This window comes from Acomys minous (genome assembly GCF_964271855.1).
Source record: "Acomys minous genome assembly, chromosome: 1".
NCBI lineage: Eukaryota > Metazoa > Chordata > Mammalia > Rodentia > Muridae > Acomys > Acomys minous.
The window spans coordinates 55,906,960-55,976,830 of NC_140483.1; the positions used below are offsets into that span (position 1 = coordinate 55,906,960).

A 69,871-nucleotide genomic window follows, 5' to 3' on the forward strand; every position below is an offset into this window, starting at 1 on the left:
GCAATCACATGGTGGCTCACAACCATCTATAACGGGATCTGATGCCCTCTTCTGGTGTGCACGAGAACAGAGCATTCATATGCATAAAATATATGAATAAATAAATTTTTTTATTAAAAGGGAGGTGGTCAAGCCGGGCATGGTGGTGCATGCCTTTAATCCCAGCGCTTGGGAGGCAGAGGCAGATGGATCGCTGTAAGTTCAAGACCAGCTTGGTCTATAAAGAGAGTCCAGGACAGCCAAGGCTACACAGGAAAACCCTGTCTCAAAAAGATAAAAAAAATAAATAAATAAACAAACAAACAAAAAATGAGGTGGAAAAGAAAGGGAGGAGCTGGAGAAGGAGGAAGGGGAGGGAGGAGGGGAGGGGAAGAGACGCAACTGAAATAGAAGGAGGAGGGAGGGGAGGAGGAGGAGGAGGAGGAGGAGGAGAATGACTGGGAAGGGATAGGGTCTAGAGACGAGCAGCTCTGGGGCAGCAGCTGGGCCAGGGACCAGGCTTGTGATGTAAGGAAAGAACACAGGTTCAAGGCCAGTCTAGGCGACTCAGCGAGACCCTATAGTGGAAAAAAAAAAAGATATTTTAAGCTCAGTAGGAGCCTGCTTGCTTAGCACAGGCCAGGCCCTAGATTGGATCCTCAGAATCAGAGAGGTGGGGTGGTGAGGAGACAGGCCGTGGACCTGCAGGGCTGCTATACCTTTCAGATTCCCAATCGGAATAATGATGACACATTCAGAAAATAACATTTTTGTGCAAAAGTTAGGGACAGAGCTTGTCCTTGTTTAACCCTCCTAAACGTAACAAAACAGACCCTCTATTGAGCACCCAGCTCTGCCAAGCCCTCGGTGGGTGCTGTGGGTTACCAACAATGGACAGGCTGCTGTCCCTTCCCAGCAGGAGCCCAGGCCCCCCAGATGGACAGAGGGATGGGTGCCCCAGGATTCCCACAGCCTCTCCCCTGTTGTGCACCCTTGCCTGGGAGCCTCTGTGAGAAGTGAGGGGTGGCCAGCTTCTGTGGGGTCTGGTGACCACCCTGAGGTCTTAGCCAAAACCCCTAAAGCCTACCTCACCCTTCCTGGCAGTGAGTGGTGGGAGGTTGGACCCACTCCTCTCTGCACTAGGAGGCATAGGGCATCATGTTGTACAATCTGCCCTTTCTTCTCTGACTGTAGCGCTCTCTGCAGGAGATGAAAGAACAAGTGAGTCCCAGACTGATGGCGGGCAGGGCGGGCAGGCAAAGCCTCTGGAAAAGCAGCTGAAACCCACCGCAGTGGGGAGGCTACCTCTCTCCTAGGTCTGGCCCCCTGCGTGACACCTGAGCCATGTTGCCAGGCCTTCCTTGGTGGCTGCAGCCTGGGTACTACACTTCCCACCCTTCTTCGGCATCCCCAGGAAATGCCCATGAGTGCCACACGAGGAGGAGATGAAACTGTCTCGCACTGTGTGTTTCCAACACTCTGAGAACTGGGGTGCTCACTCTGGAGACAAGCCTTGGCTGTGTGGATGATGCCCCTGGACCCTTGCTTCAGGTAGGCCTCTCTGGATCCCAGTGAGAAGCGAGGAAGAGGACGGAGTTACTCTAATACGTACATCCAAGGAAACTGAGGCTCAGATCTATCTTCCAGATATCAAAGAAAGGAGCAGAGCTGGCGTTTTAACCCACAGGTCCTAATACCACGTCTGAGGCTCTTTTTACAATGCTGGAAGAGAGTTCAAAGGTTAATTAGTATAACCTAGAGTTTTATAAATCGCAAAGTCAGAAAGGGAGAGTGACAGCATGAAAGAGTCAAAGGTAGAGCTGAGTACGGTGGTGCCTGCCTGTAATCCCAGCATTCAGGGAGGCAGATGCAGGAGGATCGCTGTGAGTCAAGGCCAGCCTGGTCTCCAAAGTGAGTCCAGGACAGTCAAGGCTACTCGGAGAATACCTTTCTCGAAAAACAAACAAAAGAGTCATACCTAGGTCTTGACAGCTCAGGCCTCTGTGCCCAATCTGGAGACTGTTCTGTCCTCTGCTAAGGGGAACAGAAAGGCAGGCTGGCTAACATTACCTGATTTGTCCCACCTCCCTTCTACTCTCTACAGATGCCAATAAACCAGCGGCTGTGAACTCAAGTGTCTCCAACGACGGGAAGATATGCACCATATAAAAAAAATGCCGGCCCTGACTCTAGGCCAAGGCAGCAGATGGGGTTAGCCACTGTGTTGAGTGGGGGAAGTTCCTGCCCTGGCTAAAAGCATACAAATAAAATGAAAATATGAATTCCAAAACACAATAATAGGATTTGTGGGAGTGGGCACAGGAGAAAAAAAATAGCATGAGTGGATAATCATTATTTACTTAGTAGTTACTTCTTTTGTTTTGTTTGGAGACTGTCTCAGTCTTCCATGCTGACCTCAAACTTGTAGGAATTCTCCTGCCTCAGGCCCCAAGTGCTGAGATTACTGGCATGAGCTGGTACCTGTTGATCTGGGTGTTAGGTAGTGAGGCGGTGGTCTCCTGTGTAAATGTGTGAGTGAAGGCTATGGGCTTGGTTGAGAGGTCAAGCCCGCCCTGGAACTGATCCTCCCCCAGTACCAAGGGAGGCAGGAAAAAAATGAAAGGAAATATGGTCCAGAGTGCAAATGTGTATGTTTTTAAATTTCTATAAGGGCCACTTTGGATTAGTATCTCATGTCATATCATGGTCACAAGCCACCAATTTGTAAACTGCACCCTAGACTTTCCTGAATGGCCTGCCGGTCCCTTGCCTTCATTCTACCTGCATCTGTGTGGCCTGGAGCCAAGGAAAAACAAGGGGAGCAAGGGGATGCTAACTTAGGGAGGGCTTGTAAGTTGGCTGCCATCACTCCCAAGAGTACAGGCTTTGGGAGGTGTGACAGTGAGAAGACAGGGAAACAGGCAGTGAGTGGGGGTTAGCTCTCTCCTCCTCTCTGCTTATTACACTAGGTCTCCTGCTGAAGCCCTACTGTCTCACCAGCGTCTAAACTGCCTCACACATGGTCCTTTATCTTCCAGAATTCCCTGAGACACAGATGCAGAAACAGGCAAGATCATGTTTCACTTCCTGTCAGTGGAAGAGCTGAGAGCTGCGGGAAGTGTGTGTGTTGGGGTGGCGGGGGAGGGGAACGGGACACTGAGAAAGGACCCTTGTGGGCTTGGCAGGTCACTATTGATCTAATGATGACCGAGTGAGTGTGTTTCTCTGAGGGTCTGAACAGGAAGTTGAGCTGGGTGCTCCTTAAAGCCAAGGGCACCTGACTTTCCAGTTGGAAAAATCAGATAACGGAGACCCTTGAATGGATTCCCAGGATGTTGATATACATTAGGGAGGCTGGGATCTCCCTGTTACTGTGTGATGACCACACAGTCCCCAAATCTCACCTGAGTGTGACACAAAGCTGAAAGAAGACCCCCCCAACATTGTCCTCATAAACTAGGAACAGTGACTTGAGGACTTAACAATTGGAAATTTGCTTTAACTTTGCTGTGTGATCCTCAGGCCAGACTTTTCCCTCTCTGATCTTCAGATCTTCTGGTCACCTCTTATGTCAGCTCACTGCACAGTCAGGCCCCACTCCCTTAGCAAGCTCCTGGAGGAACTATTACCACTGCCTCTGCTCCTCCTCGGTGAGTTGAAGAACTGACACCAGGGAAGTCAGGCACTTGTTAGAAATTCAACAGGCCAGGGCTGGACCTAGCGACCCCACCCCGCCTGCGCAGAAGCAGAGGGCTTTCCAAGTGCTTTCCTCCCTTGATTTGGCGTATTTTCCAAACACGGGTCAAATGGTCCCTCTCCAGAGCTGCTGCAGCAGCAGGAAACATTATTAAAAGTGAGCCGTTAGCGGGCATCGGGTGTGGATGAGGTCTGTGGAGTTTTGGCTGCCAAATAAAGACTTTATTGTTGTCATTCCGCCTTTCCCAAGAGCCCTCTCTCTCTCTCTCTCCTCTGCTCCCTCCCTCCTCTCTGCCCTCCCCCCTCTGATCTGTCCCTCCCTCCCCTAACCTAACCTCCCCACCCCAATAGGATCTGGTGGAAGAAAATCAGGCAGACACAGATCCGCACCGCTGGGAGACCAGAGCTTCCAGCTCGCTCTCTGCTGCCACAACTCCAGCAAAGGGTAGGGAGGAAGAGAGGAGTGCCCCGTCAGAGGAGAGGCAGGTGTGTTCAGGTAAGTTTAGGCAGTGGGGAGAAGACTGAAGACTTGGGGCTCCTTCCTCCAGCTCTGTCCAATTTTTCTTTCCTCCCTCCTTCCCTTCTTCATTCTCGTTTTTTCCTCTCCAGAAGCCCAGACTTTGTTTCCCCCATTTCTCTCGGATACCCTCTTATCTCTTCAGCACCCCAGGTCCTTGTGTTTGCTTGCTGCTGAAGTGAAACTTTCTTAGTGCAGATGTTTGTTGAACACCCAGAGCTGTGTCGCACACAGAATTTCAACAGAGCAGGTGTTGCCATAGAAACTGGACACTAGAACCCAAAATTTCTCTGCACCTTTTCACGCACTGTCACACATTGCAGAAGACAGAGAGAAGACAGGCAGACACACACACACACACACACACACACACACACACACACACACACACAAATGGTCTTGCCTCTTACCCTCTCACATGCCTCCTCAGCTGCCTGACCAGAGCGTCCTCCCGCTGAGATGACAGCCAAAAGACAGTCACGTCTTGGCTGAGCAGGGAGGACATGAGCAACAGGAAGATTTTCTTCTTTCTTTTAAGCTTAATTGGGCAGGAGGGAGAGGAAAGTGGCTCTCCAGCCTGCACGGTCTCCTCCCAGCTGCCTGAATTCCCGTCTCCTTCATCTGAACCACTTGGCTTCTGCAAAGAGAAGTCAACCTAGTGTGCAAGCCTTGGAGGCCCTAAGGCCAACTTAATGGTTCTTCTTTTCCCTGCAGGTAGTCAGAAACACATTTCTCTTTGAAGCTATTCTGGGATTATCCTGACAACATTCAGCTGGTAAGGGAGCTCCGTGTAGAGGAAAGGGGAGCAAGCAACAGGGAGGGGAGCCTGAGAACCTTATTTACATAACTCCCTCCTCTCCAGTAACAGAGGAAGGCCCTGGGCAGTTAGACAGGGAGTAGAGAAGGTTTGCTTAAAACAGGGCAAACACTACAGAACCATTGAACAGAGCCCAAAATGTCCAGAGCTCTTTTAATACATCCTGAGACTCCCCTAGTGTTCACTGTATGGAAGGCTATTATGGCTTCCTGGAAAAGGAGCCCTAGGGTCTTCACAGTGGGGACTGACAGTGACTACTAGAGGGAATAAGGCACTCTCTTATGATTGTTCCTTACCCCACCCCACCCCACCCCACCATCATCCTTATAAGCCCAGGCAACCATATTCCTGGAGAACATTCTAGAAAGAAAGGGAGTTACCTCATGATAGCTCTTCTAACCTGTTAGGCTATCTGTCCCAGGTACCCAAGAGCTGGTCCCAGCCACTGGCTACATCTCTTCTCCCCATGTCCTACAGCTCTGTCCCTTTTGACTGAGAAGACAGAGCAGTTGATAATATATTCCTTACCCACCCTCACCTTCCTGGAGGGCATTGTGAATAGAGCATCTCAAGGCTAGGCATAACAACAACAACAACAACAACAACAACAACAACAACAACGTAGGCAGGGAGAAGCCTTAGATCTCAGAAGGAGCCACAACCAGCAGAAAAGAGAGACATCTGTTTGCTGGCCAAGGTCCCCATCTCTGCAGAAAGCAGCGAGCTGGGTTAGTCAGTCAGGATGGAGACACAGTGGGCTTTGCTCAGGTGTCTGGGGAGTTCCAACCAGCTGATTCTGAATGCCGGGCCTTCTGAGCTATAAAGGGAATGAAGTTCCTCTGAGTGGAAGATCCAGTATTCTATACTGGAAGAAAGGCCCCTGCCTTCCAGCAGCAGAGGAATGGAAGGCGTTAACCAACCAGGCTGATGGGGGAAATACCATTACTTCAAAGTGGTACCAGCAACCCCTTGACATAAGCAAACACACTTCACACGCCAACTGACTTTACCCTCACAGCATGCAGGCTGGGGCTTCAGGTCACAGGCAGAGTGCTTGCGTAATATACACAGAACCCTGGCTTTGGTCTTTAGCATCCCCAAAATAAAGTTGTTACGCACGCCGTAGTACAGATGTGGAAACCGAAGCTATGTAGTGCTTGTAACTACACCCAGTATAATACAGATTCTTCTTGGCTTTAGTCAAGAATTAAAGGTGCTAGGGAGAGAGGCAGGAAGGCAGATATAGGAGGCAGTGGGCTATTAGGGATTGCCTGACCGTCTGATTTCTAACCCCATCCCCCGGCCCCACCCCCACCCCCACCCCCCCATGGGAAGCTTGCTCTTTCAGACTAATTCTCTACAACCATAAAACCGCCGTTCTGTTTACAGTCTGCCTCTTCAAACCGGAACGCGATGGTTACTCTGCCATAGCGTTAAACTTAGTTTTAGCACTTTTTGAGCTGTGTTGCATTTTAACGTTGCTTGAGCCACTTACACCTCGCCCACCCCCAGGTCACGCTGTGCATTTAGAAGGAGCCCTCTCCCTGGGTTTTACTGGCCCACAGTACTTCGGCCTCATGCTGGAGGAGTCCATACATTGACAGCCCCTGGGTTCTTACCACAGAGAAAGAGACAGGTGGGAAAGAGGACTGACCACCTCACTTTCAACTCAGGGAGCCTCTCCCAGAGCCTGCTGTTCCGTAAACAAACTCTCCCTGACCGTTTGCACAGTCTCCTTTCTAGAACAGCCCTTCAGATGCATGAGCTCATCCCATCCACACACAGATGTCAAGCCTGGGGCCCAAGGGGAGAGTCACATGCAGGATTCAAGCCCAAATCCACGCTGTCAGGACTGAAATTGGACTTGTATTGTAAGCTGCCTTAGGAAAGGCTTCTAAATACAGAGTGTGAACTGAGGTTGGGCAAAGCAGCAGCCTTTCGAGAGCCAGCGCTGGAGAGCTGAACTGTGTGAGTGTGAGGGGCATGGTCAACAAATGCTCAATTGATTGAGGGTGAGCGGGGCCCAGTAAGGACTGGATGTGGGGAGGTATACTTTCAGAGGCCTAAGTGATTTTAAGCACAGACACCCCACTCTAAGGGATCTAATAGAGGCCTGGCTTTGTTGGGGAGACTATGAGCCCCTCTGGGGTAGAGTTGCCTCCACTCTGCCTCAGCACCTCTTTGTAGAGCTTTAGGGCAGCGGAGCTAGAGAGAACGGCTGTACAGCGAGAACTTTCCAGAAGCCTAGGACAGCCTGGTTTAGCAGGAAGGGGTGTGCCTGAGGAAGGCCTCGGGAACTTGGGAACGGACACAGTTGCCTTGTGCACTCTGCACACAGATCTCTGGTTCAGCCCAGGGAAATTCCTCCACTTGAGATCCAGGGAGCTGGTTTGGGGGAACCTCCTAGGGCTCTGGGAGGAGCATGGCTAGCCCTGAGATTCAGAGGAGTGTCCAAAGGACTAATGGGACGGTATGGGTTCTTAGAGTCTGGCCTGGAGAGGAGGATGAGGAAGGCCTGAGGAAGGCAGGTAGAACTGAGTGGCCTTCCCATGGGGATAGCCCTGGCAGCGGAGCCATGGCTGCCCAGCAGGAGGATGCTGAGACCCACCCCTACCCCCAGCAGCAGAAGCCAGCTGTCCAGGCCACTGTACAGGCTCTGCTGGCTCCCCTGGAAAGCTTTGCTTTGGCTAACTTAGTGTCCATTACTTCACCTTGGAAGTGCTTTTGGCACTAAGGGCAACCAAGGGAACTGGGGAAACTTCTGTCGGACCTAATTTTGGCCTTGGGGCAAGGTTTCTCACAACAAAAGGATAATATTTTGGGTAGTTCATAAAGAGATTCGAAAAGAACAATAGCAACAAAAAACAAAGGTCAGGGCTACAAAGGCTGGTGCTCTTAAATGGTTTTGGAATGGAACACTTGACCCTTCGTTTCTATGTAGTATGACTATTCTGTTTTCAAGAAAATCGGAAGCCTTACCAAAAAAAAAAAAAAGCTAATTCACAACACACCAATTACAGGGTGACGTAGAACTGAGCAACAAGGCTCAAATTCAAGTGCTGCAAGGAACATGTTATCTTTTTAGCTCTTTCAAAGAAGCCTCTGCAGATAAACCAAGAGCCTAACTGTAGGTCCCTTGTCACAGAAGGCCCAGGGGAAAATGCCCTCTAGATGTATCTGAGAGTTTGTCTGACAAGAAACCCATGTCAGATAGAGAGAGAAACTCCCCATTCTACCTTCCTTCCTGCTTAGACCAACACATAAAGCTCACACATGCATTCAGGGCCCTGAGAATGAAGTGTGTGTGTCTGTGTCTGTGTGTCTGTGTGTCTGTGTGTGTGTGTTTATGTGTGTGTGTGTATGCGTGTATGTGTGTGTATGCATGTGTGTATGTTTGTGTGTTTATGTGTGTGTATGCATGTGTGTGTATATGTTTGTGTGTTTATGTGTGTATGTATATATTTATGTGTGTGTTTGTGTGTTTGTGTGTGTGTGCAAATATGGTTAGGGACAGATACAGCTAAACTCTGTCTACCAGGGGCTGACCTGTTTGCCTATTATTTGTCACATTCAGTTCTCCACTTGAGCATCTGATCCACCATTTGGGGATCCCTCCACCCCCTGCTCCTTTGCTTTGACCAAAGCAAGCAGAAGATGGTCCCCAGGATAAGCAAAGGAAGATTTGACATTGGTACGGGCTCCGGGGTAGGTGAGAGGTGGAGGCCTAGTCTGGAGGCCATGATCACAGGATCCAAGTACAAGCTGGGGACGCACTTCAGCCCACCCTGCCTCTGGGAACCCCAAGAAGCCAGTGCTCTGAGAGCTAGGGTAGTGAGGAAGACACAAGGTGAGCCAGTGATGTGGTCTGGAAAGTATCAGCGGTGTTGCTACAGGGATACAAAGTACAGGGCCCCTCTCCCTGGGCCCTTCCCACCCCAGGCCGAGAGGGGAGTGAGCTATGGGAGCTGCCACTCTCTCCACCTAGAACGGGCTTTTTGCTATGTCACCCTCTTCGGCTTAGCTTCAACTGCACAAGTGAGCAGAGCCACCTAAGACATGGTTGCTCCTGGTCCCAGTGTCACCCAGGATACCAGGAAGCTCCTCCTGATACACCCCATTCCAACACTGCCGATTCCCAAGTGTATGGAGTGACAATACTGGGTCTAAAGAAAGGAAAGTGTTTTCTCCACGTCTTTCGATTCCTTTCCTGTTTATTTTCCCAAGGGCCTCAACATCTGGGGAAGAATTCTTGGCACAGCCGGTGCTGGCAAAGATCAGCAGCCTCTGAGCCAAGTGCAGAGAGGGAGACAGCACGGGTGAGTGGGTGACTGCTGCTCTCTGAGCGGTTTCCTTCCAGGAGACCTTTTGGATTTTTGTCCTGTGCTTGCTGTCACACAGCCTCCTGGCCTCCCCAAGCCACTTCTGTCCCGCCACAGCGGGGGGCCGGACATGGTGGGTGGATTGCCAACCATTTTTTTTAGCAATGAAATGTTTTCCTCTTTTCTTCAAATGCTTTGTCTGACCACCCTCTCGTGTGTGTGTGTGTGTGTGTGTGTGTGTGTGCGCGCGCGCTTGCTTATCTCTCTCAGTATTTCTATCTCTGTCTATAACAGATTTAAGGAACAAAGCTGTTCCAGCTAGCACTGGTATCACCCTGGGGGACCCTTCTCAGTGTCCCTCCTCACAGGGTGCACAGGAATGTAGGCACTGTTTGAAAACCACTGCCATATGGGATTTGGAAGGAATCTTCCAGATCCGCCGCTTAGGACACTGGGCCAAATCCCAGCATCTCCTGAAAAAGGCAGAGAGCGGGATATAAAGAGGGCTCAGCAGATTCTGAATGTCACTCCATGGCAGGGCACTAGCTTGAGCACTCTCCTTATAAGAGCAGGTGTGGTCCTCTCAGGTTACAGATGGAGAACACACACACACACACACACACACACACACACACACACACACACACAAGGGTTCCCAACATGTCCCAGGATTCCTGGTTCCCCGCACCTTGTGCTTTCTACCAAATGCACCTTTCCACAAGAAGCTGAACACTTGGCTCAGCAAGGTCTTTGTGAAGAAATCCATAGCCCCAGGCCCTCACCTGCTCTTCAGGCCCCTGGCTCAGCCTCTCTCCACAGGGATTTGGTTTTGGAGAGGCCCTGCTGCAGAGACACGCCTTCTGTTCCTGAAGCCCAGCAGGCTAAGTACTCCCAGTTTCCTTCCCGGCAGGTACATCACCCTGGATCATGAGGGCATCCTTCTTCTGGCTCCTCCCACTTCTCCTCATCTTGGCCTCAGGGGTTCAAGGCCAGCCAGCTCGCCCCAAACCTGGGACGAGGCGGAGACCCAAGCCGAGGCCCACACTCAGCTTTCCTCAGCCCCACGAGCCAGCAGAGCCTACAGACCTGCCTCCGCCCCTTCCTCCCGGCCCTCCATCTATCTTCCCTGACTGTCCTCGGGAATGCTACTGTCCCCCTGACTTCCCGTCGGCCCTCTACTGTGACAGCCGGAACCTCCGCAAGGTGCCTGTCATCCCACCCCGCATCCACTACCTTTACCTGCAAAACAACTTCATCACCGAGCTCCCTCTGGAGTCTTTCAAGAACGCCACAGGCCTGAGGTGGATTAACCTGGACAACAACCGGATCCGCAAGGTGGACCAGAGGGTGCTGGAGAAGCTCCCCGGCCTGGTGTTCCTCTACATGGAGAAGAACCAGCTGGAAGAGGTACCGTCCGCTCTGCCCCGGAACCTGGAACAGCTGAGGCTGAGCCAGAACCACATTTCCAGGATCCCGCCAGGAGTGTTCAGCAAGCTGGAAAACCTGCTGCTCCTGGATCTGCAGCACAATCGGCTGAGCGACGGCGTCTTCAAGGCCGACACCTTCCGGGGCCTCAAGAACCTGATGCAGCTCAATCTAGCCCACAACATTCTGAGAAAGATGCCACCCAAGGTGCCCTCGGCCATCCACCAGCTCTACCTGGACAGCAACAAGATCGAGACCATCCCCAATGGATACTTCAAGGACTTCCCCAACCTCGCCTTCATCCGCATGAACTACAACAAGCTGTCAGACCGAGGGCTCCCCAAGAACTCCTTCAACCTCTCCAACTTGCTGGTGCTCCACCTGTCACACAACAAGATCAGCAATGTGCCGGCCATCAGCAACAAGCTGGAACACCTGTACCTCAACAACAACAGCATCGAGAGTGAGTTGGGGGGATGGGGTGGGGTGGGGGGCCAGCCGTGGGGGAGAACAGAGACTCAGTGTGGCTACTTTCTGAGGAGCACCACAGTGGGGTTACAAGAAGCAACTACTGGGAAAGAGGTGTAGCCTTCTAGTTTTTTTTTGGGGGGGGGGAGGCAGGGAGGTTAGTTGTTTTTTGTTTGTTTTGTTGTTTGGGGTTTTTTTGTTTTTGTTGTTTTGAGGCAGGGTTTCTCTGTGTAGCCCTGGCTGTCCTGGACTCACTCTGTAGACCAGGCTGGCCTCGAACTCACAGCAATCCACCTGCTTCTGCCTCCCTAGTGCTGAGATCAAAGGCACATGCCACCACTGCCTGGCTTAGTTGGCTTAGAAGTCGTTCTAATATGTACATGAGTTTATGTTCTGTCCTTAGTACTGAAGAAAAGGGGGCAGAGTCCCACTAGTTTTGACTGTGGCCTCACTCACTATTTGCTGCATCTGTGTGACCTTGGAAAGATATCCGACCCACATGGAATGTTTCCTTACCTGAAAATGAGGGTGGCAATAGTATTTTCTAAAACAAAGTCAGCAGGATGGCCTAATCAGGTGTGGATGAAGTGTGCTGAGCACCATCCTTTAAGGCATGAGGTCTTCTTTCTCAATTCCTTCTCATCAGCATCAGCTTCTCTGACCACGAGATCTGTAAATAGAACAGACACACAGAAATACTGCTGGATAGGTTCCTAAGAGCAGAACAGGATACAAAGTGGCAGAGTCCTGGGCCTGCCCACTGCAAAAGAAGCCAGCAGCAGCCATGGCAGGGGACTTCCTATTCCGAGCCTTGCTTGTAAGAAGTCTGTAAAGGGGCAGCTATGCAGTCAGGGTGTAGGCCTGCTAAAGACTGTTCATCTCCTTTCTGGTTCTATCTGGAAGGCCGCAGTGTCCAGCAGGACAGTGTCCCTAAGGCCCACTCACAGGGCCATGAGGCTGGAGCTCAGTTTTGCTTCAGTCAAAAATGTCAGGCCAGGCATGGTGGGACATGTGTGTCACCCCAGCACTTGGCGGGTGGAGGCTGGCAAATCGCAAGTGCAGGGCAATCCTGGACTCCATGACACCCTGTCTCAAAAACAAAACAAAACAACAACAACAACAAAACTCTGTCAACTGGGTAATGATGGCACACGCCTGTAACTCAGCCTAGGGAGTAAAATCCAGTCTGAGCAGAGCATCTGCACAAAGGCTCAGAAAAAGAAGCAGGTTGTTTAGTTGACTGGTCCTTGAGCAAGCCGTTCCTGTAAGAAATGCAGCAGCCCGTCATCCCCAACTGAAATCATTTTACAACTGAGGAGACTGAAATTAGGTGATGTACAGTCACACCTTCCCAGAGTCACCCTGTCCCGAGAGGAGACTGGTAGCTGTCAGAACCAGGGGCTCCCCAAGAACTCCGTCAACCTCTCCAACTTGCTGGTGCTCCCCCTGTCACACAACAAAATCAGCAATGGGCCAGCCATCAGCAACAAGCTGGAACACCTGTACCTCAACAAGAGCAGCATCTAGAGTCCACACTCCTGGTTGTCACACACGCCCCTCCATCCCCACCCCCAACCCCCCTCACCCCTAACCCGTTTTCCTCACCAGTGCTGCCAGCTCCCTGGCAGCTGACTTCTCCCCCTTCTCTCTCCACAGAAATCAATGGGACCCAGATTTGCCCCAACAACCTGGTGGCCTTCCATGACTTCTCCTCGGATCTGGAAAACGTGCCACACCTGCGCTACCTGCGGCTGGACGGAAATTACCTGAAACCGCCCATCCCACTGGACCTCATGATGTGCTTCCGCCTCCTGCAGTCTGTGGTCATCTAGGCTGTGGCCAGAGCTGGACCTCCTCTGACAGCACTTGAAGGCTGGTGGCCCCAGCTCTGGAGTCCACTGTTTTTATCTGTCCCCCAGCCCTTTATCTCGCTCCCAGCCCTGCCTTTCCTCGCACCTCTTTCTGAGGATGGGAGCTACCATAATACCCCGCCCAGCTCTAAAGCAAGATTCCCCACCCAGTCCAAAGACACCCTGCCAGCCAAAACCTCTGGTCTCCTTTGGTCTCCCTTTGCTTCAGGAACATAGATGTCTGTCAACAAACATACCCCCTCCTCTTCCCCTCCCCCTTTCCCTTCCCCTCCCCCTTTCCCTTCCCCTCCCCTTTTCCCTTCCCCTCCCCTCCCCCCCTCCACTCTTCTCTCCCGGGTGAGGCTGGGCCATGGACTGACATCTTATTTTAGTCTTAGTGGAGTCAGAAGTGGAAGTCATCCCAGAGGGGAACCCTGGAGGGTTCTGCTGAGAACTCACTCCTCCACTTTGAGCAACTCTGTTTCAAGAAGGCGGACAAACCAAGGTCTCCTGGGCCAAGATCCTTTCTAAAACTGTTGCTCTGCCTTCCTGTTTCCTGACACCAGACAGACATCGCCCTGCTCTCTGCTGTTTCACATTCTTCAGGAAGGAAATGGGAGGGGATGACTAAGGTGGGGTGAGGGTCAGGGTTCCCCACAAGTATCTCCAGCCCCTACCTCCTCTTCCCTTCTCTCTCCTCTTCCTCTGGGGCAAACACAGGACACACCCCCCTTGACTGGGCCTCAGAAAGAATCAGCCAGAGAGAAGTGTGGTTCAAGGGACTAGATTTCAGCTAAAGGTGATGGCCAGAGATGGTCAGAGCCCCTGGATGGGCCTGTGTGGATGTAGATGCGCCCTACAATCTCCCTTACCCAAGCTTGACGAGAAGCTCCAGGCCTCGGAGGAGGACAGTGTTCACAGGGGCGGGCCAAGAGGCAGCAGCTCAGACTCATCTGCTCTCTATTATGTGCAGGACCCAGCCATCCCTTCCCCAAAGGCAGTTCCTGAGAAACCCGGGAGAAAGGGGTGGAGCACCTGGAAATCTCCCAGAAGCCTCTTCCACACTAGGGATAAACCTCCACCTCTAAGGCGGACTCATCAGTGACATCTGGTGGCTGGTGAAGGTCACAGCCGACTCCACTGTCCGTGGGGTGATGTTGCAAACCCCTGATTCTCTGGGGTAAAGAGCAGTGGGTGACTGGCTGAGTGTCTTTCTCCTGATGGGTCTAAAGGGAAGGGCGGAAGTGGGGGCTCGTTCCCAGGATGAGTGAGTACGGGTGGGGAATCTTTGAGAGTCTCAGGGAAGCTGGCTTGACCTTGGCCTCGTCAGGTCTCTTGCTCTCAGCTTCCACATCAGGCAGTAAGTGTGATGCTCCTCCAAGGTCTTCTCAGAGCTCCTGTTTTTGTGTCTCTGCACCCTCCACACCCAACACAGGACAAGTGGGATCAACCTCCCCTTGCAGTAATTTATTCCCGGCATAGAGTGCCCCTCCCCCAAAGATGTCCCCACCCTCCTTTCTTAGCCCAGGTGAGCAACTTGGCAGGTTTCCAAGAACCTGGGCTTCTGGCCTTTTCCTTCCTTTCACCTCCCTCTAGGGAAGGCTGCCCTTGCCCCGCTGCAGTTCCCTGCGTGTAGAATGTTCTAGAAGTGAAAAGAAGCACAGGGCTCACCTTCATTAGGATGGGGAAGGCTCCAGAGGCTTTGTGCTTCTTCCCCAGAAAGAGTGTCACACAGCTGTTTTAAGACATTGGATTAGGCCGGCCCCCTCATCCAGAAATCCCGTTTATATTTGCCATCACATTTCTCCTCTGTTCGTTACTGAAAACAGCCCCCACTTAACACAACCCCCAGTCCCCCACCTCCCCCCCCCCCCCCCCCGTGCTGTGCAGCTTCCTCATTCTTCCTGGCTGCAGCTGGTTTCTCCAAGGCTCCTGCTTAAAGTCAATATATTACTACGGCTGAAAGCAACCTGGTGCTACAGCCTGGACAAGCCCCTTCTGCACCTAGGCACAGCCTGCAACCCCAGCTCCTTTGGTGACGCCTGTAGGGAGCACAGCTCCGGTGGCTGCTAGGATGGGGGTGGGCACTGATCCTGCAAACCTGAACTGACTTCACATCATTGGTATTCCGTTATCCAACCTGGACCACGCCAGCTTCCTCCACTGTTCTCTGCAGCTGTCAGCTAGAGGGGCTCACAGGAGACACACGCACGAAGGCACGCACAGAGTGCTGGTTGCCTTTGGGCTTAGAAAGCCACCTCCTCACACAAGTTCATTCGCTCAGTGACATTGCCGTCTATGGATGCAGCTGCGTGGGTGTGTGTTCTGTACATCTTACCTATCCTCTCAAAAACCATGCTTCCAACTTTTCACAAGCTTCATAGCAGAGGAAATAAAGTCATATGGAATACACCCAGCATGAACCTGTCCATGAGAATGGGTCAACAATAGTACCTTAGAGCTGTCTTGTCACCACACTCCCTACATATTGCTGAGAAGATGAACAGAGAAAATATTTCTTTAAAAGTGTTTTTAGATTTGTGTTTATGAGCATTTAGCCTGTATGTATGTATGTATGTATGTATGTATGTATGAATGAATGTGTGTCACATGCATGCTTGGTGCCCACAGAGGTTAAGGTGGTACTGGGTTCCCCTAGAGCTGGAATTATGAATGGTTGAGACTCTCCACGTGGGTGCTGAGAACCGAATCCCGGTCCCCTAAATGAGGAACAGATGCTCTTAACTCTGGAGTCAAGTCTTCAGGCCCCAAAATACCTTACTAGGAAATTCCTAGGAGCCAAGGGTGTTGATGCACACTTTTAATCCCAGCACTCAGGTGGGCAGAGGCAGGCAGATATCTAGGAGTTTGAGACCAGCCAAGGCTAAATAATAAAATCTTGTCTCAAGAGGAAAAAAAAATAAATCTCGCAGGAGAGATATCCCAAAACCTATTCTTGGAGAATAATTTCCCCCCCAAAACTCATAACCTCATGAAAAATTATTCCTAAAGTCAGATCAGAAATCTAATAGTTCCATCTGATATCTCCCTCCCTCTCTCTCTCTCTCTCTCTCTCTCTCTCTCTCTCTCTCTCTCTCTCTCTCATTTATTTATTATTTATACAGTGTTCTGCCTGCACGCCAGAGGAGGGCGCCAGATCTAATTATAGATGGTTGCGAGCCACCATGTGTTTGCTGGGAATTGAACTCAGGACTTTTCGAAGAGCACACAGTGCTCTTAACCTCTGAGCCATCTCTTCAGCCCCTGACCAGGGTTCTCTTTTGGAGGGAAATTTTGGCTACAGAAGGGGGTTCTCCACCCTCCCAACCTAGGCTATCTTGTGTAGGATGAAAACTGACAGATGCCTTCGCCCCTACCTGTTTCGTGTGGCTTCAAATCAACTGTGTGCCAGGCAGGTCCCAGTTAAGAATTCAGGGGTGGGCAAGGCATACTCCATGCCATTAGGGAATTAATAGCTTGAGAAGGAGGGTAGAGTGTATCCACGATTTTTTTTTTCTTAACTGTGATGACGTTAACTATATGCAACTCAGAGGGGACCTTTTCCCTCTGCCTGGGTGAAAAGCACGTGAGCCAGCTCTGAGGAATCTAGTTTTGCCAGATAAGAGGAGAAGAAAGCATAATGACTTGGAAGGAAACAGCGAGTACAAAAAAGGTTGGGGTTTGGACCACGTTGGGGTGGGCGGGGGTTCCAAGTTTTCAGCAGTGAATACGAAAAGGCAGGCGGGTCCCTGAACTTTCCGCCCTCCTCTCTCACTGCCCACAACATGGCGGCAGCAAGGTCGGTTGGCCAGACTTCTGCCCACATGGCCTGCTGCCTCCATTCCATCAGCACACCTCATGTCCCTGCTAAAGGGCTGCGCTTGCCAGGCTCCTGGATCAGGGGCTGCGCCCGCCGCTTCCCACACAGGTCCACGTTCCCATCCACTGACGCCCCCCTCCCCCGAAATCCATGGGAACGACCGCAAACTTGAGAAGGCGGGAATAGAAGCTGGGAGAAAGTGTAGGATGAGAGCCTGCAACGCAAGGACTTTGCTTCGGGCTGGGGTGGGGTGGGGAGTGCGTGGGAGCCGGCGCATGCGCGGTGCAGGACTGGCTGCGCCACCTAGGGGTGCGGGGGCGGATGCTCAGGGGAAGGAGGGGTGGCGATGTGAGGGAGAAAGACTGGAGTGTGGAGGGGGGTGTGTCGCCGAGAGTGGCGACAAGGGTGGGAGCAGGTGGCGGGGAGAGTCAATGAGCAGTCTCGTCTTCATTCTTTGCAGTGATAAATGACATGGAGGTAGGAGGGGAGCGCGCTCTCGTCTGTCTGTAGAGAGCGAGGGTCTCCGGAAGAAAAGAACGAAGGAGCAGGGCCAGCCAAGTGTGCCATCTGCTTCGAGGGCGTCCTAGCTTGGGACTCTTATCTTCCTCCACCCAGTCGAGCTTCTGAAGCTATCACTCCCCAGATGGGGGACATCTCCGAGACAAAACAGCCTTGTTCTGGCAGATGGCCGCTTGGGTTGCCCCTTCCTACACCAGCTGAGGCCTCCTGGGGTCTAGCTAGTAAGTCCGCCCACTCACCTGGCATTGCAAGCTGGATTGGGTTCTGCCGAGGCCATCTGTTCTGGGGGCACAGACTCACCGTGGCTTTAGGAGTCCTGGGATGAGAGCTTAGCCTTGTGAACCCAGAAGACACTCAGAACGTGCTGGCCTCGGCCTCGGGTGACCGTGGACCAATCATTTCCGCTCTTTGACCCCCTGTCTCCTCCTCTACAATAAGGAGTTTGAATAGATGGTCTTCAGGGGACCTCGCAACTGGCACTCAGGACATGGGCAGAGGAAAGGAGGAGGGAGTGGAGAGCATCAGAGAAGAGCCGCAGAGTGGCCTTCTTCAGCCCCTCCCCTCCTCTGGGGATATCTAGGGCATATCCCAAGGAAAGATGGGACCCCTGAGAAGTCAGAGTGGGAAGGAAAGGGCTAAACTCCGGACCAGAGGCCACACACAATGGCACGATGTCTTGGGTGTTTGTAAGCCAAAGCCCCACTCCTGTCCCTGTCCTTTTTTTCCTACAGGACTTAGAGAACTTCCTGTCTAGTCCTTGGTGACCGCCGCCGCCGGTGAACTTGAACTTGGTCTTCAAATCCTACCCATCTCTGTTTCCCTATGCATCACCCAAGCCCTAAAACCATCCTTGGTGATTTCGTTTGATATGATTCCCAGCGTGCTAGGGGTAGGGTGGGTTGGGGTGCCCAGGTGGGTTGGGGTGCCCCAGCCCATTCTCCCTTTTCTCTTTGGACTCCACCTATGAAATCAAGTGTCATCATTCCTGAGGGGGTGCGATGGAGGACGGGGACAGAAAGCTCCATCCCTCCAGGTAACCTAGCTCAGCCTTCTGGAAAACTCTCAACCTGACTGACCAACCCTCAAAGACCAGAAAAGAAGGCATGAGGGCCATGGTGTGTGTGCGTGTGTGCCTGCGTGCCTGTGTGCACATGCATGCATGAGTGCACACACACATGAGCAAAGAATTCCTGCTCATTAAGTGAAGAAATGAGATTAGGGACCCCTGAGGGAAAAGGAAGGAAAACAGCAGGCCATCTTTAAGAATAGGAAATCTAATTAGACACAGGGCTCCCTGGGCCAACTACTTGTCCTCCCACTGGCCAATAGATGAGGGAGTGTCTAGCTGTCCCCTAGACTAACAGGCAGGCATCCCTCCATCAGAGCCTTTATCTCCCTGGAAGCTGTCGGGCCAGACGGAACCAAGCGCATCTAAAAGGTAAGGTCCAAGGTTGGAAGAAGCCTCCAGGGCACTGGCATGGAAACGGAACAGTCAGGGCTGGGCAGCCTGGCATGGAGAGGGTGCAAGGCTCTAATCAAGGACGCTGGGAGAGGCTTCCAGTGGTACACTGCCTTGGGGATAGTTCAAAAGAGCATATATTTTGGTTTGGAGTGGAGATAGGCAACAAAGAGATACCACCTCCTACTACTGCTGGGCTTACCCTTCAGCCTAGCTGAAATCAAGAAGAAATCTGCACAGCAGCCTTTAGGAGGGCTGTGCAATCAGACACAGCCTGGCTACGGTGGTGCGGGCACTTCAGTACCCGTGGCACACATGGTCTTCCACCTGTCTGCACAGATGTGAGTGAACTGCACAGACGTTTGTGCTCGCATGCACATCTTGTACTTACAGTAACCCACGTACACACACATATGTATGCAGATAGCTACCGCGCTTTCCTGATGGGAAACACTCCGTAACCACATACAAACCCTCTGCTTTCTGCAGCGTCTTTCTAAAAAGTTATGTTTCTAAGTCTACTTTGTAAGCTTACATCCTTCTTTTACACTGTATGTACAAATTACAAGACTTGGTCTCCAAATTGGCTGGTTCTTCCCTAAAAGGGCTGGGCCTTGGTCATTTCTGCACCTCCAGAGACTACAGCTTAATACACACACCATGAATGTTTAAGTGACGACATGAATGAGCAACCTTAGAGTGAGCACAAGGCAGGCTAGGGAGAGACAGCTCAGTAGGTTAGCAAGCTTGCCCAACATGCATGAAGCTCTGTGCTAGAGACCTAGAACGTCATACATCAGGCATGATCGCGCACACCTGTAATCCCAGCACGTGGGAGATGGAGATGGAGGCAGGAGGATCAAAGTCCTGCTCCACTGCATTATAGGTTTGAAGCCAACCACGAAACCTATCACAAAAACAAAAGGAAACAAAAGTCTCTTTAATGTAGTTTCCCTAAGACTATTTTTTTGTTGTTGTTTCGATGAAGTTTTTTTTTTTCTGAATATTTGGTTGTTACTAGAGAACATCTGTACAAATGTGTGTGTCCAATGTGAGAGTGAGTGGACAAAGGTCTTTTGTAAACACGCCTGTGCTGAGATGAGTGAACCAGCCTACAGAAGCGGTCTGCGGGAGCCTGGGTGCGCTGTGAGCTGCCGTGGGAATGAAGGCTAAAGACACGCCCCCCTTCCCGACACAGCCACGTCTTTAGGGAGCCTTAGCATGAGATAAAGATACCAAGTAGGCTTGCGTGATGGATGACAAGAGTGAGCAAGTGTACAGGCTGGAGACTGGGGACCTTTGTGGGCTTCCCACAAGGCAAGCTCAAATAACGGCCCCTCTACCACCCACCCACAGGATGTGCAGCAAAGGGATCCAGCCATCCCCACTCCTGTTCCTCCCCCTGAACCTCAGGGAGCTCCTGGCTTTCCTGAGCCTGTTGGCCCTGGTGCTGCAGGAGGCAGAAGCAGCTTCTCTCCCAGGGGAGAGGGAAAGAGAAGAGCAGAGCCAGGAGGAAGGTGACACTTCTGCATCCCTGCATGTGGGGAGCTATTATGCCCTGAGTCTAGAGGACTACAGCGAAGTCATTGACCTGAGCAGCTACGAGGACCCTGCGGACTATGGGGACCAGATGCCTGAGGTGAGGTGACACAGTTGACTTGGAATCCCTGAAAGGAATGGGATTAGGAGCCAGCTCCATTTCCACCTGCTCTATAATACAAATCTCTCAGGCCCTCAACTCATTCTCTATAAGATGTAAATTCATGTGTGTATGTGTGTGTGTGTGTGTGTGTGTGTGTGTGTGTGTGTGTGTGTGTGTTCATTAATACGTGTGCAGGTACACATGCATGTGTCCACATGTGTGGGGAAGCCAGAGGACAGACAACCTTAGGTGTTGTTCCTCGGGAGCTAAAGTTTGTCTTGTTTTGTTTAAGACAGGCTTTTTTCAGTAAGGTAGCTTCCTGGGCCTGGAGCTTGTCAGGTAAGCTAGGCTGGCTGGCCAGCAAGCCTCCTCAGCACTGAGATGATGAGAATCAGTCAAGATCCTGGCAAAGCAAGCAAACTCATGCCCTCGTCTTGCAAGGGGAGCACTTTACAACAGTGCTGTCTTTCCTGGCATAAAGTACAAATTCTTATCCCTCCTTAGGAACTTGTCACTTACATGGCACACCTGGTAGGACCCAATCCCAGAAGGAGTCTTCACGGGCCAAATACAGTTATGAGCCATGTCATGATTAGGCTGTGAGGAGTGAGGGTCAGCTGTGTCTTCATGTTCCCCCTCAAAAGGGGAGATGCTAGCTTGAGTCATCGTCTGTCTTCCAGTCTGAAGTTCTTCCCAGCTCCCTGGCCTCTGCAGAGATTGACCTGTGCAGCACGGTACCTAAGCCCAGAAGCCTTTCTGCCCATTTGTGATGTGACCAGGGTGTGGGTAGAGAAAGGGGATAGTGCTGACCTGAACAATGCTGAGAAGGAAGGAATAAGTTCTAAGCCTGGATGGTCCAGAGGCCTACCCATACTTCAGCTCCGTGATGGGACCTTCTGGGTACCTGACCCTCTCACCTTCTCCTCTCTTGACCTCAGTTTCCTCATTTGCATATAGAAGATGCTAGATGCTGTGCTCTCTAGGGTCCCTTTCTTGCTTGCTCTTTTTACCCTCCCTCCCTCCTCTTATTCCGCTCCACATGTTAGAACTTGGTCACTGAGGTTTCCAGAGGCCGCAGTTAAGTCCTTCTCAGGCATAGACTGCCCTATGGTATGCTTTGTGCTGTGTCTCCAGGCTAAAGTAAACAGCTCGAGTCTTGCAACGAGAACTAGTCCCACCCGGAGCACTGTGGCTCCAAGGACATCCTCATCACTCCTCACAATGGCCAGGCCTACCACCACGGGCCTACTGAACTCCCAGAGCAGTCACGGTAAGCACATCCACTCAGAACGTCACGGTAGCCATAGATCCCAGGCCAAGCAACCTCAAGCTAGCACCAGGCAGTTCGAAAGTGGGGTGTGGTGAGGGCTGAGGCCACAGAATCCTGGGTCTGGATTGGCCTCGGCCAGGAGGCAAAAAAGGGGAGGTTGTCAAAGGGGGAGCAGCTGGCTGTCCCTGATACTTTTGCATAAATATTATGCACAGGCTGAGTGGGATACAAAGCAAGCAAGAACTCCTACACCCTCGCAAAGCCACCCTACCTTAATTAACAGCATTACTTGGGGAGCAGTTTGAGTGGTAATTAGATTAGGGATGATTAAAAGCCTGGAGAGGAGAATAAATAACTGTGCCTGTCACTTGGCATGGGAGCAAATGGCTTCTCCAATCACCTTTGTTAGCAGCCCTCCCCCTCCCCCAGGACCTTCCCAGATACTGGGGTGCAGCATCTCTGTCTCTCCTGGGGATCAAAAAAACTGGGATACAGGGGAGCTGCAGCTTATCCTGGACTCCTGGCCCTTGGTGTCCTGTCCTCTAGGATGTTTGCCAGCATGGACCTGGGGTACTGAGATCAGCTGACTGTCCCATAGGGGGCCTGCGAACTCTCACAGCTACAGTCTCAGACCTGAAGAGCCCATAAAGGGTCTCAGCAGCTGGCCCTGCCTTTCTTAGCCTTGGGAGAGCAAAGACACGGGGCCTCTGTCCCCTTCCCTTGCCGGTCCCTGCTGCTGCTTCATTTCTGGGCTGTGAACTTTCTCCCAGTGCCTTTTGCTTACAAGGCTCCCTCTCAGTAATCTCTGTGATCTTGCGATAGCAAGTGACATGAACGTTGCTCAGCTGTCTGGATTTCTTAGCCACTGAGTGCAGAGAGAGCACCAGGGGCAGAGAACAGGCAAGGGCTGTTTTGCAGCAGAAAATCAGGATGCTGATGACATGCCAAGAGGAAATGGATGCGAGGCAGGCATGGTCCATGCCACCTTGGCTCGGCTATGCTTCCTGGATCCACATAGGACATGGACAATTCCTCTTCCCAGGACAGAGGCAGCAGCCGTTGACCACCCCATATAATTCTGGCCTTTTCTATCTACATTGTACCTTTTGACACTTGAGAAGCGTCCTCTGGAAAAGAGACAGACAGAGATCCTAGAAAAAGCCACCCAAGTCAGAACTTACAGAGGATCAGGGTCTGATGAAAGCACCGACGGGACTTGCACCAAGTGGTGGTTAGGTGAATCCTCTTGTAGGCCAGCGCTGAGTGACAGACTGAGAGTAACCATGAGTATTGTCTGGGTGCAATGTGCTGGGTGGTTCTGTGGGGGAACCCATAGGCAATCTAAAAGCCACAGATGCCCAACTTAGACATCCACCAAGGCAAAGACTGCTGCACCACAGAGGCTGAAGGGAGTCTGACCAGAGATGTCCCTTTGCTGTGTCTTCTACTTGGCCAGGCCTGCCTACCTGCCTGGTGTGCGTGTGCCTTGGCTCTTCGGTGTATTGTGACGACGCAGACCTTGAGAGCATTCCTCCTCTTCCCCAGATGACGGCTTACCTGTACGCTCGCTTCAACCACATCAGCCACGTCCAAGCTGAAGACTTCAAAGGGCTGAGTGAGTTCTGCTTTGAGAAAGGGTGACAGGCAAGGCAGAGATGACTGCCAGGGTACGGACATGAGCTTGCTGGTGGTCAAAGGGAGGAGCCCCAGTCCTTCTCGGTTCTTTCTTTTAAGAGTTTAAGATGGCAAAGGTAGCCAGTTCTTCTCAGGGAGGATCCGAGGCACAGGAAAAGGAAAGAATGCTCAAGGCAATGTTTCCAGGATGTACCAGCAACCACACCTGTTGGCTTCTGGGCCACACCCCCACCCCCACCCCAAAAACCTGCTCTCTATGGCCCTGACACTGTTCAAAGAGCTTCTTGCTGTTTCGTCGTCGTCGTCGTCGTCGTCGTCGTTGTTGTTGTTTTATCTCATGCCATATTCTCTGCTTGAGATGGGGGGCCTGGCCTTGCTTCCAGCTTCTACCTCGAATTGCTGGTAGTTTTTTTGGGTCCTCAATATCCTCCATATAAAGCAAGTTGGGCAGGGGCCAGGGTGTGTGTGTGTGTGTGTGTGTGTGTGTGTGTGTGTGCAGCAATTCCTGAACTTGTTAGTTCGTGTCCTTGCAGGTGGGGGGGGGGGAGAGAGGAGAGGACACCTCTTTTAAGGTGAGTTAACTACCACAGAACCAAAGCTCCAGAGAAAGCTATCTGGGAACGCCATGGTTTTCAAAGGAGACCTGATTTAACCTTGTTTCTTGTGGCTCGGACCTGGTGCCAGTGGTGAGCTGGTTAGAACTCCCTTGAAAAGGATGGAGCAAGCTGTGGAGGCAAGCGTAGCCCATGTGGGGCCTGGAGAGAGGTGCGCTCCAGTTTCGCCCTCTGTTCTCTCTCACCGTCCTTCAGCAAAACTGAAAAGGATCGACCTCTCTGGCAACTCCATCTCCTCCATCCACAACGATGCCCTCCGCCTGCTGCCTGCCCTGCAGGAGCTGATCCTCTCGGAGAACCAGCTGGCTGCCTTGCCTGTGCTGCCCAGGGGCATTGAGGTCCTGGATGTCCGCCTGAATCGGCTGCAGAGCTCAGGGCTACAGCCTGAGGCCTTCCTGGTGAGTCAGGATGTCAGCCCCCCATGCAACACCCACCCCACCCATGTACCCTGACCTCACAGCTGATCATGCTCAACTCTGGTCTGAGGCCTAAAAACCAATTCCCATTTTCCCTTTTCTTTTTCCATTTATGGCTTATTGAGCATTCTTCTCAAGAAAAGGGTGGTTTATATGGCGCCATCTTGGTAGCCTCTGCTTTCTTGGCGAATGGGAACTCAGTGCTATCAGGTCTCAGGATCCTGTTAGCATAGACAGAACACCAGAAGCCAATACCAGCAATCTCCCTTCCCTCTGAGGACACAGCGCTAGCACTGGCCGTTTTCTACGCATCTGCTCCACTCACCCTCTCTGTCCCAGCACCCCAGACCTGCTCACCCACTCTGCCCTTGAAGACTCCAGTTTGTCTGTGGTGCTGACTCTGACTCCAATGCCTTAATCTTAATGGTTTTGACTGGTCACTGACTCTCCATGGTCTGATTCTCAAGAGATACAATTTGAAGGGCATCTTCGTTAGGGTTTCTCTTGCTGTGAAGAGACACCACGGCCACAGCAGCTCTTATGAAGGAATACATTGAACTGGGGGCTGGCTTATTGTTCAGAGGTTTAGTCCGTTCTGTCATGGTAGGAAGCATGGCAGCGTGCAGGCAGACAGGGTGCTGGAGAGGTAGCTGAGAGTGTTACATCCCACTCGGCAGGAAGCAGGAAGAGAGAGTGAGCCACTAGGTCTAGCTTGAGGTTCTGAAACCTCAAAGCCTACTACACAGTGACACATTTCCTCCCACAAGGCCACACCCCCTAATAGTGCCACTCCTTATGGGCCTATGTGGGCCATTTTTATTCACACCACCACAATGGGTTGCTGGCCAGATTCAAGGGAAAGAGTTAAGTCGTTTGATACAAATATGATCCTGTAGGGCTGCCCAAGGAACAGGGCTGGCAAGAGCCCAGGATACATGACACTGAAGCCAGTGAGTGAGTAGACAAGCCTGCCTCCCAACATGCTGGCTGCAGTACTTGGAAAGGCCTCCAAAGACCAGCTGCTCGTGTGTGTGCAGCCTCTCTGTCTCTTTCAAGTACATCAAACCATATGACAACATTTCTCTCAATGCTGGACTACACGCATGGTGGTGGCTCCCTATGGTTGAGTCATCTAATAACTTCATAGCCCTCCTGGTTTGTGTAAAGTAATTTCACAATGACACGCTTCTCAGAATGCAACGCTTGAATCTCAGAATGCAAAGTCCCTAAGCAATGCTTGATTGTAGCAGGTTTCGTTTTGCAAGCAAATTCATACTTAGAAGCATCAAATAGATAAATAGTAAGCACACATGCACACACAAATATATATAATGAGTTTGAGGGCATCCTGGACAACATAATTAAGACCCATGTCTATGACCCTTGTCAGCTTGCTGAGTGCTGAGGTGTGTCACCATGCTCACCAAGAGCCGTGTGCTCTCTCTGTCACTGCTCTTCCTGACAAATGGCTTCCTCCCTCCCAGTCTTCTGTGTGCTGTGGGCCTGCGGAGGGTGCAGAGAACAGTATCCGTGCCACCAGTGGGTGGGATGCAAAACCTGCAGGCATTCGTTTTCTGAGCTGTGCAGGAAGGTCCTGGGATCAGCTGTACAGGGAGGTCTCTGGCTTCTCCAGCCCTCAGAAACATCAACTGTTTCCATATTAGGAGGTGCTTCTCTGCCTTCAGTGGAGCCTATTTACTTGGCCCAGAAAAGGCAGGGGCTTTGGAGCCAAAGGACCTGAGCTCGCTGAGTGAGTCACCTCTGATCTTGTTTCCTACGAAACGAAGGTAGTAATGGCCACTTGACACAGCTGCTGCAGGACTGAGCTCCGCGTTTTCACAGATCACATTGTGACTAAATGCAGGTAGAGATGCTCTCTGTTAAGACAGACGTAGCTTGCTCCTCGCTGTTTTTGGAGCCTCCTGCAGGCTGAGCTTTCCCAGGTCCCTCTCTGATCACTCCCCGCCCCCATTCTAACAGCGCTGTTTTGCTCACATACTCTCCATGAGCCTGTGTGCCACTCTGGCACCCCCTGCGCATGCTCTCCATATCCAACCTGAATGCAGCATTTGGGAGACTTTGCACTGATGGCAGAGGAGGTGAGACTGAACTGAAATGTCCCCTGGTTCTTCCTCCTACCTGTCCCTGCCTCAGTCAGCTTCCCTCAGGCAGCATTAGCAACTCCCATTATGTTCTCTCACCCCCACCCCCCACCACTGCCAGCACTCAAAGACAGAGCTTCCTTTGCTTCCCAAGAGGGGTTAGCATCTGTAGGCTCCTTAAAGAGCCAGTGTCCTGGCTGGGTTTGGTGGTGCACATGGGATTCAGAAGGTATGAAGTAGGGGGACCACAAGATTGAGGCTAGCCTGGGCTATATAAAGAATTCCAGGCCAACCTGAGGTACAGAGTAAGATTCCGGAGAGGGAGGGAAGAGAGACAGAGAGACATGGAGACAGAGAGATAGACACAGAAACAGAGACATGGACACACAGAAGGAGAAAGAGACAGACAGAGAAACACAGAGACATAGACACAGCGAGAGACAGACAGGCAGGGACAACTGCACCCAAACGAGACCACCTGCTGCTGACCTGCTGGGGCAACTTCTTGTGACCAGAGCCTGACAGGACCCAGCAGTCTCCTATGTGTTGTGTCCCCACAGGCACTAGAGAAGCTTCAGTTCCTGTCCCTGGCAGACAACCAGCTGAACTCCATCCCTGGGCCTTTGCCCCTGAGCCTGCGCTCCCTGCACCTGCAGGTGAGGAGCCTTGATCAGACCAAGGGCAGAAATCACGGGCGAGCAGGATGGAAGGCACATGGCCAGGGAATTCAGGGCATCCGTGTTCTCCACTGTTTCAGGGCATTGCCTTCCTTACATGTCAGTATGTCACCTGCTTTAGTGGCCTCACTTTCCCTACCTCCTGTCTCTTCTCGTCCCATTAGGGCCTTTGCTCTTCTCCTCCCCACGTAGTCTCCTATCCTTTCTAATTTCTTCCCTCTCCACATGTGTCCTCTTCTGTGGCCTCAGCTCTGCCTACTTTGGCTCCTCCAGCTGCACAGGAGGCCGTAACCCTTCAGTGCATGCTGTTCCTTCCAGAACAACATGATCGTGACCATGGAAAGAGACACCTTCTGTGGCACCAGGGAGCACAGCCAGGAGCGCCGGCCGCTGGAAGACATCCGCCTGGATGGGAACCCCATCAATCTGAGCCTCTTCCCAGAGGCCTATTTTTGTCTGCCAAGACTCCCTGTGGGCCGCTTCACCTAGCTGCCACCGGGGCAGGTACGGTTCTCAGAGGCTTGCTCATGGAGCACTCTCTCCCTGCGCCTAACCAGTCATATGTAGCCACGTCACAAAATTTCAACACATACACAGAGAGAGGGAGAGAGAGAGAGAGAGAGAGAGAGAGAGAGAGAGAGAGGGAGAGAGGGAGGAAGGGAGGGAGGGAGAGAGAGAGAGAGAGGGAGGGAGGGAGGGAGGGAGGGAGGGACGGAGAGGGAGGGAGGGAGGGAGGGACGGAGAGGGAGGGAGGGAGGGAGGGAGGGAGGGAGAGAGAGAGAGAGAGCCTGAATTTGTATTTCTCCCTCCTCTTTCCTTACACCTTCTGGTCCCTGACTCAGAGACCAGCAGCATCCGAAGCAGAGATCTTTTCCACACTCTCCATCCCTGTCTTCCCACACAGAATTCCAGGAGAGACATGAAAGAAAGAGGAGGAAGAGGGGGCAGCAGAGGGACAGAAAGCAAGGATCAAGGGGGAGGGTGAGAGAGGAAAGACACTGGTGTGCTGGAGTCCGCTCAGGCTGACAAGACTGATAATTACATTTTCCAGAATTTTTGCAGCTCAGTTGTTAAACACAGCCATTATGAAAAATTAAATTATATAACCTTGCAGTATTATACTGAAAAAGAACTGGAACGAACCCCGCAAACTCACCACTTCCCAATGAGTTCGCCCTGTCATGGGAGGCGGTCCACATGGCCGTGTGCTACGGGACAATTCTCTCAGATCATCTGCTGGCACTGTGTTGGTTATTTTGAAACTGGCCTTGGTGGGAGATTTACAGCATGGAAATCTACGAATGCTGAAAACCAGCAGTGTGTGTGTGTGTGTGTGTGTGTGTGTGTGTGTGTGTGTGTGTGTGCGCGCGCGCGCACACGCACGCATGCAGACAGCTCTTAAACAGCTTGCCAGCACACCACCAAGAACTGTGTTTAAACCAGTCCTCCCTGAGCCTGCTCTAGCCATGGCTGGTGAGTACAGCCCCTACAGTAGGGCCCTCCATTTCTTGCTTTTCCTAGTATCTCCTATTCATCTGGAAGGACCTGGAAGGATGGAAAACTGACCTTACTTCTCACCAGCCAGCCCTCTGCCTAGGGCCCCCCTCTCCCCAGGCCGCGGATTTCTGTCCTTTTTAGTCGCGCCTGCATGTGCAACCAGCAGAGGGCAGCCTTGTGCAAAGAGAAATAAATAATAGAGCAACTATCTGCAGACTTTGGATCCTGGGGAGGGCCAGTGCTGAGAGAATGGAAAGAGGAGCAGGGGCTAGCTATTCAACTTCCTCACTGAACGGAGAGGGAAGAGGGAACCAACCTTCATTGTTGCCTTTTTTAAAAAAAGGATAGTCTTGTTATGTGTCCCAGCCTGGCCCTGACTTTGTCACCCTCCTGCCTCAGCCTTCCCACAGCTGAATTACAAGCATGTACCACCATGCCCTGCTACCACAACTTTCATAAGGGGGGTGTAGTGTTGGCACTGAGCCCCAGGTATTGCCTCCTAGGTGTTGGCAGAGGCGTGGAAAGGGCTTGAGGCGGGTACGGACTTGGCTCTCTCAGTAGGATTTCATGTCGTGCCTGAGACAATGTTCCTGGCGATAAGGTGGGTGGGCGTGCAACAGAAACTTCTCTTTCCTGGTGGGGTTTAAGATCTAGTACAGAAAGAAAGTCCACTCAGTCGGCTACCCTGTCCGCTCAGACACGCTGCAGGGGAGTTGCAGAAAGTGACAGGGGCTTGCAAGAGGAGACCGAGGCTCAGAGTCTGGGAGACCTCTTTGCAGGACCGGCATTTAAGCTGAAACCAAAGACACAGTGGGAACCAGCCAAGCCAAGCCAAGGCAACCAGCCAAAGTCCCAGGTGGTCTCTGAGCCTGAAGGGACAGGTGCTTATGGGGGCCCATGTGGGAAGGAAGCCATTTATCTGCCTTTCCCCACCCCTGCTTTGGATGCTCACCACAGTCCCGGGAGCAGGGTGATGATGATTCCCACTCCTCAGATGAAGAGGCTGAGTCCTGAAGAAGGTAAATCGATTGTCCATCCCCCATGTTTATGGACCAAGACTCTTCATACTGGCCCTAGGGTGGTATGGGGGCAGTCTTAGAGGTGCTGAGAGATGCCCTGACCCCTGGCTGAGGTTTCTGTCTTCTCTCCTGGAGACCTAGGGCACAGCACAGGTCACCCAAGGGGAGAGCCGTAGGTAGGCTGAAGGCCAAGAGGGACACTAAAGCTCTCACTGGTTCCCAAGGAGCTGGCTACAGCAGATCCTTCCACCCGCTTCCTTCTCTGACTGTGTGTTTGTGCATTTCTCTCTTTTGTATGCATTTGCGTTCATGTGTGTGCACATGTATGGCGGTCAGAAGATGAGGTCTGGTATCTAATTGTTCTCCACCTGATTTTCTGAGGCAGGCTCTCTCGCTCAACTTGGAACTCAGTTTGATTAGACTAGCTGGCTGGAAAGTCCCAAGGATCCTCCTGTTCCCCCTCACCCCACCCCAGCACGAATGCAGGCCCATGTCCCACAGCCATGCCCAGAGTTTGAAAAAGGATTTGTGTCTCTGGGTATTTTGTTTGCATGTATGACCGTGTGAGCCATGGAGACCAGGAGAGAGTGTTGGTTGCCTGGGACTGGAGTTACAATTGTGAACTGCCAGGTGGGTGCTGGGAATGGAACCAGAGTGTTCTTGAAGAGCAGCCAGCGCTCTTAACCACTGAGCACCCCCACCCTCCATTAACTGCCATGAGTGTTGAGGATATGAACTCCGGTCTTCCGGCTTCTACAGCAAGCATGTTGCTGAGCCCTCTCCCCAGCCCCTCACCCCTGGTCTTCCTTTGTGTATCCCCTGTCCCCTCTCTACCAATCCTATACCAACCGACATCCCATGTCCCGCTTCCTTCACTGGATTTTGAAAAGTCTTCGGTATCCAACAGCTGAAGTTTCAAGATTCCTAGCTGTAAGAAACCCTGCAATGATCCAAGTGCGGTGGCGCACGCCTTTAATCCCAGCAGTTGGGGAGGCAGAGGCGGGCGGACCTCTGTGAGTTTGAGGTCAGCCTAGTCTACAAAGAGAGTCCAGGACAGCCAAGGTTACACAGAGAAACCCTGTCTTAGAAAGAAAGACAAAGAGGGGGGGAGGGGAAACGAAACTCTGCATTGAAGGGACCCACTAATAAATATTTGTATACTTAACAAAATACATATATATGAACATATATTCATACACATATGAATATATGTGTGTGTAGGTATATACATATACGTGTGTGTGTGTGTGTATGTGTGTGTTTTCTTCCAAAACTGGGGCTCCTGTGTGCCTAAGCCATATCACACCTAGGTGCCTACACACCTGTGATGAATTTGTACTAACAAAGTCTTCCACTGTTCTCCTGTAAGAGAAGAGGGCTGACAATCCCTGGGCTCTGGAGTTTGCTACTTTGTGCTATGAACACTTCTTTTTTTTTAAAGATGTATTTATTTATTATGTATACAGTGTTCTGCCTGCATGTGTGCCTACGTGCCAGAAGAGGGCACCAGATCTCATTATAGATGCTTGTGAGCCTCCATGTGGTTTCTGGGCATTGAACTCACAACCTCTGGAAGAGCCATCAGTGCTCTTAACCTCTGAGCCATCTCTCCAGCCCACCATGAACACTTTAAACACCTCCCATTTAATCCCAAAGGTAGTGCTGGGTGAGGGAGGCGGAGGGGGAGGGGAGGCAGGGGGGAGCCATCTCCTCACTGCAAATCTGAAAATGGCCTCTGAAATAAAGTAGCCCCCACACAAACTACAAGGAAGTAGTCCAATCAAATCTCAAACCCAGGTCCTTCTGCCCAGGATCCTGAGCCTAGCTCTTACTTCACACTCTTGAGCAGACATTAAGGTCAAGCGCAGGTCCAGCAGGCGAACTCTCTTCCTGAGGTCATCCTGTGCCCTGGATAGGATTTCCCCAAGGCCACACCTCTGCAGCTGTCGCTGACTAAGTGCCAGTTTTGACTAGGGGAAGCCCAGAAAACAAAAAGAATGCCCTTGTAGGCTCACCGAAGACATTTTAAATACAACATCTGTCCCTCTGTTACAGAGAAGGTTGGAGGGATCAACTTGCTCCCAGCAGCTGCTGTGTCTTGGTCGTAGGAGAAATAGCCAAGCTGACTGACATTGCTCAGGACCAGAAGGAGTTGGGTTGGACCGTGGCCTGGCAATCAGAGAGCATCTCTCAAGCCGGAGTGATGTCCCTCGTCCCCTGTCCTGTCAAATGGCAGCTCTGTGAAAATGGACAGAGGGACTAGTGCCAGCCAGCCATGATGGAACAAAAGAAGGGTCCCCAATGTCCCTGTAAGCATGGCAACCAGCCCAGGTGTCCCAGAGTTCACACCAGAGAGCCACACCAGAGAGCCACACCTGAGCCAGGAGGCACAGATGCCTGCCTCACTCAGTAAACCCCCACTGAACTCCATCTGACCTTGGCAGAGGCACCTGTGAAGGAAGTGCACCGCCTCCCTCCTTGGCCCATGGCCTCCAGGAGGGTCTAACCTCAGGAAATGCACCTTTGCCAATTCTGTGAATATGAAGAAGGGAGGCTGAGAGGAGGCGGGGCCTCTCCTTCCTCAGCCAAGGAGAGCTTGTAGTGACCTCCCCTTCCCCCTAGGCGGTTTCCCCAAAGCTCACCCAGCAGGGCACAGGGCCAGAGGAAGGAGGCAGGGTGGGAGAGACTGTGAGGGGCCTAGAGCCAGCTTGAGCTGAGGAGGCTGGGAGGCTTCCTCCCTGACCTCGCCTGTGCTTCCTTCCTGCTTCCCTTTCCCCTAGCCTTCTCCTGGTGAATCACTCACAAGCTGCAAATGTGAACCTCACGAAGTTCTTTCACATGTGGGGTCTGACTCGGGCGGCGGCCGAGGGATGAATTGCCACGCCGACTCTGCGAGGCCGTGTGCTGCACCCAAAGAAAAGATGACAAACCACATGGGATTTACGAAAACAAGCTAGGAAGCCAGGCTTAATGGCCCCTGCCTGTCATCCCACCACTCAGGAGGAAGATTAAGAGTTCACAGTCAAAGCTGGGGGCGGTGGGGGGGAAGGCGTGGCGGCGCTTGCCTTTAATCCTGGCACTGTGCAGGATGAGGGGATGGGGGAGGCAGGCGGCGCTCTGTGAGTTTAAAGCCAGCCTGGTCTAACAGCAAGTTCCAGGCCAGCCACAGCTACATCGTGAGACCCTATTACAGAGAGGGAGAGTCAGAGACACAGAGACAGAAAGAGAGCAGGAGAAAGAAGAGTTCAAGGTCATCTTTGGCTACAGAGTAGTTTGAAGCCAGCCTGGGCTATGTGAAAAACTGTCTAAAAAAAAACAAAAAACAACACAAGAAAACAAAACAAAAAGACAGATGAGCAGCAGGGAAAGCCACCATTTCTCAGAAGTTCCTGTGCCTGGAGCTGGGGGGGGGGGGGTCAATAGCCCCACACCCCCACACCTCATCCCCTGCCCCTCACCCTCCAAAGCACTTTGTTGCTGTGGCTACTTCCCCATTGTGGATCAAACCCAGGATGAGAGTTATCACCAAGTGCAACACATCCCCAGTCCCTCAACGTGCTTTAAGGAGCAAATGCTGATGAATGCAACCCTCAGGCTGGAAAAGGGATGCACAGTGAGGGCCTACATCCTCAGGGAATGCAGTGAGGGACCTCATCTCAGGAGAGCCCTGTGGCTCAAGGACACCCTGTCCCCATCCGCCCACTGCCACAAGCCTGTGTCCGTGTCAATCTCTCTCCTAGCCAGGAGGCAGGCAGACAGATGCGAGCTGCTTGGCTCTGTCCTGCCCCTCCCACCTGCACCCCCCTGGCTGCTCCTTCTTCCTGCCCCCTCCTCTCCAACACACCAGCTCTCACAAGGTCACCTCCAGCCTGGCCGGCAAACTCCACGTCTCCAGCAGCTCCCAGGTCCCCCTCCACGCAGCGCAGCGTGAAGAATTTCCCTAGGGAAGGAATGCGCCCGTGTGTGCTCCATGTTTGTTCTTTTCCTCCATCGAAGCTGAGGATTCCCTAGGTACCACAGTAATACCGTCATTCAGACCTCCTCTTCTGTCTTCGTCCTTGGCCAGTCTGGCCAGCCCTTCCAGCCTCCATCTGGCTTTGCAGCGGGCCTTATTCCCCATCTCTAGCCTGTGCAGTAGAGGAACCGATCCAAACCTCACTCCTGCAACCCCGGGAAGCAACGCCTGAATGGCACAGCTCAGGGATTAGAGCAGGCAGTCCTGGGAAGAGAGATCCTGCATCCCAGACCAGGCTCCTGGAGCCCGGTACATATAGCAGCCTTGTTCCTCTCGGAGAGCCAGGAAATTCCTGTGTCCTGGGGACAGGCAATGAGGAAAATGAACCTCTGGTTTTAGGGGAGCTCAGGGCTGGAGGAGCCGTAGGGGATGGGTGGGTGGAGAGGCGGAAGGGCACTGGAGGTGGATGGAACCCTTGGCTATGTAAAAGACTGGCCTCTGTGCTGAAGGATGGTCTGCAAAAATAGGCAAGTAGTAAGTGGCTGTCCAGATGTTTCAAGCCAACGCACCCGGGAAGAGGAAAAGTCTGGACTCAAGTCTTTGGAATGAAACCACACTTGAGATGAAACCACACTGCCAATTTTAATGCTACACGTTTTTAAAGGTGAGTCTAGAAACAAGGTCCTTCTCAATGTCACTAGACCAGGACATCATCCTGCAGAGATAAGAAGAGACAAAGAAAAAACCAGAAGTCAGTATTCCAAAGACCCCACAGGCTGGGTGTTAGCCAGGGCCAAGGGCGAGGCTACAGAGAGCTGCCAGCCTGTGCTTGTGAGCCTCAGTGAGAGCCTGTGTTTCCCCTTTACATTTCAGACACCACCTTTTATCTCCAGAAGGGTTCAGTGTGGCGGACAGCGTCCCATTTTTACAGAACTCACTTCCTTGCCCAAGGTCACAGCACAAATAAGAGGCAGAATGTCAGCACAGCCCTCCGGGCTTCCTGGATTGGGACTGGGTGCCTGACACACTCACTCAATGGTGTCTCCCCTCAGACTGAGTATAGGAACGTGCTCAGAGCACACCCAATAAGCACTGCCAGGCCAACTAACTCCACAGCACAGCACAGGACAGAGACATGTGACAAAAACATCTACCTGCTAATGACCCTTTCTCCTCCCCATCTTCCAAAAGCCCCCAGCAGCTGGGGTTCTCTAAGCCTTTCCAGTCTGTCTTCCTTCCCCCACACACACACCCCCATCCCTCCCCATCTATTGTCCGTGGTCCCAGCATCTTGGCTCCTCAGCATCTATTCATCAGTTCCTTTCCACTTCCCAAACCCTGGCTACAATAGGTTTCTTCCTGGTAAACAGAGCCACAAGGCGGCCCAGTGGGGCTGTTCCTAGCCAGGCTCTATCTCCCTCTGGAGTCCTGCTCACTGCAGTCTACAAAGGAGGATGTGAGCTGCTGGAGGGTCTGCCTTGCCCACTCTGCCTCTCTGTTGAGCCCCCGTTGCTGCACTGGAAGCAAGTGAGTACAGCGTCACACTGGCCGCCTCTTTCTTTTCTCCGGGTCCTCCCAGCTGGACTGCCAAAAGAAATGTAAGAAGGGGGAAGTTGATCTTTATAATCAAGCATGCTTCCATCATCATCCTGAGGTCTGAAGAGTGGGTTCTACGTAAAGCTTGTGACGATGTAATAACGCCCGAGGCTGAGGCACAGATGCCTACCAGCGTACCCAAGGATCAAGGGAGAGCACGTGGCCCCATCCCAAGCAGAGCGGGCAGCCTCAGCTCCTGAGTCTCACACTCTGACTGGAAACCAAGGAGACAGCTGGCCTCACACAGACCTTGAGTCCCAGCAGAGCAGCAGAGAAGGGAGCCCCAGCCGAAGAGACTCCCACAGAGCCAGACCCCACCTCAGCCTGAAGTGTCTCTAGTTTCCTTCCTTGATTCTCTGAAGAGCTCTTCATTAAGTTCCTAGCACTGGGGGGGGAGGGGGGGAGGGCTTCATCATAACAGAGACGGGCAAGGTCTCTTCTCTGTGGGGGAGAAAATAAACACTAACAGATAAAGGACATAATTCACAAAGGGAATATGCTCAGTCGTTGGTCTCTCTACTAATTCAGCTACAAGGGAGTGAGGGAACGGGTGATCTGTGGCTCTCCTTGAGCCCACAGTGTTTTCTATTTCTTATTTATTAATGCCACAAGGGAATGCGGGTGGGAAGGGAGGGTAGGAGCTGGTGGCGTTCGATGGGGCACTCAGGGGAGATCTTTCCAGGTGGTGAGAACTGAGCAGAGAGACGCCATACATAAGAAAACAGCAGCCCGCACAGTGATGGGAACTGCTCTCCAACTGGCCAGAGCAGAAAGAAGCATGGCAAATTTGAGGAAGGGAGAGGCCATCTGTGTGGGCAGCCATAGCTGCTGGAGGCGGGCTCTAAGATGTAACAGCACCCACCCACCCCCCACCTCCCCGCTGAACATGAAGATTTGTAGAATGCTGTGGTGTGATGGATGCTTCTCTGAAAACGCTCAAATGCCCTCCACCCCTTCCATTCCCAGTAGTCATGCTAAAAACATACAAACCAGAGGGTGACAGTGACCAGAGCAAACAACAACTTCTAAAAATAAAAAAATAGAAATAAATAAATTTAAAAAAGGAAGAACATGTTGCTTCGCTACCAGGCCTTGGATGCTGATGGATAGAAATTGGGGAACCGATAGGGAGGGGAGACACCCTCCCCCCTCCCCTGGGGCCGCTCATGGGAACAGCTGCAGAGGAGCAATGCCAGCAGCTTCCAAAGGGTTTGGGACCTTGAGGAGGGGGTAACAAAGACGATTTTAAGGGTGCTTAGCATGCTTAGTGCTGTATGATCTTCCTTTGGTCTCTGTCTTAAGAAGACACCATCAGGGTGCCCCTTGTTTTAGTCTGGAGTGACAAGCCGTTGTCAGCCACGTGACATGGGTGCTGTAAACTGAACTTGCATCTTCTGAAAGAGGAACAAGTGTCCTTAACCCCTGAGCCGTCTCTCTGCCTGCTGGGCAGAGAGACCAACTATTAATCCTCAGAGGAGGCTGGAGAAATTTCTCCAAAGACAAGTGTGTTGGACTTCCTATCCCTGGGACAAAATACTGGCCATAAACAACCTAAAAGAATGGAGATTTGCCAGAAATTTTAGTCTAAGGCCAGCAGCATCCATTGCCTTAAGTGAGGCATGTGGGATCCTGCTGTAAGGTCGAAGTCTGACATTTCCAGATAGCCTTCGAGCTTGGTATGTGGCGAAGGACTCCCTGCCCCCTCTTCACCTGATCTGGGAGACTCTAGAACCCCTAAGGAGTGGCACACAGCCCTCAGGGAAGATTACAGGCCTGACCTTTTCCCTGTAAGAAATCTGTTCGGCATTCAGCAAGCACCTGGGGATTCCTGGAGATACCTACCCTATGCTATTAAGATGTCTAGTGTCGGGGGCTGGAGAGATGGCTCAGAGGTTAAAAGCAGCTTCTGCTGGCTGCTCTTCCAAAGGTCCTGAGTTCAATTCCCAGCAAGCACATGGTGGCTCACAACCATCCATAATGAGATCTGATGCCCTCTTCTGGCCTGCAGGAAGAGTACTGTATACATAATAAATATTTTCAAAAAAAAGATGTCTAGTGTCTTGGCTTTGAACCAATGACCTTTTAACTGTACCTGGAGATTCCCCCTCACCACAGGGCAATTATGTACTGTTTTTCCCTCTTACAATAGGGTTGTTTTGTTATGTGTAGATTAAGTATCCCTGGCACTTCTAGCCCCAGAGAATCAGACACATTTGCCCTCAAACCCCTCCCCACTGCCCGAGGTTTATAAATCCCCGATTCATGAATAAAGGCTTTCTGGCTTGCTCTCTCACTCCACTCCTCCACCACAACCCTCTGAGGCTCATTTATTCTGGACAAGAATCACCATTGGATGCCTGGGGCTTGACTGCTGATCAGGCAGGAGGGTGGAACTGCCTCGGCAACCGCTGAAGCCGCTCCATTTTGGCAGGCTCTGTGCTGACCTCTGGTGGTGCGCTTGCCTGGTCTGTGTCTGTGACTGGTTTGGGGCATCCATCTGCTTCCTCTGTCATGCTCAGCACTGCAGCTTAACAAAGAGCTCTAACAGTTTTGGTATCATCAGGGGCTTGTGGAGCTCTTGGGTTTCCACTGCCATTGATACCACCAATCTCATTTTAAAAGATCTAACGGTAATACCTAGTGGTCAAATGATCTCCATGCCCCACAACCCCCACTCCCGTAAGACCAAGCACTTTGCCTAGTGCACAGGCCTTGCCCTGAGTCATCTAAGCGGCTCCTGAGAGAGAAACAGGACCTTTGATCAGGAAGTCCCCTTGTTCCTGCCTGGAAGCAAATAGCGTCTGGACCCGCCTGCTGGACACAGAACACAGGCTACCTCTAGGTGTGGACCGACAGAGGCAGAATGGCAGTGGCGATGTGCAGAAGAGGCTGCTCACCTCATGGCAGCCAGGAAGCAGAGAGACTAACAAGAAGGGGCAGGACCAAGATACGCTCTTCAAAGACAGATCCCTGGTGACACATTTCCTCCAAGCAGACCTCACCTCCCACGGTGACACCACCTCCTAACCGTCTATCCAAACTATAACAATCTAATCAGATGATGAAACCAGTGACTGGGTCAGAACCGTCCCAGTCCAACTGTCTCTGGAAACAGCCTCACAGACACACTCAGAGGCATGCCTCCCTCTTCTTGCCATCCAGTTAAGGTGGCAGACAGGAGGAAGAGTAAGCACCTAGCTGGGAGTGTATCTAACTCAGAGGTCAAACACTAGCCGGGCCTGGGCAGTGCCCCTGGGTTCTGTCTCCAACACTACAGAAATAGGGAAGGGAGAGAAAGAGAGAATATCTGTGACCTGCCAGGCTCAGGTCCAGTTACCTGAAAGGGACATGCACTGGGACCAGGTTTCTCTGTGTAGCCTTGGCTGTCCTAGATTCACTTTGTAGACCAGGCTGGCCTTGAACACACAGAGATCCGCCTGCCTCTGCCTCCTGAGTGCTGGGATTAAAGGAGTGCGCCACCACCGCCCCGGCTTTGTTTTGTTTTTCAAGACAGGATTTCTCTGTGTAGCTCTGGATGTCCTGGACTCACTTGTAGACCAGGCTGGCCTCGAACTCACAGAGATCCACCTGCCTCTGAGTGCTGGAATTAAAGGCGTGGGCCACCCCGGCCTCCATAAGCTTCTCTACAGGTGCCAGGACAAGACACACGAAAGTAAAGGAAGGGACAGTGTGCACACAAACACCTCCTTAGGGAAACGGTCTGTGGGCTCCGTCGATGAAATAGCCTTGAATTACAGAAAAGCCCCTTTCCCACCAGGTGACAGTGACACTTGGGAGAGCCAAGGTTCCAGTCCTTGTGGCCCTTCCTACCCTGCACGCCCCAGGACAGAGCAGTCCTGCCCTGTGGGGCCCCTAGGGCTCCCTCTCCAGCCCGGAGATAGGTTAAAAAAAAAAAAAAAAAAAAAAAAACAGCCAGCCTGCTTTCTCATGCGCAATAAATGCCTCCCCGCAGAACCTGCTGCGTGCCTTTCCCACGTCAGTAATCAGCACACAGAACAAGCAGGCGATGTCTCCTGCTCGCCTCCCCCGCCTCCTGTCTCCCTCTTCCCTTACTCCTCCTGCTTTCTTCCCACCAATCACAGTCACTGCCACCTCTTGGGACGATGGGAAGGTTTATCAACAGACCAAGGTTGTCGTAAGGAAAACGGGTTCATTTTCCTCACTCTGAGAAGGCGCTGAGGGCAGCAGAGAGGAGGGTGTTTATGCTCCTCCCACCCTCGCCCCCTGTGGCTGAATCTGGCGCTCTCTCCTAGCTCGCCTCGGAGCTTCTCCTCTGACTGACCGGCTTGCTCCTTCCTTATCTATGGATATTGGTCCACCCAACCTGTCCACTCCAAATCCTCTCCTCGCTCTCGCCCTTTCACAGTCAGTAATTTGGAGTCCTTCTGTTTATGTGCCAGGAATCCCAGGGGCTGGGGATATGCGACACACGGAGCCATGAATAAACCATTAACATACAACGTGGTAACTGAGGCGACAGAGGCGCTCGCACAGCCTCCTGGCAGCAGCGCCCAGGGGAGCAGCTAGTCCGTGTGGGCGTAGAGAAGAGGAACAGCATCGCGGCATCGGGGAGGCAAGAGAACCCAGAGCAGAGGGCTCTGGAACAGGACGTAGGTCTTGACGCAGGGCTGTGAAACCAAGTGGCATCAGCACCAGGGAGCACAGCCGGGTGCCGAGTACAGCCGGAGCTGAGCTAGGGGTGCGGGGCTAGGCCTAGGGGCAGGCCGAATAAGGGGTAAAGGCTTTGGTGAGCTTCATGAGGTTGTAATCTGTCTGGTCAGGTGGGTATCTGGGAAATTCCGCAAAAGCAGATTTAAAGAGAAGGAGCCTGTGGTAAGTGGCCAGGAGGCCTACCCTGCGGGGAAGAACAAACGGCAGGGAGATTGGCCTACACAGGGGTAGCAGGCACCCCAAGAACCATTCCGGTTTTGCAGATGTGGCCTTCTTCAAGCAGCAGAGTCAGCTGACTTCAGGGAAGGGTGGGGGTCAGAGGCAGAAGAAGTCTGTGGGAAGAGCACGTGGCCAGAGACAGGCCAGGAGATGCCACAGGGGTCTGAGAGCAGAAGAGAAACCACGAAGTGGAGGGCAGCTGGAGAACCCGGCCACAGGCTAGGTGGGGAGGGGGGCGTGGCAGCCTTCTCAGAACAGACCCTTGTCTTGCAGGCAAGGCTGCAGCTTACTATATGGGAGGGGCACTGCTCCTGGTGACAGTGTTGTGTGCAGGCTGGGCTCCCTACTGCCTACCTGTGTTACCTCTGTTTACTCACGTCTTGGATCTTCCTAGGGATGAGCCAGGTCCTTGTTCTGTCACTCATGAGAGTCATGGTGCCCACTCTACCCTGAGGGCCCACTAGATGTGGCTGGCCATCGGCTCTCTGTAGCTGGGCTCTTGTTAATAGAAGAGAAAGAACCTTCATGCTCAGAGAACTTCCGATTTGATGCAGAGGACATGCATAAAATCCTATCAACCTTAACGAGAAAAAAAAAAAGGGCAACATCACTGCAGGAACGGGTTCCATGCGAAATGAATGCAGAAATGCATGCTAAAGGGACACCAGACAGGAGAGACGCCTGAGGATGGAAAGGCAGGGACATTCTCTGTGGCTCCTCAGCACCGAGACCAACTGGGACGTGACATCCATAATTCATAGCCATCAATCCTGGAGGGCCTGGTGCTCTGACCCTTTTGGAAGGCGCTCTTTTCGCTGACAGCTGAGCCCTCCTTCTTGGAGGCCAGGGGCAGGAGGTTTTCTCTGCGAGATGGACTGCAGTACCCTGTAGCCAGATGATGACGGATGAGGAAGCAAGAGCTGCTGGGGCGGCAGAGGCCAGCAGAGAGGATCAAGGAGAGAAATACGGCAACAGAATGATCTAGAAACAAGAGGGACTAAGGGCTGGATGAGGGTGGGAAGCTGGAGCCTGCTGTCTCCCATCTTAATTTCTCTGCCCTTCTCTTCCGTTGGATCTTCTGTTCTATGACACAGTAAGGAGGGTGAAAGGTGAAAGGTAAAGGTGGAAAAAAAAAAGGTCTTCAGAGCTGTCTCTTTATCTCTTTGGGGCCATAGCTTTGGACAACTCTCAGGCTTTTCTGAGGAGCCAGTCGCCCACAGGTAGCTCTGCTTTCTGTCTTGTGTCCCAGTACCTCAGAAACAGCTCCTGGCTTTCCCTGTGTGGATTCAGGCTTTCATCCAATCCGGCTTTCTCAGGCAGCGCAGGCAGACACCGGGCTAGCAGCTAGCAGAGAAAAGGAGCATCTCCTGGGATCCCGGGCCCTTTCAGGACCCCACCCCAGGTCTCAAGGTAGCAAAGACCTACAGCCAGCATCTCTGGGAGTCAGGGCCTCCAAGTTCAGCTCCCTGGCAGGCGTGGGAGTCTGTAGGTGTGATGGGCCAAGGCTTTCAGCCCACTCTTTCCCAGCCGGCAAATTCCATTTGTCCATTCTTTCCATGGGCACACGGGACATCAGGGAAACTGACAGGTTAACATTGGCCTCCCACTCCTGTAGGCTGCTAGAAGCCACAGGGGAGCAAAGGAATAGAAAGTCATAGAGCACCACTTCTTACAAAGCAGCTGACAGGACGGGATGCTGGGTTTCCCTGGCTGGGGTCCTCTGGTGCTATCGGTCTCTCCTGCCCAACAGATGGGGAGGGTGGGGGGTGGTAAGAAGGGCACTTTGGTTGCGTAACCAAACAGTCTCTCTGAAAGTGAACATGGAGCAGTCTCAGATCCGGGCCCCACCTCGTGTGCCTCTTGGAATTGTAGGCATGGGATTTATACTAACGCATAGAATATGGACCCTGTCCCGGGAGCTTAGACTCTGGAGCAATAGGGGCAGGCAGTGGTGTTAACATTAGTTAGAGACACAGCCAGAGTAGAATAGGCTGGAAGACCTGATAGAGAAGAAAGCAAGCAGACTGGCCGAACGACCCAGGTGACCCAGGCGACCCAGGCAGGAGCACCCCTGTGCAGATGGCTGCTTAGTATAAGAGTCTGCAGAGCAGGGAAGGGCCTTGCACAGCACAGCACACATCTGTAGGAAGGATAAGAAGATGCCCACAGCCGGTGTGTGGCTGCAGGTGAGCAGCGGGAAGGTGGCTTCCGTGAGGGACTAGCCACATCTCTCTCATCTTCCTTTATAGGAGGAACCTTACTTATCTAACATCTGTCCCTCTTCACCTGGCTCCCTGGCAGGACCCTGGAAAGGCCTCTGGTCAAGTCTGGGAGGAGAAAAGCAAGGATTCCTCTCCTCATCAAAGCACGGTAACCAGGACACGTGGTGATGGGTCACGGAAGCTGGAGGGAGCAGCTGCCCTCAGCTAGTAGGGCTAGGACATCTGTTTGCCCAGCCAGACCTTTACGCCAGCCTCATCCTACCTGGCCCTCAGATCCCTGCAGAGGCAGCCTGCTCAGCGCCCACTCTGTTTGCCCCTCCGCCTCTCCGACTTTCTCCTGGCCCACCCAGATCTATGCCTTTCCAGGCTGCTAAGACCACATGGCTGGTCTGTGGCTCTGGGGAGGCCAGGGAAGCGAGGCATGAAGGCCTCACTACTCTCTTCACACGTGCTGCCAGCTCCCTTCTAAGCTGCGTGGCAGTGCTCTTCCTCCAATGCCAGGAATCCAGAGGTCCTGCAGGGCAGCCCCCTCTACACTGGCTTAGGGGCCTCTCCAGGTCTTAGAAACCAAGGTTCTGCTCCACTTTCTTCTCAGGGCTCCACCTTTGCCAGTTTCCCATAGTCCTACCTGGCTTTGTGTCAATCCTCTCCTGCTAGATAGACACCAAGGAATGTACATCTTGCATCTGCTTTGCTAGCATCAGGAGAGCTGTGGAGAAAACTGCCTTAGATTCAGTCCCTTCTAAGGTACAGCCCAACCTGGTTAATATGTAAAGACTCTGGGTTCGAATCTTAGTCCTGCCAGTTGGTAGGTTATTTGTGTGTTTTGCTTACATTTATAAAATGAGATACTATGCCTGTCTGGGCTTTCTAAGGATTAAAGTTAAGGGCTGGAGAGATGGCTTAAGAACACTGCCCGCTCTTCTAAAAGTCGTGAGTTCAATTCCCAGCAACCACATAATGGCTCATAACCATCTTTAATGAGATCTGGTGCCCTCTTCTGTCATGCGAGCATTACATATAGGTAGAACACTGTATACATAATACATAAATAAATCCTTGTTTAAAAAAGAGTAAACTTTTTTTTTTTTTTTTTTTTTTTTTTTTGGTTTTTCGAGACAGGGTTTCTCTGTGTAGCCTTAGCTGTCCTGGACTCACTTTGTAGACCAGGCTGGCCTCGAACTCACAGCGATCCGCCTGCCTCTGCCTCCCGAGTGCTGGGATTAAAGGCGTGCGCCACCACCGCCCGGCTCAAAAAGAGTAAACTTAAAAGTAATGAGCACACACGTAGGGCTTGCCTTGTTTGGAGCACAAAGCCCAACAAAGGAAACCACTGTCACTCTGATGCTGAGTTTTAAGAAAAGTGCGGTGGGGCAGTGGCAGGGCACACCTTTGATCCCAGCTCTCAGCAGGTAGAGGTGGGTGGATCTCTGAGTTCAAGGCCAGCCTGGTCTACAGAATGACTTCCAGAACAGCCGAGGCTATACAGAGAAACTCTCTGTCTTGAAAAAAATCCAATAGAGAGAGAGAGGGAAGGCGGGGCCTTTTGGGGGACCAGTCATGGTGATGAACATATGAGGGTACTGTGGGCTTCAGGGAAGTTGGGTTGCAGACCATTCTCCTGGAGTCATCCCTCCCCTTAAAGGTTGTCATCCCAGGGACCCCCACCTGCTGCCATCTGAACAGACAGGAGTAGAGATGTCCAGGTATCAAGAGGGGCAAACAACAGAGGTTTTTTGAATCAGAATCCCAGGGAGCAAAGCCAAGGACCAAGGCAACCTGCCTCTCTGATACATGTCCAAGATTTGCTTGAATTCATTATCATAACCAGGTTCCCGGCACCAGCGTCTTTTATGACTCTGGTATCAGCTTGTTGTGACTCATCACCAAGTCTCAGGGCCTCTCAGGAGCTATTGGGCCATGCAGCTTCACAAGACACTCTTTTGGAGAGGTGGGGGTTGGGGGGGAAAGACGGAAGCTCAGAACCTCTAATAGCACAGCAGCAGCTTGGCAGCCCAGTCGCAATCAGACCCACAAGCCACCTGCCCCAGCAGATGTGAGAGACAGGAGAACAGGGGAGCTAGAAAAAAGGAAATGGAAATCTGTTGCCAGGCCTGGGAAATGCCCAAGGTATGACAGCCACCGGATGAGGTGCTACACACACACAACACACACACACACACACACACACACACACACACAGTCTGGCTTGATCTTGTCTCATTCTCATCCTATCCCCCATGGGGCAGTGAGGACCACCCGAGGCTCATCAGTGTCCCCTGCTCTACTTGATGACACACAGCTCCTCAGTCAGACACCAGTTCTACCCCAGACAACTGCTTCCTCCAAAATATACACGGGGGATGGGGGTCCCAAAGGGGCATGGGGCCTCAAGAGAGGAACAGTTGGGCACTCAAGTAAGGAAAGCAGAGTAGACATCAGAGGGAAACACAACAAGAAAAAGCTGGTCATGCCAGTGGGGCTGAGCCTGACATGTAGAGGTGGGCACTGTACATAGAGTGAAGAGTGGGATTCAGAAGCAGGGCACGGTGAGCTCCAGAGGCCATGTGCAGCCAGTAGGCCCAGGGTATGTCCTCTGTTCTCTGAAAGGTCCAGAAGAGCTGGTGTTTTTTTTCAGAGAGAAGAAACAGAAAAGAAGCGTCAACAAGTATATTTTAAAGAGTATAAAAATGTCATTATGAAACCCATTGTTATGTATAATTAATATATGCTAATAAAAAACATTTTCAAGAAAGGAAGAGAGAGGAGGGACAAGGGGGGCCAGAGACACAACCTGGGGGTAGGTGAGACACACTAAAGAAGGTTAGGCCAGATCGAGGCCCTGGCTGTGCCCAGCGAGAGCAACAGTGACATGTGGGCAACTTTGTTGGAGGCACAGAAGCCGTCCTGCCAGCAGGACCTTGGAAATTAGGCATCGGGTCAGGGAAAGTATGGGCAAAGGTCAAAGGGGGAAATCCACACAAGCAGCCTGGCCAAAACTGGTCAGGCTGGTGGGCCCTCCGTGACCACATGGTATTAGATTCTGAAGGGAACTGGAGACATAGGGAAGGATGGAAAGCCAAGGGATCCAGGGAGACACGGAGGAGAGACAGCCTAGAGCTCTCGGCATAGCCCGTGGTGGACAAAAGAGACCCTCCCCAGGGCACAGTGGTGTTCTTAGTTCTCCTCCATCCTGGTTCTATTCCAACGCTAGATGGGACCCAGGTGTCTGAGGAGCTCTAGAGTGCTGGTGGCCAGACTTCCAAGGCTTTTTTTTTTTAAAGTACAGACATTCAGCAATAGCACGCCTGGGGTGACACCTGTCCCAGCTCCTCTAGCATGAGCAGGCGGGGGGGGGGGGTCCAGTTGGACCTGAAGTTCACCAACATCAACCACAAAGGCCTGCAATCATTTTTTAACCGGGAAAGCATAATCTGCTTCATATTTTTTCAGAGCTGAAAAATATTTACATTATATACCAGTCCGTGGCTGTATGCAATCCATTTTCCTAATGCACAATATTTTTTATTTATTGAATTCTCACTTGACTTTTATTGCCCACTCTTCCCTCCTCTGCACTTGGAACAGGGCTCGATGTGGCTATGACTTGGAGGAACTCAGCTGGTGACATCATGATGTTCTAGACAAGAGACGGTGCCCGCACGGGATCCCAGGCCTGACAGTGCCCTCTAGGGTGTGGTAGACAAGGCCTTCAGCCTGGCACAGTTGCTGTACCTCGGCACACAAATGGACCAAGAACCCAGAGGGCACACAGAGGGCCAGCAATGAGCCACAGGACATTCCTGGACAGTCCTGCACACCAGACACCACTGCACAAACCTACCTCTCTTGGGCCTGTATGCGAAGACTATGGCCAGGTGTGTTGATGCGCACTTTTAATCCCAGCACCTGGGAGGCAGAGAAAAAGGCAGGAGGAACTCTGTGAGTTCAAGGCCTGGTCTATACAGCAAATCCCAGGACAGCCAGTACTACATAGAAAGACCCTATCTCAAAAAAGAAAACCAAAAACAAGCAAAAGAGTCTAGACTGAATATGGTGAAGGAATGACATCACATAGGTCTGGAAGATTCTCCATCATATGTAAAATGGCGATTTTTGTCATCCACAGAAACGTGAAGCCATAGTCCACTCTGGTTCGGTTTGATCCTAGCTGAGTGAGTTTGAGCAAGCCTCTTTGGGAGTCTCCACATCTGTACAATGAGTGTGCTAAGTGATACACCTGGAGGAAAAGATGGGCATGCATGGGGCAACACCATGGCTGACATCTGTCAGGGACAGGTTCATCCTTACACCCGCCTGAGCCCTGGTCAGGGCATCACGGTTACATCCCAGCCAGGCTACAACGTCACCCTCCAGCGTAGGAGTCCTCCTGGTCTCCAGCTCACTCACTGTCCCAGCTGCCAGGTAACTGTTAAAGGTACAGAACCTTCCCAGGCTTCAGAGAGGTTGGCAGCCTACCACGAAGAGCCAACTGCAGCGGGAAGCCACTCAACCTCTGCAAAGAGAAGCCTCGAATGTCCCAGTTCCCTCTTCCTTCCGCCACCAGACAGAAGTAAGATGTGTCTGAGTTGAGTGCCCTGTGTGACTGTCACCAGAACCCTAGAGGCCTTGCCTGATGGCTGAAAAGGTCCCAGCGCCCTGCTCTGCACCTGTCCGGGGGCCCCCAGAGGCTTGTGTTACCAACAATAGCTCCAGATTCCTATTAAGATGCTAGAGCGGGGAGAATCAATAACCATTGGCAGCTGAACCTCTAATAAGTGTAATAATCACCATTAAGGAGAGAGTGGGGGAGTGAGTGCATGCGTGCCTGAGGATGGTAATACAGTGATCATACTAATCTGCCTCGGGAACTCTGTAGCCGCCTGCTCCGGCAGGCTTGCCTTTGCCTCTGAGTCCACCCGGAGCACGCAGGCCTCCAGCCAAGGTAGGCAGCCAGGCTGCACCCCGCCCCTCCAATTGCCTCATCTATCAAGGGGAACAGAAGTTCCCTGCTGGGTGGGAGGAGATGAAGATGAGAGCAGTGGCGAGGAGGGGCCAGTGAGAGCAATAGCTTAGGTAAGGGGGACAGCTTTTGACTGCAGAGCCCCCCCCCAGTCTGGGCTCCAAGATTTCTTTTCACCATGTGAGCTTCATGGCCCCAAGAGTTTACAGGCTCTCTCTTTTAAAAGCAACTTCTCCACAGTGCTTGCCATGTGCTAGGCGTCGCTCTAAGCCAGTGGTTTCTCAACTTTCCTAACGCTCTGACCCTTAATACAGTTCTTCAGGTTGTGGTGACACACACACCCCCCCCTTCCCCAACCATAAAATTATTTTTGCTGCTACTTTATAACTGCAGTTCTGCTACTGTTGCGAATCATTACATAAATATCTATGTTTTCTGATGGTCTTAGGTGACCCCCGTGAAAAGGTCATTTGACCCCCTCCCCCAAAGGGTTGAGACCCACAGGCTGAGAGCCACTGCTGTAAGCGCTTTGTAATTCCGCGTTCCTTTCATTCTGCTGCAGCCCACCCCCACCCCCACCCTACCCCACCCCACCCCACCCCCCACCTCACCCCCCCCCCCCCCCGCAAGGCTAAGGCTGATGAGAGTCTTTCCTTTGCAGATGAGAAACTGAGTCACAAAGGTGGCTAAATAATTCACCCCAAGTAACTCCTTATAGGGCAGACCCCCACCTAGACCAAGTAGCCATCTTGCTTGTCCTTACACTCAGCCTCTGTAGCAGAGCGGGATGCACAGGACTGGCTAGGGAGCTTGCCTGGTCCAGGTCTCACCTTCTCACTCCCAGCTATAGTCGGCTCTTTCCCTTTTTTGTACTTGAGTCCCTTCCCGACTTCTTCCTTTTGACTGATACAGAGAGACAGGTCTTGCTATGCAACCTAGGCACTCCCGGAACTCATAGCCTGGGCTCTCCTCAAACTCACAGTCTTCCTGTCTCCGACTTCTAAAAGCTGGGATCACAGGAATTAGCCACCATACCTTAAATGTCTTTAAGGACAGCCCTGGCCAGCATGAAAGACACCCGAGCCTGTGAGAGAGCATCCCTCATGCCCACCTCGGCTAAATCTTGAACGTGGACACTGCCCTTCTTGTGGCAGTGAGGACCTGGTCCCGGCCCAGTGTGCCTCTCTGGTGACATACTTGGGTAATTGACGAATTTGTCCGGGTGCTCTCAAAGGCCTAAAAATAACTGAACTGGTTTGCTCAGCTTCTCCATTCCAGAAGAGTGTTTTCTTGGTCTTGGGGACAAATCTGGAGAAGGGTTCATTAGGAAAGGCTGTGCCCACACTATCCACACAGGACCCAGCCCCAGCACGCAGCAGAGAAACCCAGCCCCAGCATGCAGCAGAGAAACCCAGCCCCAACATGCAGCACCCGGCACATAGACATCTGTCTGCACTATCTCAGACAAATTAATGGGAGTCTATGGGACTGCAAGTCCCAGTTCAGATCAGCACTGAAGGATGGATGAGGGTCCAGGGTACTCTCTTTTTTTTTTTTTTTTTAATTTATTCTTGTTACATCTCAATGGTTATCCCATCCCTTGTATCCTCCCATTCTTCCCTCCCTCCCATTTCCCCCTTATTCCCCTCCCCTATGACTGTGACTGAGGGGGATTACCTCCCCCTGCATATGTTCATAGGGTATCAAGTCTCTTCTTGGTAACCTGCTGTCTTTCCTCTGAGTGCCACCAGGTCTCCCCCTCCAGGGGACATGGTCAAAGGTGAGGCACCAGAGTATGTGAGAAAGTCATATCCCACTGTCCACTCTACTGTGGAGAGTGCTCTTGCCCCACTCTGTATCCTGTACCTACACGGTGCTTTTATATATATATTATCTTTCACTACACAAACCTTCTTCTTGGTTTCATTTGTATCTCTTATTCCACACTCCAGGTGACTTCTAGCTAAGTGAATTAAATTTTTATAAAAGGGAATTTTAAAGATATTTTAGACTTCTGCAGTTCCCCAAGTCTCTCATATCCACAGCCTCCAGAACGGCCAGGCAAACACTTTACAGCTGAGGTTTATACCTCCAACCCAATGCACAGTTCTTCAGTTGTGTAAAATACCCTCAGCATAAAATTTTATTTTGAGACAAGACCTTGCTATGTAGCCTAGCCTTGGGCTCCTGAATTCGGGGGTGCGTCACCAGTCCCAGCTCTTCGGTGTTTTTGTTTTGTTTTTTGTTTGTTTGCTTGTTTTTTACATTTTAAAGAATATAGTTGGCATCCTTTGCGTCACCACGGGCATTCACAGTGTGTGACCATCACCGCCACCCACTTCCAGAACTCTGTTTCTCTCAAGCAGTATCACCCTGGCCCCTTCCTCTGGCTGCTCACTTCTCTCTTCTGTTTGAATTTGATGGCTCCAGGTACCTCATACGTTTGAGGAGACAGCTCTCTCTCTCTCTCATTAAATAACTTTTATCTTATTAGGATTGAACTTACAGACTTCCCCCGTTCTTTCCTTATTATCTATAACAAGGCAACAAACGTACTTGTGCAAGTCACTTTTTTGTGTATGGAGGATTCTTTCCTTGGGTTTGATTGTCATCGTGGGGGATGCAGTGAGGAGCCAGGGATACAGGTGTGAGGTGTAGCATTTAACTAGCAGGAGCACGCCTCAGCTCAATCTGCAGCACTGGAGAAAAAGTTACCTTGGGAAAGATAAATTGATATTTCTGTATTTTTCCATGCACATTATCAGTCAGTCAGTTATCCTAAGGGATTTTTAGCAGTCTATATATTCAATCTGAAACATTATATTAGCAGTGTATAAGAAAGCCCATTCTTAACACCACTTGACTCATTTCGAGAGCATTGCTAATATGTTAAGCAGATCTATATCTCGTTGCTAGACTGAAAGCGGCTTGTGGCAAAGAGAGTTGAGTGGAAATCACACTGAAGCAAGAGCTGGATCTATTTTCAGAAGGAGTAGCGGGCAGAATGCACCCTGAGCTGAAAGGAAAACAAATAGCTGCTTCTCTTCAAGAGCAAGTGGCCTCTGCGAGGGGTGAGGAGATGGAAAGGCAGAGAAGAGCCCAGAGTCTGCCACAGGCTCTGCCTGAGGGCCTGAGGAGGTGAGGTCAGTGAGGCAGCCTCTCCATCCACTCCAGCTGAATAGACTTTTTCAAAACCCTCATTTTCTAGATGAGGGAACTGAGCGGGGAGGGCTGTAAATCACATTTGCAAGGCCAGATTCTCACCAGGAACAGTGTCAGCTACTTCAGGCTGGACGCACTGCTAACTCTTGTGTTGTTCCTGGCCACGAAGCTGGTCCCATCTGCTTCCGTGGTATAGATCCCCCGGATAACAGAACCAGGAGCCTGAAGCATCCATCCTACCTCTGGCATTTGACACCCAGACCTGTCTGTGTGCTCCATCATATCTCAGAGCACCAGGTACCCTCTTGCAGACATCACACAACGCCCTAAGAGTATCTCCCTCCCTTTCCTTTGCCTGTTTGGGGTTTTTTGCTGTTGTTGTTGTTGTTGTGTGTGTGCATGCGTGCGTGCATGCACGTGCTCTGTGTGGTATATGCGTAAGCGTGCACGTGTCTGCGTGTAGAAGCAAGAGAATGACATCAAGTGTCTTTCTCTTTCAACCTAGTCCTTTGAGACAGGGACTTGTTGGGGGTTCATCTGGTGCTATGTATTCTAGTGCTAATTACTGACCCCGAAAGCTCTGGTTGCTGTCCAGACAAGCACATTCTCACACACCCCAAATGATGTCATGTAAACTTTGCTCGCCAGTATTCTCTGACTAGTTAAGTAAAGTAGCTGACAGCCTGTGACTGGGCAGAAGGTGTAGGCGGAGCTTCAGTTCCTGGCCTGGGGTTAGGGAGGGACCACGAAGCCAGGAGCAGAGAGAGGATAGCGTGTCTCAGGAGGAGAGGACTCCAGGAGAAGGAAGTCACCATGGTGCTGTGTGGACCATGAGCACATGGCCATGAGGGCTGGCCTGATGGAGCAGAAGCAGCCCGGACAGGAGCAATTGTGGCAAGTAACTTGGGGTGTGTAGGTGGGAAATAGCAAAATAGCTTAGAGAAGTGATACTTGCACAGTTATGGTGCCTAAAAGCTTTTGTAAAGCCAAAAATTCTCTGTCTCAATTATTTGGGAATTATGTGCGGTAGAGAAGCCCTCCAGAGTCTAATATTCAAATACACAACAGGGGCACTCAGTTTTCAGGGAGATCAGCTGGCCAGCAATCCCCAAAGATCCTCCTGTCTGCCTCTGAAGTGCCTGAGTTACAGGCAGGCATTGCCACACCAGGCTTTATATGGGTGCTGGGGATCTGAACTCAGGTCTACCAGGCTTGCACAGTGGTGTACTTACCCACTGAGCTATCTCCCAGGCTCCTACTTAGAGCACTTTCCTCTATTTGGGAGGATGGACAAGCTCTGAATCAGCCCTGGCCCACTGCGCCTCCAGTGTGCCACACAGGACGTGTTGTGCTGTAATGGAGGCCAGGTGCTGCAGCCAGTGTCGTGGAGATCTCAGGCTGTTGGGTCTTTGTTGGTGGCGGTTTGGTTTGGTTTGGTTGTTTTTAATCTCCACATGATGTCATGTCCCGCCCCTGGCACACAACTGGTCAGATAAAGACAGGAGTGAGGTGAATGAATACAATCTCTGCCATTTAAATCCAGGCTTGGCCCACCACAAACTCCCAGCAGCCATTTCCAGCATAGGTGACCAAAGGACAGTGCATACAAAGCCAGAGTCCCGGATTCGCCTCTTGAGTACGTTCACCCTGAGACCCCCATACTCCATTAGCAAGCCATGGAAGGAGGCTCAGCGGAGAGGAAGGCCTCAGCCTAGTAAGAGGGCAGTAATTAAATTTCTCTGCTAACAAGCGCATAGCGGAACTGCCTCCTCTCCAAACTGAGCCTCTGGGAACAGGGAGCTGCCTGTTTTCTTTCTCTGCTGCCAGAGCTGGTAGCTGGCTTTCTGACTGAAAGTTCAGGAGGCCCAGAAGCTGCTAGTCACCAGCAGGAAGAGAACGGGTTCTGGGGATGTCAGAGAACACCGTGCTGCTTACAGCCTGACTGTGAGGTTCTCAGGATAGGCTGGGGGGGGGGGGCAGGGGGCTAGTATAAGGATATCAGGGTTCTAGTCTCTCCTTAAAAATGGGCCTGCGGGGGCTGGAGAGATGGCTGAGATGTTAAGAGCACTGGCTGCTCTTCCAGAGGTCCTGAGATCAATTCCCAGCATCCACATGGTGGCTCACAACCATCTGTAATGAAATCTAGTGCCCTCTTCTGGCGTGCAGGTGTATGTGCAGGCAGGACACTGTATACATAACAAATCTTTTTAAAAGGGGTGGGGGGACCTGCAGCTGGGCATGCGGTGGCCTGTGCCTTTAGGAGGCAGAGGCAAGCGGTTCTCTATGAGTTCGAGGCCAGCCTAATCTACAGAGTGAGTTCTAGGATAGCTAAGGGTACACAAAGAAACCCCGTCTCTGGGGGGGAGGAGGGCGGGGAAGGGCTGCCACTGACAGGAACCCAGCAAAGCAGACACCGACGAAAAAGAAATCCCGCTGTCTTCACAGGAAAGCTAGGGCTCCTTCGGCGGTCCTTGCCTTAGTTTAGATCGTGTTGAAATTCATGTTGCGCAAGGGCGGAGGCAAATATTGTACAGGCTTTGCAAACCCCAAGACCTCATAAACATCTTACTCTGCTCTGGTAGGCCCAGGGGAGATGCGTAAGTGGGGGCGGGGCTTGATCCGGGGATCAGATCAAAGAAGGCTACTTGAAGGAGAGTAAAGAGAGCTGGATACACCCCCAGGAAGTCAAGCACTTGGCCCAGTTTGTCTCTCATTTGGCCCGGGTGGCGCCTCACCCTCCTTTCTGAGACTCGGTGTCCAAGCCCAGGGTCAGTGGAGGCGTCGGCTGCCCTTTGCCCAGCCGCAGCCCCGTGGGCTGAAGGCAGACGGTCTTGTTCTAATGACCCCACTCCTCCTACTTACCGACATTTCATCTTTGGAGAGGAAAGTTACCAGAGAGGGCGAAGGAGGAGGGCCCTGAAGAAGGGGGGCGCCCGACGACCATACTCCCCCCCCACACACACACTGCAGGATTTCAGCAACAGGGTGTTTAAGGATGGGGCTGAAAAATTAAAAAGCAAAAACCAAAAGCAACAATCCAATTACTCTCAAGAAACTTCCTTGAAAGGAAAGGGGGGTGGAAATCAATATTTAATTCAGAAGGCATTGATTCGCTAGTTGGGGACCACAGTCGGCTCTCGGTTCCATCCAAGTTTCCAGAAGAGATTATGGAGTTTGTGGCAATGTATACTGAGTGTCTCGGAAAACTGGAGATGAAAAGGAGAAGCAGAGGCATCTGTCCAAATCAGCCTTCTGACCTGCACCTTCCCCAGGACAAGGAGAAACCCCTATCCCGGCTTGGGGAGACTCAGGCTGGGTAAGGGCTGAGTATAAATAAAGTAAACATGGGCCCTCCTGCACCTCTCCTCTAAGAACAGCCTGCAACACCCTCACACACACACACACCCACACCCACCCACACACACACACACCTTCATCAAAACAGCCCTAAGGCCACAATTTTAATCCCCAGCACTCAGGAGGCAGCGACAGGTGAATCCAGCCAGCCTGGTCTACACTGTGAGACCTCATCTCTAAAAACAAACAAAAATACTCACCGCTAATAGCAGTCATTGTTGTTTTAAAGAAATAGCCCTAGTGTTTCAGAGACAAACCAGTATAGAAATGAACTATCACATTTGTAATTTACTTTGAAGGAGAAAAACCCTCAAAACATCAGTCTCTCCCCTTCCTTTTTCATTCATCAGGCCTTCTAAATAATTTCATCTGTGTAGCATCTAACCTAAATCCGTATCACTGAAATAAAGCATGCCCTTCGAGCATTGCATAGCCCAGGCAAAAAGCTGGAGGCAGCCACAAACGTGCAGCCTAGCCTCGGCCAGCACTCCACCAAGGCTGGGCCCTGCTGCTCGGCAGGAGCCTGAGGGGAGGGGCAGGTGTAGAAAAGACAGAAGTGGGAGTTTAGCTCCAGTCCCCCACCAGCCGGTCCAGATGGAGAGCAAACCGGCATTTAGGATCAGCGAGCTCCAAATCAGCATGGCTGGCAGCACAGTGGACACACAGATAGAAAATAACAAGATATCCCACAGAGTTCCCTTCCAGACCTTCAGAGTTTGGAAGGTCCTCAGTGCACATCTCTGACCTTAGATGGCTGTTGTTTAGAATATCTGCTCCCATTTTACAAAGGGAGACGCAGAGATGCAGGACTAGGACAGGGCAGTGTGGGGACTAGGAGCCACCCTGCTCTACAGCACTGTGGCTCCATGCAACACCTTACCACTTAGGGGCCTTCTGTGGGTACCACTGTGCCTGCCAGTCCTTCTGCTACCATTGCAGGCCATCTTCCTAGCCCAGCACAGACACTGCTTCTCTGAAAGCTCACCTCCAGTCTTCCTCTCCAAGCCAGGATCGTACAGGACTGTGTGGGGGCTGTCGTGGGTGTGGATTCCTGGCTTCACTTCTCAGTCTGGCTCCACCCAAGGAATCTGGGGGAAATCTGTTCTATTCTGAAGCCCCAATACACCCATTTGGCCCCGCCAGTTCCTGTGTTCTTCCTGCCTCTCTTTTCTAACCTTTAGAACAGCGGGTTCTCAACCTGTGGGTCGCAACCCCTTTGGGTGTTGTATATCAGATGTTTACATTGCAACTCATAATAGTAGCAACATTGCAGTTATGACGCAGCAACGAAATCATTTTATGGTTGGAGGCCATCACAGCATGAGGAGCCGTATTACTAGGTGGCAGCATTAAGAAGATTGAAAACCCTTGCTCTTGAACAAGCGAGCAACTCAGCAGCTGCCTGTGCCCCGGAAGGTTGCCACCACCTACCCATCTCCTGGATATCTATACAATAGGATGCTGCTCCCCCAGTTCCTAGTTCCTTGTTACCCCCAAAACTATGGAGCTCATTTTTCATCCCTCGAGAGTGGATGGAGGGTGTAGAAGGAGCCAGTGAGGAGAGAGGAGAAAGCTAACAAAGTCTGTGGCCCTCGCTCTGGCCTGGGTCTTCCTGTGTCACCTCTCTCCTGAGGTAGCTGGAGACTACAGCGGCCACTTGTTCCCATCCTGTGACCGGCGTGCCCCAAGCAGGCTCCACAGCGGCCTCCACCTTCTGCTTACCCCGTGACCACCGATCACACCCGGTCCTCTAGGTCATTTCTTCCCCCTCATCACTCTGACTAGAAGACCAGACGGAAGCGATGTAAGAGAGGAAAGGCTTATTTGGGCTCACAGGTTCAGAGGGATTAACTCAGTTCATGGAGATGGGAGTTGTGTGGTGAAGGCTGCTCAGACCACAGCCGACCAAGCAGGACAGAATGCAGCCAGAAGCTACGGTGTTTGCAACCTTCAGAGGGCCAGTCCTACTCTTTTAGTTGGGCCAACCAGGCCACAGTTCCTAAAAAGTTCCACGCCCCTCAAAATAACACCGTACAAACCATAAACCTGTGGGTTACACTCTAGACTCAATCGTGGAGCTCCCCCTACCCCCACCCCCCTTCTGCCCCTCTTTCTCAAGCCCAGGACCCTAGGCCCCTGCCCTCTGCTTGATACTGGCTCTCTGTCTTGCCCCAGTTCAAATCCTTCTAACAGTTCTATTCTGGCTGTGTGGCCTTGGCCAAGGCACCTTGCCTCTTGCAGCCACAGATTTCTCATGGCTAGAAGGAGCCAAAAATACCAACCCCGCTTCTCAGGGTTGAGGTAATGGATCTGAAAGTGCCTTATACATTACAAAGGGCAATTCGATGATGAGGTATTTTGTTGCAGCAAGATTGAAAAAAAAATCAATGTCTCTCATTAATAGCTATAATTTATTAAGTGCCAACTAGGTGCCAGCCCTTATATTGAATACAGTAGATACATTTTCAATAGTCATAGAACGGTAAGGAAGACACTTGACCCCATTTTAGAAGTAAGTTGTCTAAAGCATTCGACCGAGTGGCAGAGTTGAAATCAGATGCTAGTGTATCTGCTTGCACACTTTGACACTCTTGCTCCCCTATTCTGCCTTACAAACAACGCCCTATATCACGCACGCATGTGTTCCTCTGGCTGTGTTTATCGCATTGCATTTGTAATTGGCTTGCTTGCAGGTTTTCTCTTCGAAGACCATGAACGTCTATGGTCCAAAACAGTATGTCTTGGGCCATTTTTGTGGCATCAGTTGTCACCTTGTGCATCCAAACAGCAAGCATCCACCGGAGGCTCACTGGTTATATTGTGTGGCTTTTCACCTTGTTGCTTCGGTAACCCTGCGTGGGCACGGGAAACAGAGCTGGCCGAGCCTTCTGGATTCTCCACCAACCGGGCTCTAAATCCAGAAGCTGTACCCACAGCCTTTCTTTCCCCATATTTCTAAGAGCTCATACATATTCATAACAAGAGAAAATACTGAGAAGAGCTATTTGTTTTCTTTACTAAACTGGCATCTCAGCAAATTTATAGCAGAAAGTGAATTGTCTGCTTCCTCCTGTGTGTTCGTAGTCTGAGAGTTGAAATCATAGCGGAGGGAGCAAAGAGATGTAGCCCATCTCCCAGTCAGAGTCGTCCTGAGGAGGAGCCATGCCGCGAGCATGCGCACCAGTGTAGTGGAGTAAAGGGCAAGGAAGAGGCTGTCCAGGGGCATGAGAAAGGCCGAAGACGTAACAGCCCTTGTGGCAAGGACATACCTCAGAGGTAGAGTGCTTGCTTAGCATGTGAAAAGCTCTGAGTTTGGTCCAGCACTGAAAACAAAACAAAAACCCCAACATTATTAAAATTTGTTTTAAAAAAAAAAAGGACTGTGGCTTGATGCTGGCTTCTGGGTGCCATGCTAAATGATGGTCTAACGAGTCCACCCAGATGCCCTACACCCCAGCCTCCAAGAAGAAGCAGGTTTTGCTTGACTTCATGCAGGCTTTGTATTAGACCCCAGAACCAGGAAACATTCATCATGTGTTAATTCATAGATTTTTGTCTGGTAGAAATGCAAATGATTTCTGTTTAGAACAATAAATAATGCAAAGGCTGCAGTTTCATTGCACTGTAGGATAATAACTGGTTTTGCATCTAATTTAATAAATTTGCCTCTCCATTTCCTTCCTTTCTGTTCCTCAGATGCTCCTTCCGAACTTTTAATATTTTTTTTAAAAATGTGTATGTGGTTGCTTGTCTGTGCACCGTGTGTGTGCCATGTCCACGGAGGCCAGAAAAGAACACGAGATGCCCTGGAGTCAAAGTTGCAGATGGCTCTGAGACACCACGTGGGTGCTGGGAACTGAGCTTGGGTCCTCTGCTACAGCAGCCAGTGTTCCTAAGACCTGAGCCATCTCTCCAGCCCCTCATTAGATACTTAATCAGCTTCAACATACTGTCAGTTCCCTTGTCGGTAAGGGAAACAGATCTCTGATCCACATCCTTTCTGTATTGGCAAAATTTGTTATTGGTTTGTTTTTCCTTTCGTGAGTGGGGGATCAAATCCAAGGCCTCACGCACACTACGCAAGCACCCTACTGCCTCACTGACCTCCAGCCCCGACCCTGGAAGCAGGGTTTGCGACTCCTTTGAAAATCAGGCCACTTCTACTCCACAGAACGTGCTTTTGATGAGTTCACCGCGCAGCAGAGGGAGCAGTTCACGGGAACAGAGCGCAGGAGCAGTCTTCAAAACCGTAACGTGAGCCCCGAGAGGGACTACACTGATAGAAGGACACAGAGCAATGGAGATCAGAATGCCAATGGTGGCACCAAACCACACTGCCCCAGCAGACTGAGGAATGCACAGGTCTGCAGGTCCAGCCCTAGCACCCCAAAACTGTGTTCCATTCCTACCACTGTCACACAGTAACCATCGGACTTCTGGATGTTGCTTGTTTACACGAGCGTCAATTTTCTATAGGATACAGTTAAATGTGCCCTGCCTGCTTTACAGGATGGTCTTGAAGCTCAAACAAGAGAAGGTATGGAGAAAGCCTTTATGAACTGCGGGATCTTTGCTGGTGAGAGGAAGCCCAAGACCCAGGGTGAGGAGAAAGACCTGTGCTGGGGCTCCTTGCAAGGAGGACACAAGAGCAGGCCCTGTGCCTCCCGGCTCTGTGCTGCTAAAGGAATCCAGGGCTCAAGGCATGTAAGACAAATGTTCTACCACTGGGCCCCACAGCCTTTGGATCCTTTCTTCATACAGCTAAAATTTCCTCTGCAAGTATGTGCCAGTGAGCAGCTTACATAGGAGTGTTTGCTGCCTGCAGTCTGGGTTGGATCCTCTGGCAGACAGAAATGGCACAAAGAACTAGTGGGACGTGTACTGGGCACTTCTGAGCTCCTAGGGAAGAAGAAAGGGGCAGGATCTGAAGGTGAATTTTGGCTCTGTCGCTTGCTAGTCATGTGATCTGGGGAGGTCACCTTATCTGTGTAAGCATTGTTTCTTCGTCTGTAAAATGGAAGAACACCAGAAGCCTCATTCCGTAGGACCAGGATGAGTGGTGTAAGAGCCACATTTAAAAATACACACACACACACATATATTCCTACATTACATATTTAGTTTCAACTTAAAATTGCTTGGGTTGTTTTGTTTGTAGATACAGATCAGTAGTAGAGCACTTTGCTAGCATATGAAGCCCTGGGTTTGGCCATCAAGACTACAGAGGAAATGTTGTTTATATGTGATGAGTATGGGGGCACACACCTACAATCCAGCACTAAGGAGGCTAAAATAAGAGGGCCATAAGATCCAAGACAGCCTGGGCTCATAGCAAGACCCTGTGTCATAAAACAAAACAAAACAATAACAACCAGAAATTAATAATAGAAGAAAGTACTAGGGTATGTGTTTGGCACCCCCAATGCCCTCAATATAGGCCAAGCTGTTTTTGTTTCGTTTGCTTTTTGCCTATTTGAGGCAGAACATAGCCCAGTCTATCCTCAGACTCACTATAATCCTCCTGCCTCAGCCTCTCAGGTACTGAGAGTCCAGGCCTGCACTACTGTGCCCAGCTAGATCAATCTTTTGATACAAATGAAGCACTTTGAAACTGGTTTGGTTTCAAGACACTTTTTTTCAAATGAACCATGCTGGCAGTTCAAAGTCCAATATTTCCTTAAAACAAAACAAAAGCTTAAAAACTCTTCAGAAGAAATGTGACAAGGGGTAAAAAGATAGCCACGCATGTACTGTCCTTACAGAACCCCAAATTTGTTTCCAGCACCCACACCAGAGAATTCATACCTGCTTACAGCCCCAGCTCCACAGGATGTGACACCTCCCCAGGTTCCTACAGTCACAGGCACACACACACACACACACACACACACACACACACACACACACACACACATATACACACCCCTACACGTAGTTACAAATACTAAAAATAGGGGCTGTAAGGATGGCTCAGTAGCTAAGAGCAGTCACTCACTGGCTGCTCTTTCAGAGGACCAGGGTTCAAATCTCAGCACCCACTTAGTAGCTCACAACCATCTGGAACTCCAGGTCCAGGGGATCCAATGACCTCTTTCTAACCTTCTCAAGTACCAGGCGTGGACATCATACAGAGACATGCATGTAGGCAAAACACCGATGAACATAAAATAAACGTCAAAGTTAAAAAATAATAAATAAAAATAAAACTTGGTATGCATGACTGGCTTTTTACATGGGTGCTGGGGATTCAAACTCAGGTCTTCCTGCTAATGTGATAAGCACTCTTCTCCACTAAGCTATCTGTTCAGCCCTTGATTTTGTTTACTTCCAAAAAAACCCTTGTGTATCCCAGGTTGGCCTCGACCTTCCGACCAGCTTGCTTCTACTTCCCAGGTGTTGGGTTTATAGGCATGCACCCACCACCAAACCTGAGTTTTGTGGCAAACAGTGAGCAACTCTTACAAGTACATCCAAAACTGTCAGCCAGGAACATTATTTAAGGAAACAGTATCTGCTCCAGCACTCAAGGCCAGATATGTATAACGGTTCAAGAACAATAGGAATCTTGGGGACTTTGCACATAAAAGCCCAAGCAGTTGCTGCTAACTGGCAAGCGGCTGGCCTTTGCTGTGGTCCTGCAGGCTTCACACCAGCAACATCCAAGGCCCTGGCTCTTTCTGAGATAAGGTCTTCCCACACAATGCTGGCACTCACTGTGTCGACCAGGCTGGCTTCAAACTCACACCAGTCCCTTGTTGCTGCCTCCTGAGAGAGCGCTGGGGTTGCAGGGCTGGGCCACCACGCCCAACACTAGGTACTGCTTTTGGATGAATCACGTTGAGACAAAGAGGGGGCGAGGGAGGAGGACAAGGACAAAGAAGGTCTTCTGTTTCTGGAAGTGGCACGGATGACGTCTGCTCACATTCCAACGGCAAGGAGTGGCACGCGTTTCCTTCCAGCTCAGAGTTCTGAGAACTGTCCTCCGGTTCAGGAACTCATGGGAGCTGAGTCGGTGAGGACACAGCCAGTCTCTGCCGAGTCTGCGGTGGCTGTCGGCTCCCTTTATCTTTGCATTCACGTTTCACTGATTAATGTCAATACCAAGATTGGGAAAGTCTGATTTATGTAATAGACGGCCAAGTTACGTAACGGCAGTAATAAGAACAGCTCCAAGTCTGGAAACAAAAGCAGCTTGGTGAGCGCAGCTCTGATGGGAAAGATGTTAAACAGCTCTGGAGAGCAGCCAGGCTTGCGTGGTTCCTGTACCGAGGGCGGACATCGTTCCAGGTGATGTATTGGAGGATGTCGGCTGAGTTAGTGGGTGATAAGTACTGGGCATCTAGGCACTTTCTACTGTTTTTACCTTGTAGAGTTTTAGGGACTATTAAGATAATCTGCACAAGGGCCTTTCTCTTTATCAGACTATACCTGTAGTCAGCTTCAGGCCTGTCTGATTTGTCCTGTCAGACCTGTCCTGACTGATTTGTTGTAGGATGCTCAGCAGTATCTCTGTCTTCTACCTAACCCGTGTCAGCTGTAGGTGTCTATATGTGATATCCAAAAGCCAGAAATGTTCCCAAATGGGGCCGTGTAGAGTTGTAATCCGCTGCCCTGTGTGTGCGCAGGGTATGTTGATGTCTGTTTACATATTTGGGTACGATTGCCCAGCACGTGTGGAGGTCAGAGGTCCATGGCGGGTGCTTTCTTCTATTGTCGTCCACCTTACTTTTTGAGATAGTCCTCCCTGCTGAACCTGGAGTTCACCATGTTGGCTAGACTGGCTGGCCAGGGAGGCCCTGGGGTCTGATTGTCTCTGCCCTTCCAGTGCTAGGCTTACAGTCCCGGCTTCTACAGGGTCCTGGGCGTCCATGGGCAGATCTTCAGGCTTGCTCATCAGCCTGCTCACTTGACCCATCGAGCCAGCTCCCCAGCCTGGCGACCCCTGCTCTCTATGATGCCAGGCCTTTACCCGTAATTGTTACCGTAATTTCCTTCTCAGTATCTCCCCACCTCCACACTCCACTCAGGATTCCTTGGCCTCAACCATTTTCCATGAAATTGGCAAATGAAGTTAACAATAGCCTGGATTCATGAGGCCTTTTGCCAGGGTGTTTTGTTTGTTTTGGTTTGGTTTTTTTCTGATTGATCTTATGTGAGTGATTTAAAGTAAGATTGCCCTCTGAGAGTTAAAGAAGTAAGCTCGTGCACAGTAAAGGTAGAGTGCTCTCAGGAAAACATGACTGAAGAGTTTGGAAATGCCTTGGACTTTCCTTTGAATAAGCAGGATGCCCATCCAGGTCTATAGCTTGGTAAGTGCAAACTTAGTATTGTATTCTTTTTGAAGAAAGATGGACAGAAATAGAGGACAATCTAGGCTTGTTTGGTTTGTGGTGGTGTTGTTCCTGTGACCCACTAAGGAAAATATTCAGATGCCAGTATCAAAAATGTATGCGCTGCACCCACTTATGCATGAATGCACACGGGTATGTTTTTTCTGCACGGTGACTTGCTAGGTACTGCTGAGCTCAGTGGCACATCATTTAATCCTGGCACTCAGGGAGGAGAGGTGGGAGAGCAAGACCAGCCTGGATTCCACAGTAAGACCCTGCCTCAAAAACAAAACAAACATAAAAACCCTCCATGGGTGTGTGTGTGTGTGTGTGTGTGTGTGTGTGTGTGTGTGTGTGTGTGTGTGATATCAAATGTATGTATGATGGACACTGTACATCGCCTTCTAAAACCTTGCTACTAATTTATATTTCGCTTATTACAAGGCAGTATGTGAGAACTGGCCACGATGGTGTGTTCCTGTAATCCCAGCACTCAGGGGGACTGAGAAGCCTGCCTATCTTGTTTCTGTTGCTGCTGCTGTCATTTGAGAAAGGTCTTGCTGTGTGGGCCACGCTGGCCTCAAACTCTGAATCTCTGACTCCCTTAGCCTCACACAGGAGGATGCAGGCAACCTACAGACCCTGTTTCTAAAAGGGGAGAGGGGCCAAGGAGTTGGCACGGACACTTAAGTGCTCGCACCCAAGTAAAAAGCTGAGAGTGACAGCACACGTTGGTAACCCCAGCAGTCCATGGAACAGAGACAGATCCTTGGAGCCAGCTGGTCAGCCAACCTAGGTGACTCAGTGAGCTCCAGGTTCAGTGAGAGAACCTGTCTGTAAACACAAGGTATGGAGCTCCTGAAGGGAATGTCTAAGGTCAACCTCTGGCCCCCAACCAAATGTGCACCACACGTATGCGTGCGCACACACACACACACACACACACACACACACACACACACACACAGAGAGAGAGAGAGAGAGAGAGAGACAGACAGACAGACAGACAGACAGACAGACAGAAACAGAGAAAGTAAATAAATAAAAAATAAAAGGAGGGGGCTGGAGAGATGGCTCAGCGGTTAAGAGTACTGGCTGCTCTTCCTGAGGTCCTGAGTTCAAGTCCCAGCAACCACATGGTGGCTCACAACCATCTATAGTGAGATCTGGTTCCCTCTTCTGTCATACATGTGAATAAAATACTCATATAAATAATAAATAAATAAATACTAAAAAAGGATATGTGTGTGAGTTCATTTCCCAAAGCCTTGATAATATAATATCCTACATTTTATCTTAAACCAGTGTGATGGCTGGCAGATGTGTTTCTAACTCAGTGTTTTGTTATAAGTTATCTTCGTAGTACACTGTATTCTTATCCATTTGTAAGGAGCCTTTTATATATAACTGATAGTAACCTATTTCCTAGTTTATATGTTACACTTTCTTTTAGCTTATTGCTTATATTTTTTATTTCTTTTTATTGTTGTCTTATTTTGTTTATATGTCTGGTTTTTGTTTGTGGTCTTGAAACAGACTGTCACTGTTGGAGCTCAGGCTGGCCTTGAACTAGCAATTCTCCTGCCTTGCCAGTGTTGGTCTCAGCACTTGTCATTTGATTAAAATAAAGCATGAAAGTTTTTATTTATTATGCTTACTGTGCGTGCGTGTGTGTGTGTGTGTGTGTGTGTGTGTGTGTGTGTGTGTTGCACACCTTTGCACGTGTGTGGAGGCTAGGGGGACAGCATTCAGGAGCTGGTTCTCTTCTCCTACCCTATGAGTCTCCAGGGTTTGAACTCACCTCATCAGCCTTGGTAGCCGCCATCTTTACCCACTGAGACATCTCCCCAGCCCCTTGGGGTTTTTGTTTGCTTGTTTCTTTCATAATGTCCTTCTTCAAAAAGGAGTTTAATACTTCTATACCAAAAACTTTGATAATTTCTACTTTGAGTTCTTGTATTAGTGACCAAACTCTTTTTTAATGTTATTTTCTTACATTGCCTTTATATTTTGGGTTTTCCCTCCATATATGTATGTGTGTGTGTGTGTATGTGTGTGTGTGTGTGTGTGTGTGTGTGTGTGTGTGTAATGCAAATATATGTATGTATATATACACCTATACACATATGTCTATGCAAATAATATACATACATAAAAATATATGTATTTATATAAGCATATATAAATAAATATATAAAGTTCTCTATATAAATAAATATATTTAGCTCTATAATTCACTTGAAATTTTATTTTAAGATATGGTATGAGGCCAGGCATGGTGGCACACGCCTTTAATCCCAGCACCTGGGAGGCAGAGGCAAGTGGATCTCTGTGAGTTTCAGGCCAGCCTGGTCTGCCCAAAGCAAATCCAGGACAGCCAGGGCTACACAGAGAAACCCTGTCTCTAAAAACAAACAAACAAAAAAGATATAGTGTGAGGCATAAATTATATGCCATTTTAAATGAACCTCTATTATTTTCATTGGCTGATGGTGATGTCGTACTTTGCATTTTTATTGACACAATAGCTGTATACATTTATGAGTTTCAGGATATTTTGATGTGCACAGACAACATTTATTTGGCAAATGGGGTGATTAGCATCCCCATCGACTGCAGTGATTATCGTTGGGAGCATCCAGAATCTTCTGTTTGAACTATTTTGAAATGTAGAATAAATTATTGTTTAACTACAGTGACACTGCTGTACTGTGGAGGGCTAGAACGTAGCTTTGCAGGTCCGGACACAGGGCTCCCTGGCACACAAACACACAAAGGCAGCACTCCATTACTGAGCTACAGCCTGGTCTCCCTCTAACCAACCTGTCTCTATCCCCTTCTCCCCTCTCCCCTTCCCAGCCTCTGCTAATCACTCTCCTCAATAAAACAAGCACCTATAAGATCCCACCATTATGAATCAAACACGCTGTTTGTCTTTGGTGGAGTGCATCATCTCATTCCATATAATGTCCTCCAGAGCTGCAGATACTGCCACAAGTAACAAACTTTCGTTCCTTTTCAAAGCTGAATAGTAACTGTCACGTGCGCCTCGATTCCTTTCTGCATTCGCCTGTTTGGTGAGTCTATAGGTTGACTCCATGTCTTGGCTACTATGAATAGACACCTGAGGACACAGGGATCCTCGGTCACCTGTAGAGGGACTATTGATCACAATGCCATACTGTTTTAGTTCTGGAGCTTTGGAATTGGTTTTGAGGTCTTCTGTCATTGTTTTTTCTCTTGGCCTACTCTTCTTGAGCCCTTTCTCCTCCAAGCTTTTAGATTTGTGTTCTGTGTTGCAAATGGATGCTCTCATGCTCTGCCTCGGGGTGTAGTCGCTCACTTCTAGCAGATGCCTGGCAACCACTGGGAAGGTAGCGTTCCCCAAGCACGTACATGTGAACATGGTGGGCTATCTGGCAGTTCCGCCCATGGAATTCTGCTAGGAAATAACTAGCTAGTTATTTAGAAATAGGACCTGATGAATCTGGAACAATCACTTTAGCCAGATCTTTGTTGCTTAGCAGCGACTGGGCTGTGCCAACTTTACCTTTTGTTTCTTATTCCACTGCAGGAGCCAGACTTCCTTTCTCATGTTTGCATTCAAACTGAACACCCTGCCCTTTCCACACACTTGTTTCCAGTCAAAGAAGGTATTTATGGCGGCACGCATCTGATACTTGTTTGGAGCCTGTGCAGTGGGGAGCTCTCTGGAGAACTCCCAGTTTCCCACTTCTCACTTAGACACATCCCCAGCTAACCAATTTCTTCCTTTCCTAATCTGGACACTGAACCACAGAAAGGGCCTGGCAGAGAATTCAACTGTTTCAATTTAGTGAAAGCAATAAATAATTTCTCAATATGGCATGTGGAGGCCTGATAGCAGCAGAGAGGACGGTGTTTTACAAAGGGTCTGGCCAGGCACTTGCTCTGTGTCTCTGTGTGTTTTCAGCCGGCAGCCTGCCACTCCCTTGCTGCACTCAGTGCAAGGGTGCAGGGAAGAAGTGCCAATGCCAATCCCACTGCCGTTCTGCACTGGTGCATCCCCTATCCTCAAAGCTTTCACCTCGGTGAGGCAGTCCATGAGGGGGAAGAGGACCCAGACTGTGCCATCGGTCACCTGCCCTTGAAGGAAGGGGTCTCCACATCAGCATTGCATTCCGCTTCCGCAAGAGCTCATGCGCTACCTGCACTCACAAGCCTTCCTGTTCTAACAGTCTGCAGGCGCCAGATTATCTTCCTTGAGCTGTATTGTCTTAGAGTAAAACTCCCCAAATATGGTGGTGCGAGGGACCCATGTGCACGTGCCATGTGCCTGGGCAAGATTGTGCCATATAGGAGAGATGAATGGGAAGCAATGCAGTTTGATTGCGGGGAGTAAACTTCATCTGAGCTCATTTTAAGAGCAGAGGCGGAGCTTCACTGGCAGGTTCTGAGGGTGCTTCATAAAACGAAGAACACGAGACAATCGAGCTCTGCAAAGCCGGGAAGTGAAGTGGCAGCCTCTCCCTCCCAGCCCCGCTTCCTGACAGACCTGCTCTAATCCAGAGGAAACCCACAAGAAAATGACAAATGATTTGTTAAAATGTAAAGAGATCTGTGAGACGTCCTAGCAAACAAAGGCGCTTGCTGGGCCACGCTAATGACCCGAGGTTCAGCCCTGGGACCCATGTAAAGGTGCAAGGAGAGAATCAGCTCTACAAAGGTGCCCTCTGATCTCCACACATATGCCATGGCACATGTCACCCCCCCAAAAAAAAATCCAGAGCTTCCTCAGCCGCAGAGTCACTGAACTTCCCAGTTCTAGGTAAGGCAGGGACTCTGACTGTCCTGGACCCAAAATTTTGAGAGGGAGGGAAGGAAGGGGAGAATCACACACAGAGGTGGGGGTGGGGGTGGGGGTGTGGGGCGAGGGATGGAGAGACAGACAGACAGACAGACAGACAGACACAGAGTGAGGAAGCAGGAGGGAGGGGGAGGGGGAAGGGGGGAGGATATGCCTGGTTTTAAGTGTAAGAGGGGTCATCTGGTTTTGCATCCCACCAACTTACTTTAAGAAATATGAAAAGGTGAAAAATGGGGTTATGTCTTCGTGAGCAGGGCAGGAAAAAACAAACGACTCCCCAATTTACCACTGAAACATATGGAACCTGCAAGCCTGAGGCAGCCCCCTGCTCTTTGGTGGACTTACTTAGCACAGGGCCCTCTACGAAGCCTCTGTGTTGAGTGTTGCTGCCCTACCCAAGTGTGTCTGTGCAGCTTTTAAATCCCCAGCCGTGCTAACGTTGCTAGTGAAGAGCGGGACGGGAGGGATGGGGGTGGGGGGGAAGGAGGCAGAGACAATTACCTCAATGTCTCCTGTTGGAACAGAGCGAAGACTGCTATGGGGAAATGGTATCTCAGGGACACCAGCCTCAGAACACCCAACTATTTGCACATTTCCATCATGGGGACAGTTTCCACTTCCTTGATTTGCCCTGACCCTCTGGGCTGCCTCCCACTAGGAGCACGGACTGGAGTTCAGACAGGGATGAATGGAGAATGCTTCCACAAGAGGGTAGGGCAGCTCGTAGGGTTTGCTTCCAGGAGACTGCACGGGAACTCCGGGGGGATTTGGCATAGAGAGGAACCACACCACAATTACCATGTGTGGGGCTGGGCTGACCCCAGATCTATCTGCTGAGTTCCAAGGAGGTGGGGCAGAGAGAGGAACCAGCAATACAAAATTCATTCGGACTCCTGAGTCAGGAAGCTTTTTGGGGTCCTACCTTGCCTGAGCCACTTGACAGCTGTGGGACATCAACCAAGCAACCTAAATGTCACTAGGACCCCGTTTGGTCTGTCAGATGGGAATATCGTCTAGTGGCGTTGTCGAGAATTTCTAATGGGATGGTACTTCCGGAGCATCATGACTAACACTCGCCACATTGTTCACGTGATGAAGTGATGCTGGACAGTTAGGGCTGGACCTCAGAGACAGAGAGCATATCGGGGCTCAGGCCCTGTTTGATTCCCTGCCACTGTGGGGGATGGTGGCAGTGGCATGGGTTGCATTTGTCAGTCAGCCTGTCAGTAAATTGTTAGATTATTTTTCCAAGCACAAGATGACTGCACTGTATGTTCTGGGTAGGGGTAATCTCCTAGACGCGAGGCAGCTAGGAGGAGGAGGAGGGGTACAAGTCATCGCAGGACACTGAGCCCTTGCTCTGTATCAAACCTCCTGCTCTGAAAGAGTTTATCTTCACCCTGCAGCACAACTCCACGTGCAAACTTGACAAGCACCGCACAAACAAGCCAGCGGATAAAGAAATGAGGAAAGAAGACAAGGGAAACGCAGCAAAACCAGGAAAGAACCCAAAAAGCCTGCGGAAGAGCAGTATGGGAAAGGGGCCTCAGGATGGCCTGACAAGCCTTTATTAACAGAAACTTCTGGAAGCCTCGCGCAACACACCCCCCCTCCACAACTCCCTACATCTCTTTACATTTTCCCCAAAGATAATGTTCACTTTGATGTTGGGAAGCCTCGGTTTGTTTTGTGTTTCCACGCTCCATAATTGAATGGTAGGCCATCCTTTTGTATTGCAAATTGGCCTGACAAAAAGGAACATTATAACTTGTGAAAAGGCAAACAAAATCTCCCGGCTCTGAAATTCTCCTCCTCAAATGCTGCAGTTCCTCAAAAACAGGGCTGGGGGTTGGGAGAGTTCACTGGGCTCCCTGCCTTTTGGGGCACAAGGCCAAGGCTCTCCAGGGACACTGAGTCCCTTTGTTGGCCCCTTCCTTTCAGGCTGGCTGGCACTAATCTTCCTGAGAGTCTGGAGACTGAGGATTTGTGTGCCCTGCTTCCAGGTGCCACGAATTTGGTGCAACTTGAGCCTGGATCCTCTGACTTCACAAAGTATTTTGGGGGTTTGAGGGCCATTATGCTGTGCCCATGCGATGACTTCCACGGCTCGGGCGGCATCTGGGTCCCTTTCCCGTTCTTCCCTGCTCCATCCGTGGACTTTCCTGGGCATGGACATTAAGGACCTGGGCCTCGTTAGAAGGCCCCAAGTGGAGGTCCTCCTGGAGAGCCCTCTGTCTATCAAGGGAGGAAAGCAACACAGAATGCACAGAGGCAGCCATTTGAAGCTGTCCTATATTTCTCCTGGCAAATGTGCATTCCCAGGCACACACAGCCTTTCCCCCTTTCAGGCCAGTTGAGGGTGGGTAAGTGTGTGATTTGGAGGTGTGTGTGCGTGTGTGTGTGTGTGTGTGTGTGTGTGTGTGTGTGTGTGTGTGTTGGGAGTTCCTTTCCGGTGAGCTGCTTAAAATGGGTCCTGTGAAAAAAGGAAATCAGCTGAGTGCAGGCGGCTGACCCCCAAGTCGGCCAAGTCATTCATTAATTCATTAATTTACCTCAGACTCACTGGGCTTTTTGCTGAGTGGGGGGGGGGGGCAGGGGGAGGAACGGACCTTGCAGGGAGGCTGATGCAAGGCAAGGTCCTGCTCAAACCCTAGAAAACCAGGACATCGTTCGCCAGCGCAGGGAAGTAAGAGTTGTAACCTGCATTGCTTTGATCTCAGCCCTTGGGCAGCAGAAAAGGACTCAAGTTTGTGGAATCTGAGAAAAAAAAAATTTAATCAATGCACAA

General features: G+C 50.9%; 2 protein-coding genes and 1 long non-coding RNA gene across 6 annotated transcripts in view; all 3 read left to right on the plus strand.

Annotated features, from left to right (window-relative positions):
- Positions 1 to 4,008: 4,008 nt before the first annotated feature.
- On the plus strand, positions 4,009 to 13,267 carry PRELP (proline and arginine rich end leucine rich repeat protein). 3 transcript variants are annotated; one of them, XM_084795007.1, is made up of 4 exons: positions 4,009 to 4,171; positions 4,907 to 4,967; positions 10,239 to 11,216; positions 12,878 to 13,267. In XM_084795007.1, the coding sequence occupies exons 3-4, from the start codon at positions 10,256 to 10,258 to the stop codon at positions 13,051 to 13,053; spliced, it is 1,137 nt and encodes a 378-aa protein (XP_084651133.1). In that variant the 5' UTR covers positions 4,009 to 4,171; positions 4,907 to 4,967; positions 10,239 to 10,255; the 3' UTR covers positions 13,054 to 13,267. The 3 variants fall into 3 exon arrangements, with proteins under 3 accessions (XP_084651133.1, XP_084651132.1, XP_084651134.1); XM_084795006.1 differs by lacking the exon at positions 4,907 to 4,967 and having other exon boundaries at positions 4,011 to 4,171; XM_084795008.1 differs by lacking the exon at positions 4,907 to 4,967 and having other exon boundaries at positions 4,012 to 4,161.
- Positions 13,268 to 20,074: 6,807 nt separating this feature from the next.
- Positions 20,075 to 27,843, plus strand: OPTC (opticin). 2 transcript variants are annotated; one of them, XM_084786192.1, is made up of 7 exons: positions 20,075 to 20,108; positions 20,226 to 20,508; positions 21,646 to 21,781; positions 23,238 to 23,396; positions 24,226 to 24,428; positions 27,109 to 27,204; positions 27,544 to 27,843. In XM_084786192.1, the coding sequence occupies exons 2-7, from the start codon at positions 20,227 to 20,229 to the stop codon at positions 27,712 to 27,714; spliced, it is 1,047 nt and encodes a 348-aa protein (XP_084642318.1). In that variant the 5' UTR covers positions 20,075 to 20,108; position 20,226; the 3' UTR covers positions 27,715 to 27,843. The 2 variants fall into 2 exon arrangements, with proteins under 2 accessions (XP_084642318.1, XP_084642319.1); XM_084786193.1 differs by lacking the exon at positions 27,109 to 27,204.
- Positions 27,844 to 60,622: 32,779 nt separating this feature from the next.
- LOC311603584 overlaps positions 60,623 to 69,871 on the plus strand; it is a 9,372-nt gene continuing 123 nt past the window's right edge. Inside the window, exons 1-3 of the long non-coding RNA XR_014781139.1 lie at positions 60,623 to 61,194; positions 65,812 to 65,890; positions 68,490 to 69,871. The exon at positions 68,490 to 69,871 is cut by the window's right edge and continues 123 nt beyond it. This is a non-coding gene — a long non-coding RNA (uncharacterized lncRNA). The remainder of the gene's footprint in view (positions 61,195 to 65,811; positions 65,891 to 68,489) is intronic.

Excerpts from the sequence above, each read along its gene's own strand:
- PRELP (XM_084795007.1), top strand. The coding sequence starts at position 10,256 with ATGAGGGCATCCTTCTTCTGGCTCCTCCCACTTCTCCTCATCTTGGCC. Across the intron at positions 11,217-12,877 it reads CAACAACAACAGCATCGAGA|AAATCAATGGGACCCAGATT; the intron begins GTGAGTTGGGGG and ends CTCTCTCCACAG.
- OPTC (XM_084786192.1), top strand. The coding sequence starts at position 20,227 with ATGTGCAGCAAAGGGATCCAGCCATCCCCACTCCTGTTCCTCCCCCTG. Across the intron at positions 20,509-21,645 it reads ATGGGGACCAGATGCCTGAG|GCTAAAGTAAACAGCTCGAG; the intron begins GTGAGGTGACAC and ends CTGTGTCTCCAG. Across the intron at positions 24,429-27,108 it reads TACAGCCTGAGGCCTTCCTG|GCACTAGAGAAGCTTCAGTT; the intron begins GTGAGTCAGGAT and ends GTGTCCCCACAG.